This window comes from Fulmarus glacialis, unplaced genomic scaffold, assembly GCF_000690835.1.
Source record: "Fulmarus glacialis isolate BGI_N327 unplaced genomic scaffold, ASM69083v1 scaffold6109, whole genome shotgun sequence".
In the NCBI taxonomy this organism is placed as follows: Eukaryota; Metazoa; Chordata; class Aves; order Procellariiformes; family Procellariidae; genus Fulmarus; species Fulmarus glacialis.
The window spans coordinates 10,548-73,724 of NW_009233759.1; the positions used below are offsets into that span (position 1 = coordinate 10,548).

General features: G+C 42.7%; 1 protein-coding gene across 1 annotated transcript; it reads left to right on the forward strand.

Annotated features, from left to right (window-relative positions):
* Window positions 1–18,666: 18,666 nt before the first annotated feature.
* On the forward strand, window positions 18,667–60,438 carry LOC104082328 (band 4.1-like protein 3; the record flags this gene model as incomplete). Its single annotated transcript, XM_009585422.1, has 11 exons — window positions 18,667–18,870; window positions 24,008–24,205; window positions 42,725–42,829; window positions 45,107–45,149; window positions 48,687–48,762; window positions 50,196–50,414; window positions 50,738–50,825; window positions 54,354–54,506; window positions 56,523–56,620; window positions 57,936–58,111; window positions 60,218–60,438. Coding segments are annotated over exons 1-11 (1,581 nt in total), but the record flags the coding sequence as incomplete, so codon positions are not given.
* Window positions 60,439–63,177: the final 2,739 nt, after the last annotated feature.

Below are 63,177 nucleotides of genomic sequence, written 5' to 3' on the forward strand. Positions count from 1 at the left end.
ACGGTGTTTGCTTCAGGCATCTTCTCCCTTCCTTTTTCAACTGTGAAGCCAGTAATTTTCTGATACAATATCAAGTCCTCTTGAACACTGTAACAACAGCATTGGCCAAAAATGTTGCCAACCATCTCTACCCTTCATGTAATGATGTATATGCATATGAAAACCAGATTTTCAGGGTTGAAGTGCTAACTCCAATCTACTGTTGCGATCTAAAGAAAGATGTTTGGGTTTCCATTTTGTTTATTAGAAGGTCTTCCCAAATCCTAATTCTTTCATTGCAGAGCTGCTGTTTAAACTTTGGGCTTTGCAAGTGATGGTGGTTATACAGTTCTTTCCAGTGGATTTTCCGTGCAAAATGTGGAAGCACTTGCAGCTTTTATCCATCAGTTTTCAAGCCTTTGCGCTCCACCTATTGGCCCTATAAAAATGCATTAGTTTAATAATTAAGATAATACGACTTGGCCATTTAATTTCCCTAGTAAAAGATGGGATAATTTGTAAGTGAATGGAAGGTTTTTAGCCTAAAACCTGTAAGTGTAAGAGGCTTTGGTCCTAGCCCATGGTCTTGGAAATTGGAAAAAGAGCTTTTTAGCGACTGCTTAGAAACAAATGATGGATTTGGTGCCATCTCCGAGTGCGGCAGCTGGAAAGTTTAATTATAGGCTGGAAAGTCAGTTAGGGATTAAGGAAAGTGTTAGCAGAAGGGGTGAATGTTAATGACAGCTGTTTGCTGTAGGCTTCAGGGAGGCAAAGTACATATAGAACATAAATAAAGTATGGGGCCAAACATGCTGGCTTTGAACATTCAGAAACTCCAGGTCACTCGTTCCTTGACACGTGAACCTGGTTTGTGTGAAATCATTTTAATGGCTCGCACACACGGAGAGGTGTGTGTAGGGGGGGGAAATTGCTGCCTTTGTTTCAGAGCCCTCGGCATGGGCGAGCTTGTGTTCGCTGTTGGAAAACGGCACCTGGGCCAGGGATAAATATAAACCCCGAGAGAAGCGTGCACCCGCATTAGGCGAGGGGCATCGGCCTGAGAGAAGGAGGTCCGTACAATGAAACGTTCGGGGATGAGGACCTGACATCCACACTGGCTTTACTCTCATCCCAAACAGCATGCTGCCTGTGCCTGCCGAGACCTGCAAATTAAAACGAGTCAGAAAACCCATGCCACCGAGCGTGGGGCTTGTAAGCACACTGTAGCTCATGTCGCAAACCTGCACCAGTAGTTCGAAGGAAAATTCCAGTTCTTTTTGCCTTTAAAAGTGTATAGGTTGGGAAGTAGTTCTGCATCTGCTTAGGGTACCTTTAAGTCCTGTTGTATAGATCGGGCACTGGTGCTGAGATTAGTAATGGTGCAAATTGCTAGGGCAGTTATAGCCAATACAGTGCTGAGGCTGAATCAGTCTTCCCTTTCTGTCATTTTTCTCAGGACTGAGTTTAGTTTTTTTCATTCAAGTACATTCCGTCTGGTCTGAAAATAACTTTTTTTTTTTTTTTTTTAACTTGTATGGCACAGGTTTTTCACTATATAAATTGGTTTTGAATGAGGAGGAGTTGTGAGGGATGCGTGCCAGACTTAAGCTTGCTAGGTGCATACATGACTTAATGAATCTGCTTTGTAACACATCGCAGTAACCAGAGGTCGTTCTTTGAGAGGAGAAAGAATGATAGCAAGAGCCATCTTCTGGGGGGAAAAAAAAAAAAGGAAAAAAAAGCCCGAAATAACAAGAAAAAAAACCCCAAACACCCAAAACCAACCAAAAAACCAACCCTCAAAAAAAAAAACAACCCAGCATTTTTGTTTTGAAGTGCTTAAAACAGACGTGCAATAGTGACTCGGTGGAGTTTCTATTCTTATGTCAAAACGTAGTAGCATATGTGGAGAAGTTTGGATTTACCCCTGTTGGATGTGAGCTTTAAGATTGCCTTTTACTCAGCTGCAGTAATAGATGTGCTGAACCTTACAGACTGCTGTGGCAGTGTGGTATGTTGGCCTGAGCATTAAAGGAATAAACTAAGGGAATCGTCTTCCCCATCAAGTCAAACTAATTTGCACATGTGGCCTTATTTATAATACATTTCATAGATTTACAGCTGTACGTGATCTTCCTTGACAATTAAAAGCTTGTAGAGCACAAAAATGTGTCTAGTTCAATAAGCTACAAAACTGTCCCATATGAAACTTCTGGGTGTTACAACACCAAGGTCGCTGCAAAAAGGTAATAATTCAGCCTTTCCGCACATAATTCGATATGACCGGCCATAATGAATGTATGGGTGCAGTATATAGGGTAGTACAGCCGGCTGCTTGAAAAATAACTGTGTGATCTTCATACCAAAAATCGGTAGCTTTTGGGCACTTGCCGATTTCGGTTACAACTGGCGGCGGAATGAAGTGGCTGGTTATCCCGCCGATGGTATTTTCTGTCCTCGCTCACGTGAGTGTGGGCGGAGGGGGCTCGGGCAGCACCCAGCGCTGGGTGGGTGCCGTGGCACGCAGGGGCTCCTGGCTCCCTCTCCAGCCCAGCTGCTTCCCGCTCGCCAGGGAAGGACAAAGGTATTTACACCTCTCTTTCTTGGAGGGCTTATGGTCCTTGGGAAGCTCTCTGGCAATGGAAAGAAAGTGCTTCATGTGGTATTTAAAATGCTGGACAAGAATTCACAGCAGGCATTTCCTCTTCTCTGAAGCGTGAGCGGAGGGAGAGAGAAAAAAGAAAAAAACCTAATAAAATACGGCTCACTTTAGGGATGGTGAAACTGCATACTTGAATCTGTTTTACTTAAGGTTTTGTCAGCGTAGGTCAAGCAATGCGCTGAACTGCAGATGAAATAATAGGAAATACAAAGAACCCTCATCTTCCTGAAGGCAGCACGCTTTTACGAGACCGTAAAAGGTTACAAATGGGGAGAAACAGGGAAGAGCCTCGAGTACGTGTGTTTTGGGAGTTGTGCCCTTTATTGTGTGCTTGCGTGTGAGCGTGTATGTGTGAGCAAGAGAAGAAGTCCTTAACTCGCTCAGTCTGCAGGCTGCTGGCGTTTTTTGGGTTGTTTTGGTTTAGTTTTTTTCCCCAGTAGATTCTTTTTCCCCCCAGCTTGGAAAATCCATTAATTCTGAGGCTTAGATGCAGTTCTGGGCACAAAGGACCCTGCCATGTTTCTGGTCTTATTTAGTAGTAATGGATTAGACAAAAAAAAAAAAAAATTCTCAGAACCCCGCCCTGAAATATTACAAACTGCTTTTCTTCTTAAGAACTCCTAAATATCCAAGTCCACACTTGCATCGACTTAAGCCAGCTTGAACTAGCTTCTCTGCAAGTTTTCAGTCCTCTGAATGCCAGCCATTGTCTAGCAACTGGTTTGAATGAAGCGGTATCCTATATTGGCCTGTCAGCCCGTTCCTTGGCATCGTGACCCCATGGCACGGTTACTGTCGGACGAGGGATAGGAAGAGTAGATGTTCTCCTTAGTGGTGTAATGTAGGTTGGGGTTTTGTTCCCTCTTAAGAAACCAATATCGAAACTGTTCTTAAAATACAGGTTAGAGGGATCAGCCTCAATCAGTCTTTTGATTTTCCATTTTTCATTGGCGAGGCATAGCCTGTAGTTCATTTCATGAGTGTATTAAGATGCCCAGATTAACCTGAAATTGCAGTCTTTCCTCAACGTTTAACTTTTGGTTCAGTAAGGGTTGAGGCAAACATTTGCCCGCATACCAAAAGGGACCTGACACTTCTGTTGCAAATAACTTTCCCCCAAAAGCACTGCTTGTGTTGAAACAGTTTGGGTTCTGGCTTGCAGCCATGGGTTCACCTAAGCATATTACAAGAAGTGACAGGTAGACAGGAGTAATACATATTTTAATGTGCTTGACTCGGCTCGAGACCATAAAATGGGGTAGACTAGCTTTCTTTTCCTAGCAGATGTGAGCTTGCTCCCAATTTATTAATAAGTTACGACACTGCCAGCACTGCCACTTGGGTCACCTTAATGGCCCTCAGGCTCTTGAAAGCGGACGAGAACGTCGAGTTCCTGCGTTTTTTAGAAGATGTTCTCAGCTCCTGTGAAACCACTACAGAAAACGTGCTGAGGGGTCGACCCAGCCAGATTGCTAATGCCCCCAACACCCGCCGAGGACTGAGGAGTCCTTTCTGGAGTGGGTATTTCAGCAGTGGGTAGAAGCTATAAGTGAAATTGGAAATTTCCGATTGGTACTCACTAATATTTTAATAAATAAGAGAATATCATAGCTTGAATGTACTTCGGATACAGCGAGCCACAGTTGTTCTAATATAAATCATGCGCACTCTGTCACTGAAACTAGATCTCATACATTAATAAATACTTTACTTGTTTGAATGATACTCAGCACAAGAGAAGAAACTTTTAAAATATAAAATGAAACAAATCAAATAATATCTACCTAGTAGATTTTTTTTTCCTTACTTTTTATTGAATATAATGTAGTTAAGATAGTTTTCTTCCACTTGGCAGGAGTTTGGAGGAAACAGTGTGGGATTATGAAAGGATCAAAGGTTAAAACTAAGTTGATAAGTGTCATAATACGGTGAAAATACTGAACTCTCTATTACCAGGAGGTATAAAGATGAGTACTGTTTTCAGACATAAAGCCATCCTTGCAGTCTGTTCAGCACCAGTAAGCACAGATGATCTTCAGCTGAAAGTAGGGTTTGGATGCTATTGCTCGGGAAAGAGGTGGGCTGAAGTGAAAGAGTACAGAAGAGGGAGAAAAGAGCCTGAGAGAGGACTAAAAATAGGACTTGCCAGAAGAGGCAGAGGAGAAGAGTGGTCTGAGGGGCGAACGGCAGCCGTCGGCAAGCTGCGGAGCCATGTTACGCATCCACTGTCGTCAGGGTGAGGAGGAGCGTGCCTACATTTCAAGTAGGAAGAATTAGGTCAGACATTTGGGAAAGTTTTCCTAAACAGTAAGGCTAGGGAATCAATGGAATAAGTGGCCTATGGGGAACATGGAAGCTTCACCATTGTGGGATTTTAGTAACAGGTAACATAAATATATACCAGGTAGAGTTTAGACAAGGGGGGCTGAGAAGGGGACCATGAAGCACTGATGTCAGTATGCAAGACACTTTGAAATGATAAGCCCCCTAATTAAAATCCAGCACGTATCTGACGTGCTTGTTTTGTTGGTGGTACTTCTGGCTGTATAGCTGTATCTCTCCAAAAAAGTTTGGTGGCTGCTGCTGTAGGGTTAATTAATGCTGCTCTGGAGCTGGGGGAAGGATTAGTTGGTTTCTTGCTTCTTTGCAAACCTTTAAAAAGATTATTTCTTAAGGGTAAGGTATCTGTAGCCCCAGCTATGGTGAAACACATGCATGTAGCGAAGGCGTCAGAGAGCAGAGTGAGTTGGACCCCAGCTGCAGGGTACCGCTTCCCCAGGGCATTCATGACATCCAGGGAGGGGGTGGATTACTTCATTCATTTTTTAGTTCAGATGTAATGGCCATGTGAATATTGGCATGGAGATTTCTGTCCCCACAGAAAACAGACTGCGGAGTGAATAGAAGAGGGGAAGGAGAGGTGAAATACAACTCTGTTGTTTATCTAGCATCAGCCATAGCTACTAGAAGAAATTTTTGCTTGCTGAACTACAATTTATGATGAAGTAGGGAGTAGTTCTCTGTATTTTCTGCATATTTATTAGCTCCTGAGAAGGTTGAATTGTGCACTAAGATATCAAAACTGTTTGATAAGTTAAACTTTGAAATTATAAATGCCTTCTTGGGCAAATCTTTCCAGTAAGGAGTGAGACAGTTACCTCCCGCCCCCTCCCCCCCAACCACATAACATAGAATATAAGAAAGTTGAATTTTACACGCTGTGATCTGAAGGGTACTGGAAGAAATGGATTGGCATAAAATAATCAGTAGATACAATGCACAGCGGTCCTTTGTCGCATGCCCAGAGAGTCTTGCCTTGGGTCCTGCACAACGTCAGGAGGAAGCGTGGAAAAAGCTACCATTTATGGACCTGTTTCACTGATTTGGGCACTTCCCTGGTTAGCACACGAGACAAGTTTGAAACTCAGCACACCGAACAGGGTCTGGTATTGAAGTCTTTCACTTTATTTCTGAATTGTAAGATTCTGCCTTAAATTAAGGTAGCTCATTTGGATTATTTGGTAGCTACCAAATTAGTGGTTTGTAGCCTTAAAAACACACTGTCAAACGTTTAGCATAGCTATGTATAAGGAAAAGTAGGTGGGGAAGGAAATAATTCAGGTTGTAAAGTCATTCATTCCTGAGTTAGGAAATAGCAGCATCTGCCTTAATTACCTTCACTTCTGCTTTCAAATTATCAACTTGATACGGAATAGATTTTTATTTTTTTTTAAATGCTCAATTCCTGTTGAGTAACCTAGAATGATTTACGTGACTGACTTTCTTTTTTGAATCCCCAGTGATGTAAAAGCTGCAAAGAGCCTTTTTTCCTCTTTCAGCTACAAGAGTTTGTCCATTCCCTCTTACTATCATTTTTGTGATTAAGCTGTATCTGCTTTCTACTTTCTAGTCTTCACCTACTCCCTTCCTCCCCCATTTTTTTCGGACCACTGTCTTGCGGGGGCACTTCAAGCCACCTGGCTGTCCCCATTGCCTCAATCCCTTCTGTACTCTCTGAGCTGCTGTCGCTTCTATGTGTCTTAAGTCCAAGATAGTCATACACGTCGAGGAGGAGTTGCCAGATCCGGTGACATCCGTCTTCAGAGACAGCATAATCCAGTATAATACTGGGTCAGGAATATATAATGTAATTACTATATAGCTGTATGTATAGCATTTCAGGGTTTAATAGGTAAAAAGGGTTAGACGCTCTTTAAAGAGAGCTATTTTCTTTGTCAGGCTGTGTTGGATGCTGGTCTTCAAATCCTCGAAGTTTAGTGTAGCTGCACAGATGGTGAAAGGTTTTGGCTTTATTGGGATGTTACGTGAAGATACAGAAAGCTTGCTCTTAATTCCTTGTAGAGCTCATCATGCACAGGACCCTCGGGACTTAACTAGTATGCATTGGGATAGCATGTGCACGAGCTTCCCCTGCTTTGAAAACACGTAATTAAAATGGTCCTAAAAGACGTAACTGAAGCTGGGAAAGAATCCCGCTTAGTCGGTGATTTTAAGTGAGATCGCTCTACTCTGCAGATGCCTGGATCCGCTGTAAGTATTGTCGTCCGTGCGTTTCCACTCTTGACCGATTCGTTCCTAGAAGTCCCTGCTCCCACACCATCTGTAGGTCTTGGTTTGCATCCAACACGTTATTTAACAGCTGGTGGCTTTGAGGTGTCAGGGCCAACTGCTAGCATGTGCACTTGAGTTTTGGGGGGGGGACATGTTGAACGGCATTTTCGGAGCTGGCAGTTTCTCCCGGTTGATGGTCTGGCGCGCTGTCGTCTGCGTGGGCGGGGAGGATGCTTTTGGAGTGACAGCGTAACCTGGAGCAGGGGTGTCGTGGGCTAGCTGCTGGTGCCAAATGAACGGCATTTTTGTAATCTGTAGCGGGTAATTAAAGCGCTGGGGAGCACGGGGATCCCAGAAGAGTTTAAGTATAAAAAGCTGGCTGTCTGATGCCACGGGTTGGGTTGTTTAGACTCGCAAGATTTTAATTTGTTTGGGGAGCCAGTGGTTTCCTGATGCGGTGCTCCAAACTGGAAAGGCTATTACTTGATATTGCAGGATGTGTTTTACGTTCAAAACTGATGCGAATCCCCAGGAGATGAAAATCTAAATACGAAGTGAATAATCCATTTCAGAAAAACAAAAGCTATTATGACTAAACACGCTGTGATGCCTCATGATGTAGCCTTACTGCATCAGACCTGTTTAATGCCTTCAAAAGCTGAAAAACAGGATGTAAAATTAGTATGATCGGGGTGGGGGAGGGGGGCAGAAAAGAGGAAGATGGAGTAGCAGCGCTTTCAGCCCCAGGCCTCAGCACGATCGCTCTCCTCGCACAGAGCTGCCTTTATTTAACTGGGACCCAATATGGATTCAGGGGTGGTTGCTCTGGGTTTTTTTTCGCTGCCTGTGACTTCTTCCTTCCTTTCGTGTCTGCCTGAATTTGAAGTTTTCCCAATTGTTTTAATCCAGCGTTCAAGAAAACCTGCAGCTCCCCGGCGATGGAGAGCGGGCGCTGGTCTGGGGTGCCATGAGGGAAGCCATCGCTCAAGCGCCCTGTCTTGCATGACCCATGTCAGATAGCTGCTTCCAAGAAGAAATTATTGATGACCCCCTTAAAAAAAAATTTTAAAGGCTCAGTTCTGGGCAGGTTTACGGAAAACACTTCAGGGCAGCGGTACGTGTGGGTCCGTGCCGGGGCTTGGAGCTGGGAGCAGAGCTCTTGGCTACAGTGCTCACGTGTGTCTTGCTGGGACGGAGCAGTGGCTGGATGGAAGAGGCATTAGCCAGCTGACTGCAAAACATCTGTCTTCTCTGCCCCAAATGCTTCCTTTTTTCCATCTCTGAACCACACTGGAAAAGGGTAAAAAAATGTAAAAAAGAATTCCCCCCCAAACCATAAAAATGGGGGAGAAGTATCCATTCACTGCAAAAGCAAAAAAAATTGCAATACTACATAGCTTTTGCAAGCTGGGGAGGGTTTAATTCTTCAGTGAGCAGTCCTATGTGACTTTTTCAAGCACCACTCAGTAAAATAAAGGAAAAAACAACCAGTTTCTTTGCTGAATTCTAGTTAGTAAGATGTTCAGGAAATCAGAAAAGCCATGTTGATATCTTAAATTATAGTTCATCATTTTTTGTTTTACTTTGTAGGCTTTTACGTCACCTGAGCTGGAAAGATAAATGTCTGGTGGGAGGGAGCAGGAAGCCGTTGGAGGAGATGGGCTTGATGCTCTGATCCGTACCTTCCCTATCTGATCCCCTTGTTCCTGTGAGGTTAGGCAGGTCACCAGCTTGGGAGCACTGGAGCACAGTCTATTTAGGTAGCGTATGAAACAGAAAATATTGTTCACAGGTGTTACAGTGTTTTGGCCTGAGGGTAGTGTGATAATGTAGCATACCTGCCATGTGTCAGCAACTCGTGCAACTTTTTTTTTTTTTTTTTAGTTTTGAATTGATTCTATTTTCTGCTCAATATAAGAGAATATGAACTTTAATGATCTGATGCCTGAAGCACACTTAATCTCTGTAGCATTAAATACAACTTTTAAATAGTGAATGATGCACAGGGCGCCTCACGTGAACGTTTGGTTCCAGAGCGAGTCAGAAAGGTCAAAACCTCATGTAAATGTAACCCAAGTAATCGAAGTCATTTGTCTGCAGAAAATCAGGGTGTGCCATTGAGGGCTCTTTCTTGCCTTTTTGGTTGCTGAATGAAATATTTATCAATCAGTTGTAATCACAGCACTACAAGCAGTTTTGCTGTGTTTTCTTTTGCCTGGATTTTTTTTTTTTTAACTGAAATGAGGAAAGGGTGAAGTTGGGGGTGTTGCTATGCAACTCTCTCATGACCAGCATCTGTGGGATGCTGCCGTAGTCTCTGTTACTGGTTCCTTCATTTCCTTCTCCTCCTCCCCACATCTGCCTCCCCCCTGTAATTCCCTGTTGTTTCTCAGCATACTTATTTATTAAGTTATTTGTGTATTATTTCTGCTCCCCCTTGTCTTCCTGCAGTGACAGTATTTGTGCAGATTAAAGCTTTCCGGAGAGCGGACGCTTTGCTGAAGTCTGTTATAAGCAACAGTTTCTTGTGTTTCTCAGGAGACCTCCTTTTACCTTTTTCGGTTTTTCTTTGTGTTGCTGGTGGGGGGGGGGGGTTTGTTGTTTTTTTTTGGTTTTTTTAATGAATGAAATAGCCATCAGGCTTAGGTTTAATCACTGCGCACTTCTATAGTTACACCCGGGAAGGTGTCTGTTTGCCAGCTCGTGTGTGATCTCTTCCAGACGGGAGCCGTCTGCAGGAACCCCGGTGGGCAGTGGCTGCGATCCTGCTTTTGGAGCTGGTGGATGAATCCTGGCACCGGGGGATGAGGGGGGCAGAGCCAGCCCCCACTCTGGGTGCAGGGAAGGGTGCAGAGGCAACTGCACCCCATGCCTGGAGCCGTGTACAGAGAGTTTGGTGGAAGAACGCAGTTCCCTTCTTCCTCCGGTAAATCCGTGTCTGCCCATGGGGAAAACTGCTTGGATCAGCAGGGCGGGGAAAAAAGCAGCCAAAACAGGTTATGGTGGCCTGATTTTTCTCGTCCTGTTCAGAAATTAGGGTAGCCTTGGGGTGCTCTAGGTGATATGACCTCCAAAAGGTGATCTGGTGTCTTCAGGGAGCCTGGTCAGTCATACTCTTCATAAACCTTGCATGCGGGAGGGGAAACAGAAACTGCAGCGATTCCGGGTTTTGTTGCTGTGGGAAGCCACCCATCAAGACAGCAAAACAGACCCGGGTAATTTCACTGAATCACAGAAATGAAAGGTAAACAGGAAATAAAGATGTTACCCTGTGCATCCAGATGCTCTGAAGCAGAAGCAAATGTATGCATTCTGTGAATTCAGAGTTGCCAACCCAAGTGGAAGGGGTAGCAAAATTAACAAAATTTTAATTGCTTATGCTTTATAAAGTTGCAAAAATGGAGACTTTTGCTGCTGCTCTTTATTTGTACATAAGTCTCCAGTGATGACTCCACATGGCTATAGGTAACCTCTTCTTGACTGTCATTATAGTTGATATACCATCTACTCTATATCCCACTTGATGCCAATCAAGTTCTTGCTCCACTGTTAGCAAATGCTTGATTACTTTTTGTCTTCAAGAAGCTTCTATGTATTGCAAGGCTCTTATCAGCTCCCCTCTATTCCTTTTCCCAGGGTAAACAAATTCAGCTCCTTAAACCTTTTTCCACTGGTCACATTTTCTAAACCTATTATTGTTCTTCCCACTTTCTTCTTGACACTCTTTAATGCATATTTTTCAAAAAATATTAATCCCAAACTGAAATACAATATGCTGTATACTTCTCCCTGGTGCTGCAGAAGGCAGAACAGCTCCAGCATCATGTCCCAGACTGAAGTTCGTCTTGCTTAACGTGTGGCTTCAGACCCTCATGCTGCTTCATTCCAAACCCATAGCCTCCCCATCGCTTTTCACTTCTGGGGTCCCCACTCCTGTTGCCATTACCCTTCCAGGAATGTAGTCAGATTCAGCATATATATAGTTTTCTGGCAGACTACTTTTCCCTTCTTTAAGTCTGGTGAGGAAGCCAGCAGCGTGCCCCAGCCGCCCCGGTGTGATACCGAGCATGGATCGGGCATTCTCCCTTCCTTCACTGATGCTCAAAGGGCTGTGATTCTTCAAATCGATAAGTTCTCACAGGTTGTCATCGTGCTACTGATAACTGTTCATAGGTTAGGGTTTGGGGTTTTTTTATCACTTGTATACCTTTTTTTTTTTCTTTTTTTTTTTTTTCTTTTAATCATTTAAACTATTTCTGTGGTTCACTCATGAAAAAGTCATGTGGGACTGTTTTAAAAGCCTTTCTAAAGATAGGCTCTGTCGTCTGTACCACTTTCTTTTTATCAGCTGGGACAGATGCCCTGTCAGAGAGAGCGAGAGAGACATTAAACTAGTTTGACATGACTTTTTGATACATTGATGTTGACTGGGTGTTTTTTTTTCCCTAATCTCATTATTTTTACAGGATTAGAAATCCTTTAGCAGTGTGCTCCAGTAACTATTCTGGTATTAAAAGTACACTGTAATTTCTGGCTTTTCCATCCCCACTTTCCTTTTTAAGATCGGGTGCTGTGTTGGGTCTTTTCATTTCTTTTAGACCTTACCTGGCCTCTCTGGCATCTGCAAGGCGGTGGCTAATGGGTTAGAGATGATCACTAGTAGTTCCCAGAGCACTGTAGGGACATTTCCAGTGGTTCCTACTGACTTGAAACCGCCTGGCTTACTGATGCGTTTGCTCTGTTCTTCCCTTACTGCATCCAGCCTGCGCTTGCACATCCTGCACGTCAGGTGAGAGATGCCCTGAGTATCTGGTCCCAGCTGGCTGCTGTGAAATGAGGCTCTGAATAATTCAGCCTTTCCTGTGTTCGGTAACAGGCCTGGTTTTCCTCCTAATGTATTTATAGACTCTCTTCTTATTGTTTGCCGCATCTCTTGCTGATTGTTAAGTCACTGTGCATCTTAGTCTTCATTTCTCCTTTTATGTTGATGTTGGTCTTTTATCTTCATCCCTGTGTCATGTGTCCTTGGTTCTGCTTTGGTGTACAATGCCTTTTTGATATATTTTTCCCCTCCCTGTCCCCATCCCTATGCTTCCCATCCCCACCCTTGCTAGGCACAGGATAATCTCTCCAGAAACACTCAGCTGCGTTTCCTTTCGGTGGTGGTGCCAGAGAGGTGCATGAGTGCCTGGGGCGGGGAAGATTTGGGTCCTTACGGGTAATTAAAGCCTGCCATTGCCTTTTGTCCCCTCTGAAGGGTGTGCCTGTTGGTTTTAAGGTGTCTCCTCCATCTTCTCTGGATTACACGACTCAGATGTTGCCTCTTTTTTTCCTTCTTTCATCTTAATGAAAAAACTTCAAAAAATCTGTGTCATGCACCTTCCTAGAAGGCCAAACAAGTATTTTAATTAATGCTATGTGTTGCAACACCTTCAACCACCCTTTTTTTGTTATTGCTTATTAACACCTCCCTGTCCTCCCTGACATCTCTCTCCTGCACCTATGCTTGGGCCCATGGCTTGTGCCACCAGATCTGCAAGTCATTTAACCCGCAGCGTGCTGTGCTGGCACAACTGCAGGTCATCCTGATGCTTAGCACCTTTCTCCATTGGTTTTCCTTGTTACTACTTTTTTGACTTTCTTTTCGTGTTTTCTTCATGTGCTGACTCTAATGTGTTTGTGTTCATGTTACATGTATACGTTTAAGGTGCAATGCTAAACTCTCAGTATAGCCAGTGTGTTTGTGAGTTAAAGTGTAAGGTTGCAGTTGCTGGGCTGGAGCCTCACAGCCGTGTTAGACAGACGGGGTGCCCACCGATGCCCGAAGGAGGGATGCTGCTTCCCCCTCCCCATGCTGGGGAGGTTCAGACCTCCCAGCTGAGCCACCCACCCACCCCCCCCAAAATTACACTGGTGCCGGCAAGAGAGAGGTGACAGGAGTGTGCGGTTGCGGGGGGGGGGCATCCAGTTGCCCTTTTTGTGGTTGTTTCCCACCCGCATCTGTCCAGGCTGCGGCTCTGCAGTCGCTTTGGCTTGTCGGCATCCGCTGGAGAAACTGTAATGCTGGAGAGATGCCTCCTCTGTAAGGCCTCCAGTTGCTGCCGGCGCTGGAGGATGGCGATGAGTAAGGAAAGAGTTGGTCTTAACTCCTGGCCGAGTGCAGCAGAGGTCCTGCCTCTCACCTCTCCCAGGGACCCTACGCCAGGCTTTGGTGGCTGAGGTGCCTCCTGCACGTGAGGGCAAAACTCACCCACATTAAAGAGGATCAACAAAAAACGCTCGTTTTTCTAATAAGGAACCCAACTGGAATGAAGTGAGCTGAGACTTCAAGCAGTTTGATGGAAACAGTTTGTATTTCAAGCTTAGAAGTCGGCGTTCTGGTGTGTATTCTTTTCTTGAAACATATATTGACATTTCTGTCACTGCTCATAGCAGCAATATTGTTTTCCATATGCTCTTCTCATCAGCATCTTATCATTATTGGATAAATATGTCTCTCGTTATGCGGAACATTATTTTTGAAGTATGGAATCATCATTTTGTTACATAACTTCCAAATTTGGACCTTTGCAATTATTTATAACAATCTTCAGAAATTGTTGTAATTAAAGGAGAACTTTCCACAAAGAGAATTAATTAGATCAAAGAACATTTAAATGTAAATCATTAATCTGTGCATTACAGGAAATAGTTAGTGGCTATGTATAGTTCATTTAATTATACTTGGTTCAATTTTGTTTTGTCGTTACATCACAATTTATTCAGAATTAATTTGCAATTTCTTCTGTAATGTGATTTCCGTTTGCTTAATATATAGCAAATATTTTCACTAGCATTTGTATTTAGATATAAATAAAGGTTTATTAATGACTGCTGGGTTAATTGAACTGTGGACTCTGCTGTCAATTAACTGTGAATTTTGTTGCTCAGTAGATGCAACCCAGAAGGTCTGTGCTTTGAGGACGGGAGGCAAATAACTTGTTGAATGTATGAATATATACACTAGATTGTGACTGTCAGTTGCTGCAGGGGACCAGGTGACATAGCCTGGGCTTCGCCTGCTCAGAGAGTTATTAATAGAGGACAACATGATTTTGGTTCCCGTACAGAGAAAAGGAAATTATGTGCTTTAAGTCCATAGCAAGTAATTGGTAATGGAAATGGTAATCTCCCGAGCTGCAATATGTTGGTAGCTGCAGGTAACAAGGACTAGGTGCGTTGGAAGGTTTTAGGATGTAGGCCTTGCGCAAGTGGTTTGCAGGTTTTGCAATCCATATGTAATGTCTTTACTTTGTATAGTGTAAGGGTATGAAAAGATTTCTTTCTGTGATTTGATCGAATAAAAATATTTTAAAATATGTAATGTAGTTTTTTGAAGTTGTGTTTTAATAGCTTGACGGTATATTAATGTTTATCTTCCCTTAATTATTCTTCTGCAGCACTCTCAAACACTTATATTTTAAACCTTTACACTGCTGGAAGTACGTACATTTTTAACTTAATTTTTAAGTAGTCAATGCAGATGAAAATTAGCTAGTTCTTGGCTTTTTTTTTTTTTCCTTTAATTAAAAGACTTGATTTTCATTCTGATTGAATTCTGTAGCCAAATGGACTTTAGCTTTAGACTGTCCAGTCTTAGCAGCATCTGTGTTAAGTTTGGACTCAGCTAATCTTCTTTTGTAATCTTTGAATATTCGGTGGTAAGCCAAAACTTAGCTATCCAAGAGCACATCTGGCTTGCATAGTATTACCTCATTTGTATAAGATAGTGCTCTTAGTTTCTTTTCATTAGTTTGTTTTCTGTTTGCTGGAAAGGGGAATTTGATATGGGGGTTGTGCTGGCAACAGAAAAAGTTTAAGGAACTTCAGTGATTTCTTTCTTCCTGTACTGAAATTCACATTAGAAGTCATGATTTTGGTACATAGCAGGTATAGTAAATAAACTAATAAAATAAGAATAAGAAATTCCCAGCCAGTGATATGTGTTTGACAAATGTATAGACACTACTAGCTATTCTGTCAGGTTTGCTGCATACAAACAAAGGTAGAGTAATATTTATGTCATTAAATTTCTTAAGATGGCTGTTATTTCTTCCAATAAGTGAAACTACCTCTTCCTAGGAGGATTGTTGTACCATTTATAAAAAATGAAATGCTTTCAAAGTTCTTTTAGATAAGCAGCTGTTTGCTGAGGAAGGCAGAACAACCTATTGGTTTGCACTGAGAGAGAAATGTTATTTTCTGTCTTGTAATTTAGGTATTTTCAACCTGCTCTAGATGGAATGAGATAAATCTTAACAACACAATAATTGGAGGAGTTTGTAAGAAATTGGATTCAAAATGTGTTTGCTTTGCTTCTATTTATGTCTGGAAGATAACAGTGTGAAATCAATAGTATTTTGTTCTCAGTATTTGTTATTAAACATACTGGTATGTGTAGGGAAAAGACATTTGGAAATGGGTAACCTTGGGTTAATTAAATCCATCTGCTGTCTGACTAATGACAGGAATATTGTATCCAGGGAATCGCTTATGCTAAAAGATTTGATAACACACAAAAAGTTTTCTAACAAAGCACTCTTAGAGCAAGTGAGGACTCACGTGTAACTGGAGAGGAAACCGGTCCCAGAGAGTAACTCTCAGTATTGTAAGGCTCTGCTTCGTGTGGAAATGTCCCAGAAGAAGTTAAGAACCACATCTGTTGTTCCTTGAGATGCAAAATTATAACTGGCAAGAAAAGTAAAACTTGTTTTCAGTTCGTGCTACATGAAGTTGAGTTTCATGGGATTAATTTGATGGCTGTGTTTCCATGCTCACGAAAAGCTAGAATACAAATGTTCATTAGGAAGGAAGCTGTATAGGGTGCAAAAATGAGCTTCCAGAGACGCAGCGATGGCAGCTGAAGGAAGACAGACTTTTGATTCATATTGACGGGCAATCTGATCCTATATGGATTAATGCCTCAAGATATACTTGGGTTGATTGTGTTTCAAGAGAGCAAGTATCATAGCTGCTTTCTATTTACACTGCTCTAAGTCATGTCAATAGGAAAAAAAGAAAAAAAAAAAAACCAACTTTGTGCAACAGCTTCCATGCTAACACTTTGTATTCATCATTTATGCTTGGAGTTGTTTTATTAATGATTTTGTAGCTGTAAGTTAGTTTTTTGTTACTTGCTAATTCGTAGTTTCTGGAAAATGAAATCAAATGCATAGTTTGTTTTTATTGAAGTAATTGTTTGATTGATTTACTTTTAATATCTTCATACACTTGTACAGAATTTGAGAGTAGGGGGGAAAAACTTGGGAATTTTGTGGAGACCTGGGTGCTTTTAAAGCAAGGCAAACATAACAGCATCAGATGAAGAATAGTTTATTCCATGTTGGTCTGACAGATGGGCAAAACAAAACTCTGAGAGATTAACATTATTCTGCAATTTAATTTTTAAAGCGTACAAAAAAGAGTGGCTTAATAGAATTGAAAATGGAGGATGGGTTTGTTTGATCTACATCGGAGGAGCTTGTTTAAGTTTCCTTCGTGGCAAGTCGGACGAAGTCGCGCTAGTATGTGATTTATCTCAGCTTAAAAACGGCATCTAAAATAGGTCAGATGAATCGCTCTCTGAAACGCCTGGTTTTCTGCTCCGTGTTTAAAGTGACCATCTCAGATGTGGACATCTGAAGTTTGATTAGATGAATGCCTTTCTGGCTGTCACATTTTAAAAGACATGAGTTAATTATTGCTTTTTGTAGATGCTAAAGACAATTTGTTAGACAATACGTTTTAAAAGGTATTTTTGATACAACTGTGCCAGTTCGAGTGTAGAAATCTATGATGTATTCCTAAGCAAGTGTGTCGCACGTTAGTACTTTGAAAATGTGGCCTGAAGCGTAAATCTGCCCTGTATGCCTTCTGGTTCTGCTGCTCTCTCGTGCTGTTTCGGCATGCAGGAGGTGGGAACGTGCACCCCCGCCCTCACACGCAGTGCAAAAGCTGAGCACAGGCTGAATGCTGGGCGCGTCCTTGCTGTACAGGGACAGGTATTCGCTGGAGGACTTAGCCTTGAAAGTGCAGAATGCATAAATGAGTTTGAAAATAGTAACTGGCCTCGTTTAAGACATTTTCTGTCAAGCAATGTAGCTTATTAAACATTTAAGTTTAAAAAAAAAAAAAAAAGGCCTGTACTTTTTTTGTGATCTTTAATAAACCTGCTTCTACTAGTAAACATCGTAGTGTATGTTAAGAGTTGACAGTGACTTCCTAGCAGATGAATTAGCAGATGTATATTCTGTGGAACTGCCTATAATTACATTGTAGCTATGGTTACCAGGTTAAAGAAATCATGGCCTGATGATGAACAGAAACAGATTGTAGCAGACTGGTTTGGTTTTGAGTTGCTTAAAAGCCAAATGCAAGGATAAGACCACGAGGACTAAGAGCGTACGAGTAACAAACGTAAGAGCAGGCTCTATTTGCTGAACTGGCACAGAGTCTGCTTTTTCAAATCCTTGTTTTGATACAAAATCACAGTATTTTTTAAAGTTGGGGTTTGCTTCTATATATAGTTTGAGAATTGGGTGCCAACCACATATTTGTAATGAAACTAATTGAAATAGTTAAGATTTTGAATGAATTTTGCTAGTATTTTCACTTTGATTTAGTACTGGACAAAGTTAAGTTCAAACAGCCTTTTCACATTCAAGGAAAGGTATATTCAGTTTATTTTAAATCTAACACTTAGAATGACTTAATGGAAGTATTTATCTTTTCTTTTGGATGCTCCAGCACTTAGAAAGAAATGACAGAAGTGTGGGTGAATTCAAGCGGGAAGGGCAGAGCTGTGCTTAAGGACAGTTGTGCATCTGCACTGATGTTGGTGGGCCCACTTCAGATGTTTCTAGTGTCTATGTTGCCTGGAAGCAGCAAAAGTACTTGAGTCCATTTCCAAAAGGGAGTGCACGTGTTGAGGAGTTCAAGCCCTGTTGCCTTAAATGTATAGAACAAAAGATTTAATGTTTTCAAAAGTTTCCACATGGTTTAGAAACCCAAACTGCAGTGAATTGTGTTGGATTTAGGGCCCTCAATCACACGAACTTTTCTCAATGCGTTACTCTCCTTTTATGAATTATGAACTATGTAGAACTGTGTGTCTGTATGTGATTTCAATGTGATTCCTATAATGTCCGTATATTATAATGTAGAATAAGATTTTACGGCAACGCACTCTTCCTCAGAGTACAGATGCATTTAGACCTGGTCTTTTGCACCAGGGAAGCTCTCCTGGGGATCCTCGTTGGGCCAGTAATAGCCACTTTAGTTTTAAAGGCCGGGGCGTATTAAGACTAAAACTTTGCGCCTGATGTTTCTCCGTTTTGTAAGCCTAGCCTACAAATTCAGGGCTACAAGATCGTACTCAGTAGGTCTGCTCACCTTGTTTTACAGAATAACCAACCATGACTACAGAATCAGGATCGGACTCCGAGTCCAAGGATAAAGAGCAGGATCAGCAGCAGAGCCCTGCGCAGCAAGGGGCGGCGGAGACCCAGCCGCAGGACCAGCAGCAGCAGCAGCAGCAGCAGCTGAGCGAAGAGCATCAAAACGCGCTCGAGCAGTTCTCGGCTGTGGCAGCCCACAGCACGCCGGTGAAAAAGGAGCAGGTAAGGGAGCCCGTGCACGCGTGCTCGCTGCATGCAACTAGCTACGTGCCCACTTACTGCTCCTGGGAAATAATGAGCCTGGTGTGTTAGGAGCAGAAATATATATTCAGATACGCATGGAAGGCTGTTTGGTGTGATGCTGTAGATCTTGACTGCTTGGTCTTTTGCGTTCAAAGAATAATAGTTCTCACGCAGAATGTTTTGAAATTCATGTCAGGTCTTTGTGCCCCCAGTGCTTAAGTATAAGGGCAGTCTTATTAGCTAAGCAGGAAACGTCTTCGATCTTGCATTTGCATTAGATAGCAAACAGTGCCAATTTTTAAGAAGCTGAAAATGTTTTCAGAGTTCACTTCTTCTTTGACACCTGCTGAAAACTGATTTCATGCTTGCTTGTCTGATGTGTGAGCCATGAAGAATCTCTGGTCCCTTAAGCTTCTCGTAGTTCTGAAATGACTGCATTATAATTACTTTAACTTTTCATGTAATAGGTTTCAGAAGAGCTATCGCATGCTTTTCCATTTGGTTCATTGTTGCACTTATTAAATTTGCGGAAGCTGCTTTCTTTTTCCCGTTAATAATTTCCAGTCAATAGGATTAACAGGCATTGTTCTTCATGGGTAAGTGACACACAATTAATGAGGTACCTGCAAATCGCATCCCTTAGCTCCATAAGGTTATGACCCCCATCTGATCGCATTCACCTTTGAAGAGTGAAGTAAGTCAGTGTAACTCCTCCTCTCCTCCACCCTTTAAAAAAATCAGATTGTTTGAAGTAAGGTCCTGTCATTTTACGTAGTTGGGAGACAGTGCTGGTGAAGCAAGCAGTTGTAAGGTGTTACTTAAAATCAACGTGAGTGCTCCCATAGAAGCTGTTTGGGGCTGGCTGTGGTCTAGTTTTTAAGCTTTTGTCCACAGAGCTACAGCCCAAACTTGCTGTTGGTGGAGAAAAAATGGGGGTGTAAGCAATTTCAGATACAAACAAAGTATTTTTGAGTCTTCCTGGTTTATGGGTGCATTACCTAAATGCTTGGGACAACAAATGTTTTTGGGACCAAATTAAAAGAGGTGTCTTATGTCTGACTTCTAATATCTCAAGAGGTGGACATAGCAGGGCAGGATTTCTGATGTTTATTGCTATTGAAGATCAATCATTGGAAGAACTGCTTATTTTTTTGATTGCTAACCATTTTTATCGTTGATAAACCCTGATCAGACTGACTCCGTGCCCACCAAAGACCTCTCTGCTCTTGCTCACACATCCACTGATTATGTGTTAGGACAATTTTGGTCTCTGAAATAGATCAGAAATTGCGTGTAGTTAGTTTGGGGAAAAGAGGCAGGGCTGCTTCTCCAAAAGAGAAAGGTGCTGCACAAGCTGGTCATTAATTTAAAATATAATTCTATCAGGCCTAGGCATAAGTATTACTAATTTTATTCTTCCAGACATCTTCAGCAATCTTTCTGCCCCAAGTTTCTTTTCATCTTAAACAAAACAAAACAAACCCCAAAACCACCACAACAACAAAAAAATCCCTTAGGCACCAAGCCTGTCTATCTGTGTTTACGGACGTGTGAGTTGGAGACCTGGGATGCGCTCACATGCTGTGTGGTCCCTTCCTTTCCCTGTTGTAAGCTGACTGCCAGATCCAGCTGCAGTGATCTGCATTTTGTAGTGGCTTAAATGTCTGTATCACAGGAAACCACTTAAACAACAGCACTAAGAGGCAGCTATGGTTGTCATTAAAAAAGCCGAAAATTGAAGGAGGAATGGGTATCATTCTCTTTCTTGCCGTCTGTGATCGCAGTGAGGAAGTTGATGGTTTTTGCTACCGCTCGTATGAGAAAACCTTGGGAAGAAAGATTTAAGTTACCGATCCATGAGGGTGACTTTTTGTTGTTATTCAATATACATGAAAAAGAACATTTTAATGAAGACAGAAAGGCTTCTTCGTGTTGAGATTAACAGTTGCTACAGAAATGAGTCCTTTCTATCAGGTATAATAATGCAATCTTACTATCTTCCTGCCTTCCTATCTCATTGAAAATGAGCACGAAGGCATCGCACGGGTTGGGCGCTGACATTTCTGAGCAACTACCGTAAGTAGATGGGATTCATGCATTGTGCAAGCTGGTAATATCACTTCATATCCCAATGAGAAGCTGTGAAGCATCAAAGATCATTACTGCTGAATCCTGTGACTTCAAAGGCTTGCTTTGAGAGGGGGGTCCCGCTTCAGAAAGGGTTGAACATACTGTGTCATAGTAAGGTACAGTAATATAGATAGACATGAGACAGCTTGTGTTAAAAAAACACAAACCCTGAAGCAACTTGTGCTGCACTAGAATTGAATCTGTAACACTGAAAATACTGCACAGAAATACAGCACAATATTCTTCAGAAGAATTTAGGAGAAAATGCAACTATGCTTGCAGAGTTCAAAATAATTCACTGAGTACATGGGTTTTTCACTGGTCCCTTTTTTTTTTTTCCTGAGCTACCAGGATGTCAGGTTTCTTTAGGAAGATGAGGCTTAATACAGTCTGAAAGTACCTCAATGCCTGAACATGTCAGCATAGTTTGGGGGATCTTCTCTAATAGTTCTTGGCATGTTTTGTTCTCCAGAAAAATGAGAGAAAATCCTTTGTGTGACTTTAACCTAGACACATTCCCCTGACCTTAATGTGGACGGGAACTTTAACAAACAAAATAACCTCAATACTATTTTTTTAAAAAATGCTTATAAATAAGCAAATATCTGCTGTAGTCTTGAGGTACCGAGTGTCTTCATGAAGGAAAAAAGTCACCAATCCATTAGGATTCACAGAAATTGTTTGCAAGCTGAAGGTGGTTCTAAAATTTAAATGGTTGCTGGGTGCCGTTGTTGTTGTGGGCTTTTCTCTCAAGCAGCTTCGCCTTTTTCTTGAAAAAGATAAATTCCATACATCTGGTTTTTTTTGTTGGTTGTTCTTTGTTGGGGCGGGGTGTTAACTCTCACTGCCATGAGAAATCTAATGAGCCACCGGGTATGACGGTATATTTTTTCCAGCCCTGGAAGGACTTTTGCACCCACACATGTGCATGTGCACCTTCCCTGGCAGATTTCTTTAACAAAACGTAGGGAAGTCATCAAAGAGCCCCTCTGCCCATCAGCAGCAGCACAGCTCTTCACGGAGGCCCTAGCAGGAGACATCTTCAGTCTTGTTTTTCTCTCGGTGCAGCAGGTTGGACCACTTGCCAGCTGGCCGCGGTTGTGGTAGAGGTAGCTGGCCTCAAGCCTTGCTCTGAGCCTGGAGGGACTCTCCCCCTTTGTCACAGCCACTGTGAGCATTAAATGCTCGGCGAACAGCTAATCCACTGACATAGGCTGTGCTTTCATCTCCCGCCAGCCTTCAAGGTATGCGAGGACCTTGACGACCAGGCACAGAGCTGGTGTCCAAGTGCTGGAAGGAGAAAGTCCTCTGGTGCTGGAGCTCGATGGGGGAAGAGCCGGCTGGCGCTGGGCCGCTCCTGGGGAAGAACATCCACGGCTCAGGGGATGAGGCGGATTTTGCAGGCAGCTTTTGTGTTGCTTTTTTATCTTTCTAGTCCCACTTTCTCCTAGTCTCCCCACCCAGGGAAGCCCAGGAGAAGTTTGCTGTGTCCTGTCTCGCAGGGAAAGGAGGAGCGTGGGTCTTGCCTCACCTCTTGGCAGTTGCCTCTTTGCAGTTTGCTGGGGCTTTGGTGGGAGCTGGTGCTGTTGGTAGCAGGGCCGATTCCAAGTTCCTCTTTCCCCTATTCACCCAAAGGCAGAGGGGAAGCTTATGGCTTGTTTGTATGAAATCTCTCGGGGAAAGTTCCCTGTGATTTAGCGGTACACTGTTGTTGCTGGTTGTACGATGCAAGGTTGTTCTGGTCTCAAAGCAGATTAAACTTTTGGACAGATTTGCTCCATTTTCATGAAGGTTTATTATGTGCAATGAATGAAAACAGACTTGGAGGATCAATTTACAATATATTTCCAGCGATGCTTGTTGCTTATTACACTGAAATCATTCAGAGCCAAAACAGTTGTGGTTTTTTTTTTTCCTTGTAGTGAGATAACAGAAAGATTTTTTTTTTTTTTGTTTGTTTGTTTTTTTTTTTAAATTTCATTTAAGCCTTAGCTTGGGTATTACTGCAGTCCTGTTGAGGTTTTGTTTGGAGACTATCAGGGGCATAACTGATGAGAAGGGTAATGACTGCGGCATAGTGCTGTTGCTAGGAAGGGTGAAATGCTGTAGAGCTGTTCTGGCTTTCATCTGGTGCCGAGGAGAGGACCGCGGGCTGTGCTGCGTCGCGGTAACTCTTCAAATGGTCTGACCCTCAGATAAACCCAAGCAAAAGTAACCACGCTTGTTTCTTCTCTCCCCTTTCCCCTGCAGTATATTTGTCTTTCAAAGAGCACCTACTTCTCGGCAGCTTGAGGGGCTTATCGGGCATCTGTGAAGAGCAAAATTCAGCCTCCCATCCCGTAGTTATCATCCATTAGCCAGGCAGCTGCACACAAAAGTCCTTTGGCCCCTCACTTCCATCCTATTTGTTTAACCCTTTGCTCGGGCACTTGGGGAGCCTTTCGCTCTCCCAGGCATGTCAGCATCCGCCTGCGAATTCACAATGTCGTGGGTGGGTTCGTCCCCTCATTCAGGGGACTGTTTTCTCACTGACAGCGAAATTACTGCAAACCATGCTTCCGTGTGACGCCATGGAAGCATCATACGATTTAACAGGTACAGGACTTAAAAGTAATATCAAGAAACTGTAGGAATATCTGTTCATCACAAAGTTTACCAATTGTTCAGCATTTCCAACAGACCAAAAAAAGAGGTCCAAGTGGGATTTTGTACCTATGGAAAAAGTAGAAGCCTAAAGCATTTTCCTGCATGCCCCTCCTTCATGGGTACTCTGTACATTTTGGAGTGAGAAGGGCGGGCTGGGAGGAATATGGGGAATACAGGAAATCCTTTCAATTGATAAAGAACACTCTGTCCTGCATCAGGGGCTTTCTCATGCAAGCCCCACACTAGGCTCACTTAAATGCTTGGGTGAAGGGTGCATAGTGTACTGCATTGCGTGATCGGTTTACCTCACTTAAAAAAGTATCTTTCTTTCTCATTATAGGCCACAGACAAAGAACAGGAGTTTGCTGCTGCGAGTGCAAAACAGCTGGAATACCAGCAGCTAGAGGACGACAAGCTCTCTCAAAAATCATCGTCTAGCAAACTTTCCAAGTCTCCTCTAAAGATTGTCAAGAAACCGAAAAACATGCAGTGCAAAGTGACGCTCCTGGATGGATCAGAATATGCATGTGAAGTAGAGGTAAATTGCATTTTGTCTTCTTTTTTGCATTCTGTCTGAAGGAAAATATTTGAAATTAGATTCCTAATGTAAGCAAAAGTATGAATGGCCTGATATTTCACCAGTGCCAAGCACAGAGATGCTTCCGTTGTTTTCTCTGGAGGTTGAAGACGTTGCACAGATTTGAGCTGGGTGAGGGATCGTGAGCAGTCCCTGGAACAGCTGGAGACTTTGGATTAATTTTATGCCAGCACATGCCACAACAGAATGCAGAAAATGAATTATGGGCAGCAAAGCCCATAAACAAAGAAGGATTTGATCCCATAGGGCTTCTCTTTTCCTTGGTACTCTGCTGAGTCGAGACTTATGTTGAGTCCCCGTCCAAACAGTAATTCTGACCATCGTGAGATTAGCAGGGGTATGAGAGACACGCAGGGGAAATGTCGGGAGCAAATAGCAGTGAGAGTGGTGAGTTTTTCGTGCTTCTCCACGATGTCTGTGAATCGTAACTGTGTCTGAACGTTACTGGCAGAAAGTTGCTGGTGGTTTTCTGTAAGGAAACTTGCCTTCCCTGCTGGGATTTTGTAAGGAGCCTACTTTTGGGAGGGATGCTCTTTGCTGCACTGTCACTTAGGAAGCGGTCTGTGCCTGCAGGCAGACCCATGCTAAGAGGATGCCTTGCCTTCACCTCCAGAAGGCCGTGGAGAAGCAAAGCGAATTCAGCATCTCATGGTGGGCATGAGCAAATTCAGCATCTCAGAGTGGACCCGTTTCTCCATTCAGCCTTTCCAGCCATGTCACTGAGGTGGTCTTTGGACAGTGGACCAGCTTGTCCTGAGCCAGCTTTAGGTCAGGAGGCCGCAAGCAGCAGCCGGGAGGGGAAGGGTGTGCGTTGGAGCGCTCGGCAAAGCCAGCCCTCCTTCGGGCAACCACAGGGTGCAGCAGAGAAGAAAAGCCACCTGGGGAGGACAGAAGAGTATAAAGGTAGAGGTGGGATAGTCTGCAGGCTTGAAAGGGGAACCCGCAGGAACATGAAGAAGGAGAGAGGGCAGAGGAACGCAGTATCTGACTGGGAGCCAGATCCTGGAGTCCTTACAGTCAGATTGCGCTCAGCCCTTGCATTCTCCACCTGCTCTTGTTTTAAGTGCTTTGGAGAGTGGCAGGTGAGGAGGAACTTTATGATTTTTATTTAACCTTTACAGTTTGGGACAAGTTTTTCTATGCTGACACAGGAGCTGTGATTTTATTACTCTTACCGCAACATAGCAGTCATGCTGTCGAGTATCTTTTAGTTTCACTGGCCAGGTCCTGAGTTGTTTCCTCCAGACTAGCAATAGCTATCTGGCCACATACTTTGTGACTATTAAATTGTCATTTCTTGACCTGTGGTCCCAGTTTTGTCTGTCAAGAATAGCGTGCGAACCATTAAGCTGGAAGAATGACTAATACTGGCTTTGATAGAAAAGAGTCGAACTCGTTTCAGCTTTTGCCACTTGGTTATAAAATGTGAGTCACTTTTTGGAATACAATCAAGCAAATTTTACCAAATAGGATTTCTATGGAAATCTTGTCTGGCAGGCTGAGCTTTATGAGAATATAAGATGGAGCGGAAGGGGAGATTTGTTATGTTAGACTTCCACTTATGTGAAAAAATGCTGTGAATAATACTTTCTTTTAGGAAGTTTCACTTTTTCACTAAACTTGGACTCTGTTGGAGTTGAAGTGTCGAAATGCTAGCATATAGAAGCCATCATGTTTTATTGCTTGTCAGATTTCTCTGCTTTGCAAGTTCTGAATAGCTCTTGAATAATGTCCAATATAAATTTTCTATGCATTTTTTCTACTTACACTGCTGAAATATTTTGAAATTGTATTGACTGTCATCAATAATCACTTTATCTACTTCTAAGATGGTTAGACTTCCTAGGCAGAATGTAATATTGATGAGAATAGAGCTCCTAAAAGGATGATTCCTCAAATGACAAAGCTATGATGATGAACAGGCTACTGGGTGCATTGAAACAGAAGTTAGTTAGGAGGCACAAATATTTCAGGGAGCAGTTTGGAAGGCACATACATTTCAGGGAACAAGCACAACTGGAGTGACGAATGCATTTATATACCTTAAATGGATTATCCAGACTTTGCATCCTTCCCAGGTGGTATTGTCAGGATACTGTGTGTATTGAGGATGCAACTGAAGGTACGTCTGCCACAGCCCGCTCTGGCCCGTGGAAACACTTGGTAGATCCCCAGGGGAGTCCACTTTCCATGTGCATAAAGTTCAGCTACAGCAAAAGGATGCTGTGTCCAGCCAAAAGAAATGATGTGACTTTCACTGTGCTTTTTCTCCCAGGGAGAAGAAGTATATACAAAGGGAGTTAACAGGGCAGGGAGTCTGAGGATCTGTCTCAGGAGACATCTCAGGAAACCATGTAGGAGACTGAAGGTGAAGTTCTCCTACAGTAATTTTGGGTAATAACAAAGTTCTGTGGCTGTTCTGCAGCTCAGTGCTGCAGCATGAGAAATAATCTGTCACATTTCAGAAAAATGCTATCATATTTTAAGGATCACCTGCAAGGGAACTTACTATATCCCTTTAAACTCGGGGGAGAAAAAGAAAATATAAAAAAAGTATACTGGAAGACGTAACAAATTATGGAGGTCAGTAAATTCCCCAAGATTAATTCCGTAAAAGAAAGGGGAGGGGGGCAGACAACACATGGCAATCAAATATTTAATATTTCCATTCCTTGTGTTTAACCCACTTAACTGCATCTTTCAGTGTGGACGGTGGCCCAGGGTAGGGATGGGACAATTGGTGGATGTGAGTCAGAAATGTCATCCCTGTTGTCAGCTTCTGTCTTCCAGCTCTGTCTGTGTGCCATGCTTCTACCCACTGAAGGCTACAAAGCAGTGTGATCTAGAAGGACCAGAAACTTAGAAACCTAATTCTGAGCTAGAATAATAGCTCTGTCAGTGAATCTTGCTTTGGACGTGGGCCAGGTATTTATTCCTCTAGAATTGCATTCCCTAGTCTGGAAGTTGGGGATCGTTATAGAATCCATCAGTTACTCTATAGAGTGCTTTGCAAATGACAAATGCTTTTATATACGTTAATTATTAATATAATTTAAAGGAGCTTATTGCTTTCAAGCAGAGCGCAACCTGCAGCTTATCAATTATGTGTTCATCCAGTTAATGACCTGACAGCTGAAATTGCGTGTACTCACAGATTGAGATGCTTCTGAGGCGGGTTGGGTTAATCCATTATCCCCTTGGTGGCCTTAGTTTCAGAAGCCCTTCTTTCTCATTCCATATTTAATGCCGAGCATCTTCATTGCCTTCTGCTGTATCTTTCAGTCTCTCTCATGCCCAGTATTTTGCATTTGTGACACCAGGAGTTTTTCATATTGTATAAGATATATCTACAGGGGAAAATGTAGTGGAGGTAACTTCGAAGCTGAGGTTAACAACGGTTCATCTAGTGTGGTATCTATTTGGTGAAAGGATCTTAAGCAAATGCCAAGTAGAAGCTTTCTCCTGAGGCCCCGCAGTGTTACTGCCTGTGTGTTTTATCTATCCTGACCCAGAAAGTCTTTCATGCAGTACGACATTACAAGCCAAAACCAGGTTAAGTAGGTAACCCAACCTGTTCATTAATCCTTCTCCAAAACCATAAACCAGAAGCGTTACCATCTGTACCTCCACTGCCGCTCTCGTCTGGGAGCCTACAGATGGTAGCCGCGGGCTTATTTAAGAGGGGTGTTTGCTTTCAGAGGTGGGATGGTGCTTCGCCTGTCCAGGGACAGCTGTTGGCTTTTGGAGCCGAATATTTGCTATATGCTGATGTTGTCCCTGATACTCCGTCAAAGAAAAACAGCCTCAGGGTGGCTGCGTGGTTCTCCCATGTCATGAAGAAGCTGGAGGTTTCTAATGGGCGCTCAGTCACAGGAGTTGACACAGTCTGCTCAGATGGATGCTGGGTGGTGATTTCCACCTAGATGTCCACCCCTGCTGGAAGCGGTTCTCCTTGGGCTCTTCGTTGTCCTCTCCTAGCCAGCATCAGGACCAGAAATGCTTTTTTGTCAAAAGCAGCCAAGTCCACAGCTGCGGCCAAAACTGCACTGCAAAGAGGGTGCTGAAGACTTCTCTGTTAAGCAAGCTAGACCAGTGCTTTGCATTTGTTGGTTTGAAGAACCAAAGATGAAGCGAGATCCAAGACTGCAAATTGATTTTGAATAACCTTAAAAAAAGACAGTGAACGCACTAGTTCAGGTTTTTCCTAAGATACAAGAAAACAAGCAGAAATAACTTATTTCTGGGTTCCTCCCACTTTAAGTAGGGGTTTTCAAGCGGTGTAGTACAATTACGCTATTTCTAGAATTTATTTCCCTCCTCTTCCCTCTCTGCCCCGTCTCATTTTTCTGTTATCTAGACTACTGCATTTTAATTGAAAGTGGAACCAGCTGTCATCCTCTCCCTTAAATGTAGCCTAATTTGAAGTGTCCTCCTAAAACAGGTTGGAATTTGCCTTCGTCGTTTCTGCTCTAAACATATACGTGTTATTAATCACAAAGTGAGATCAGAAAGCTATAACATAATCTGTCTAAATAAATGGTAAAATAATTAGATTACATTTTCAAAGGCTGAGCTGTCTGAGCCCATTGGTAATTTATGCTCTTTCTTCGTTCTTCTATTGCTCAGACTTTCTTATCGTGCAGGACAGCAGTAAATGAAAACAACTGTTTCCATGGCAGCCTGTCTGTGGCATCTCCGCAGCCCTACATCGAACAGAGTGAGTTGCCATAGGATTCGGATAGGCTGCAGAGCACATGGAAAGCCGACGTCTCAGAAAGCATTACTGGTATCCCCTCATTCTTGGTGTGTGGGGGTCAGCTGAGGTAGGAGGGGATTGGTAAAAACACGCCGTGTTTGAGGGTTTTTTTCATCCAGTTTTCTCAGTCATGCTGCTGCTGGGACCTGGGCAGTAGTTGGGTGTCCCATGCTGTCGGCAGCGATAGCCCCTGCTACGCCTTTGTGATGACCCTCTGGTGATTCCCTGATGGAGACCCCTTTTTCTTAATGGTGGGTTTCCCCACGTCCTCAGGTGACTTCGGAGTAGTGTACTTGAGTTGAAATGGTGAGGTGTTTTATTTCCACGCATTCAAAACCAGGGTTTATAACATGGACAGAGGCAGACTGAAGTGAACAGGTCCCTTTCTGCCCTGTGCAAGCATGTGCTGAAACCCCTTTTTTGGACAGAAAATGGGCGTGAAATAAATGGATGCTCAAATAGGATGGAGTGTTGTGTTTCACATGAATTTTTCTTTTTCCTGTAGAAAAGTGAGAGTACATGGACACTTCCTTAAAAAAGAAGTCATTAAAGATGGTCATAGGACAGGCTCGAAGAATAGAGACTTCTGCTCTGGCCACCACTGCCAGAAATGAAAGAGAGCGGTGGCTGACTTAGTGCTGCATGTGTTTCTTTTCCTGGCTTTCCAAATCTGGCTTGCAAGACTACCTCTGGAGGAAAAACCCTTCTGTGCTTCTGTATGGCAGTGAGGGAATGCATGGCCCCGTTGTCCCCCTCCTGTCCGAGCTAACCCTTCCCCAGCACCCATCACGGCAACGGACCTGCGCTCCGCTTTTGCACGGGGAGTTTAATAACATTGAATTTCTCATCCGTTTTGAGGTAGGCTTTAAGGTCAGGAAGGAAACTGCTGTAATAAGATGCACTCTGCTTTCTGAAGGATACGGTTTCAGTTACCCCCTGCACATTTTAATTGTTTAATGAATTCCACACAGTCTCTTGCAAATGGCCTTACATGTGAAACTGATTACTGAATGCAAGAGGGAATTTTTTTAATAAGTCTTTTCCTTTTGACCTACTCGTTGCTTACATTTCAGTTAATTTAATATGAAAAGCTTTGTTTTAGGTTTTTGTTCCTTCCCCGGGACGTGTTTCAGTAAATGTGACTGGGTTGAGATGCGTCGTCGTCGTTACACAGAATGTTTTCTGTCCCCAGACCCGCTGATTAGGGCTGACTTAGATTAGCCAGGGGATTCAGTTAAGATCTATGTTACCTGACACATGTCAGTAGGAGTCTGAGTATTGCCGGAATATGTTCCAGCTGAATAGAGTTAATATACAACTCTTCCGGCTTGCTTTTTCCAAATACTGTAGGCAGCTTTTTATGAGTTAAAATACCTGTCAGTTCAAGAAGCATAATGGTCTGGAAATCGATATTGATGTTGTCCAGCTCATAATAATCAACTGTGAGGCTGAGTAGAAAAAGTTTTTTTGCTTCAGTTTGGTAATTGAAACAAAAATAAAAATGTTTGGGCTCCCTTTTAGTGATGATGATGATGATTATTATTATTATCATTTCACTGAAGCTAAAAAAATCTAAATCGAAAAAAGTCACTTCAGGTTGAGCCAAGCCTTTTGGAAATGCCACAAGGCGGAGGGAGGGTGCTGGTGTGGCACTTGTGGGATTGGAGCGTTTCCTCCTGGCCAGGAGAGGCTCAGCTCCCCCGCAGCTCCTCACAGCTGGGAACATCTGGGCTGCGTGGTACGCAGGGAGAAGGTCTTTTATAACCTTGGTAGGAAAACACACCTAAGCAATTAGACAGCTGGGGTCTCTCATATTTCCTCCAGTCAATATACAAGTCTTTTACAGAGACTGAAGGAGAACCAAAAATTAAGCCCAAGTCACTCCTTCAGACGTTGCACCAACAAAACAGCAGGTTGGGCTTCAAATTCCACCTTTTGGCACAACAGAGGACATGGTTGCAATCAAAATAAATGCCAGAAGTTTAAAATAACAACAACAACAAAAAAATTTGTACGTGTCCTCTCCACATCTGTTTTCTGCATTGAGTCCTCTTATCTCTTGCGTTCCGTTAATAGTTTCTGAAAATGATTTGGACAGTGAAATGATGGGTTTAGCAGACAAAAATCTTCATTTTGATACTTTGGAGGCGCCAGCCATTTTTCGTAATGGTGAAAACTATTGAGAGAGGTCGACCTACATTGACAAATATTTTCAGCTGCCCTGAAACTGCATTTTCTAGGGAATAAATGATTAGCTGAAAACTTCCTAGTGAAATGTTGCCTCCGGTTTCCTCCCCTTGGTGCACCAGTTGGACACGAGCCAGGCAACAGGAGCTTGTTCTCCATCTGGAGAAGTTTTTAAAAATTTTTTTGGTCACGCACACTCAAACCCAGGTACTGCAAGGCTCATTGCTGGTTAACCTGTTTGCAAGAGCCCAGGAGAGGATGATCTTTTACCCGCCTTTTACCCCAGACAGATAGAGGTCTGTTGGCGCCAGGGATCCTGTCCTTGTCCTTTTTGATGGCCTCACCAGGGTGAGACTGCGTCAATCCCTCCACGTTTGTCTTCTCCAGGCGCATCGCCCGGGGTGGTCCTCGCCCCAGAGAGCCTGCTGCTTCTTAGTGGGGTGCCTGGTGCAGCCAGCACCCAACCTCCGTACGCATTTTTAAGCGCTACTGGAATATGAATCACAAAAGGTGAATTTTCTCTTCCCCAAACGGATGCTCAGGTTTTAAAGCCTCCTGCTATTTCTGGACAACGTGGCCATTCCCCCACCTCCCCCATGCCCATCCTCCCAGAGGAGTTGCTGATTGTCTTGTCGCTGCCCAGTCAGTCATGCTTCTGCCAAGCCTCCCTGCATTTTGTCATGTTTCTTGACCTGTTTCCATGTTACTCAAGTGCCTGTTACCTGCTCCAGCTCCCCACAAAGCCGTTTGAATTCATCTCCGTTGCTAGTTGCTCCCATTTTATAGGTGCCGTCCCTGTGTTAACACAGAGTTGCTGTTTCCAGACCAAAACTAAGTAAATGTTCACTTTATTATTGTCCCCTAAAAACGTTAGCTGTCATATAAAATCCTAACATCTCATATGGGTGATTTTTTTTTCCAGCTGAGCCTCATGCACTGTTTGCTGGGCTGCTTTTATGTTTTCTTATCCCTGTCTGTTGGTACAGTGAACAAAATATCAGAGATGGGTCTGGGTGGTAAGGAATTACCTGCTTGAAAGCAAAGCTTTGATAGGCAGCGAGGTCTGTCTCTCATGGTTTATCTTGCTGTGGCAGAAATGGTTTTGATCTGAAGTGGATAAAACTTGGATGTAGCTTGAGAATAGGCTACGTTATTTTTCTTGACAACCCCAACATTGATGGTGTGATACTGTCTAAGGTAAAATCTAAAATCTAAAAATCTAAAAGCCTGATCGTCATGCTGCCTCTCCTGCCTCAAGAGCATCTTTCTGTGCTATGGTCTCTGTGTGATGTGTTTTGGTTTGTGGTGGTTTTTTTTTTTCACTCCAGCCTGGCAATGTAGGTCAGGGAGAGCTCTGTGGCTTTTAAATTCATATGGCAAGAATACTCTGTAAAGCAGACTATGTTGACAGCAGAGCTTTTTTCAGCTGAAAATAAACAAAATGTTTATGGTTGATTTTTGCTGATATATGCCAGTGACTATTTATGGTACAGGTAGCGGTTGGTTCCCCTTGCTGTGTCAGTGCAAGGCTTGTGCATAGTTAGCAGTTACACAGGAGAGACGAGTGGTTGCTGAGCTCATCCAAGTATAGGTAGAATAAGGAAAATATTTATATTTATAACCCCCACTGGAAAGCTTCAACTGCTGTATTGAATCCCAAGAGACCTGCTTGAGTTACTTCAGTGCCTTGCAGGAGGCGGTAAGGCAGTCGGGAGGCTTTAAGCCAATGGATCAGCTGCACATCTAGTTAAAATCCAAGCCCAAACAATCTGTGCTCCTAAGAAGGCTGAGCAAGGGGGGTACTTTCTATATTGAAAAGCCTCCAGAATCGTGGAATATGGTTTATTATTTTATGTCAGGATTTAACAAATGTGTGAGACTAATCAATGTGCTGAGAATTGAACTGCTGTTTGAGAAATACTATCCACTGTTTTTTTCCTTTATCGGAGAGTAGTGCTTGTAAGCTGTTACCAGATCTCAATTTTTATCGTGTGAATTCTGTTGATACACTTGGGATGTCCAAGCATTTGATAATCATCATGTTTGATGAGTATTTCTGTAGCCGTGGTACACATGCAGCTGCGGCTGTTATGCTTCCACGTATAAAGACGTGCTCCAGAGTATTTATTGTTTCTCAGGTGCCCCCTTTTGCTGCTTTGCATTGTCATGAACGAAGCGCCCACTTTATTCCGAAGCATGCAAACTGTGTAGCGCACACGTCAGTACGCTTAGAGTTCGTATGATGCCAGTGCTGGTGTGATCTCTGCTGCTGATGTAGAAGGCAAAAACCCTAATTTGGTTTGATGCCAGAATCAGGACTAAGTCACCAATCTTCTTACTGGGATTTAGCAGTCCCCTGGGTTTTTTTTAGATTAGTGCTGGCTTTTTAGGATTGCAAGCTCAAACGGCATTAAAGAAGGTTGCCCCTGATAAAAACTGTGTCATGTTATACAATGTCATTGACACTTGGTGCAGGTATGTAACTATAGCATAGACAACGTTACATATTTATCTGAATGCTTGTATTAAATACTTAGGGGATAAGTGTCAGAAAAGGTTATTTTCAGGAATAGTAATACATTTCAATGTGCTATATTACAATAAATATCAATAAGCTGATAAATTATAGTACTACCATGACGGGGGAAAAAAGAAAATGATCAGTCGTCACTGTAGGTCAAAATACCTTCTAGTCTACTGTAAGTTTTGTGATAAGCGAACGTGACGTTCGCTTATACATGCAGAGAAGTATGGGATAGAGTTCTAAATTGACAAGCAGAGATAGGCAAAATAATATTGCAGTTTTTATTTCAAAGTATTAGAATATGTTGGTCACCTACTGGGATGTATATGCAGGTTCACACATAAAAATGTTGGTAAAGAAATAGAATGTTTGGAAAGCTTGTATTGGCATGCAGCTTTCAGGAAAAACATCTCTTTATATGAAGTATATTCATATTGGGGGGAAAAAAAAGTCTTTTTAACACAGCTTTTATTCAGCCATATCTTTCTGAAATTGCCTATCTCTTAGTTCTTCCCACATCTGGCTAAATTGTTTATTCAGTAGGATGTATTTGGAACTTTGACCTGGGACTCTTCCAAATGCAGTTTACCAGTGAAGTTTCATTAGTAGCTATAATTAAGTACATAAAAGATTGAATGGTATTTCTTTTTGACAACCAAAAAATTAATGTGTTTTGCTTTGAAACTTTGATTTCATTGCATTTACTTTCTTTGCGACCTGAAAGGCTGGCAGAAAGGTCTTGTTCAGCACCTCCTACATGGTGCTGGCGAACTGCTTACAAACTGGTTTGAGCGTATTATGTCCATCCAAGGGATACATGTGTCCTCATAAATTTCTAATACTCTGCATATGCCAAAACCAAGATTTTTCCCTAAGAAACATAAAATAGTTGGAGTAAAAAGACTGGATGACTTCATTTCTTTTGTCTTTAAGCTTTTCTCTGCTTGTCTGGGTGGGAGAGGGGAGTAGGGTGTTTGTTGTTTGTTTTGTCACTTTGTATCTCTTACCACTGTCTTCGGTGTACAAGGTTGTACCGGTAACTTCAGCAAAGTTTTTGTTCAGTAGCAGAAGTGACTTTCTTTAAAATGTTTTGTATAATGCCTAGAACATCAATCTCAACGCACTGAACTTTCAGCTAAACGAAACGTTGATTTTTCTGGAACTGTCAGTGCCATTTTCAGCAAGCACAGCAGGGGATGTAAGGGCCTAAATTCCAGAGGTTAAGTCATGTTACGCTTTTAAAATCTCTCATCCTGCAAGTTATACATGTCGTCTGTAAGACGTACTTCAGTAAACCAGAGGAAAACTTGCTGATTTTCTGCCAGTTGATGCTCCAGGAAAGATTTTCCATCCTATTCTTCTTCCTCGATTCTCCCCAGTTAGCTTCCTGCTGGGGACTTCAGTTGAGAAACGATAGATTTGAAGAAATTTGGGGTTTCTTTTCTTCTCTGTCAGCCTTTCTCCTTTGTCTTCTTTTCCCCGTGGAGAAAAACTGTGGAGAAGTGTAAACAACACAAAAGCAAATCCTCTGATAATGCAAGATACAAATGTGTAGAAGTGAAATGAAGTTAAACTTCTTTGGAATGACTTCTTCCATTTATCTGCCTTGGGAAAAATAAACCTTCTGCTATTTTTTTCATCTTCTAATCAAGATTTGTTCAGAAAACACATTCTCCCTATTTGGAAATTTTCTGGCCTAAAATGATTAGCTTCTAGAGTTGTTCAGTTCGGCCCTTCGCATCTTGATCAGCTCAAACTCTTTTAGAAAAAATATAGGAAATGTCATAGCATGTAGATTTTTATTTCATTTGCAGATAAAAATGTGCTCCTTACCAGAATGACTGTGTGAGTTTAGAACCTCTGATTTACTCTTCATGGATGGAGAAGCACTATGATGTGGTCTCTTCAGCAGCTCCTCTGCATTTGGAACCACACTGAATGTTCACTTACTCATGAATTTGTATATGTTTGTATATGCACATATTATGTGCATTAAATTATGCACATATTTTTCTATGCATATTAAATTATGACATATTTGTGACGGTCAAATGCCTGCCCTCCCCCCCCGAGATGGGGTTCTCAGTACAAAAGTGGTCTCGGAAGCTTGCATACACTTGAACTTGCAAGTAATGACTATTTGCGCAAGTAATGTTTTTTTCTGGAATTAGGCATATTTTTGTGTAAGCTGGGTAATTCATGAGGAAAGACTGAGGAAGTGTGTTGTTAGGAGGCTGGAATTTCAGTGACTTGGAGACTCAGCTGGGGGAATTTGTGGGAAGAGAGTGTGCTCACTGCGGCGAGTACAAAGTATTCCTGACAACCAGCTAATCATTTACACTTGTTTGTGTTGCAAGAATAATTGCAGAAGCTGCAACATGGGGAGGGAGAAATCTCCCCATATGTATGCTAGTTATTTGTTGCCATGTATGTTTTAACTTTTCTGTGTGTTTTCCTTGCATTTGCGCAGAGGAGACCAACATGTGGCCTGTACAGTGTAGAAAACGAAGTGTTGATCAAGCTTGCAAAATGCAATTTAAATCAAAACAGTAAAATGAAATAAAATCAGTGATCTGGACACAATTGGAAATTTTTTCATCATGCATGTTGCAAATGAAAAAATTAGCTACTACTTCCCCACCAGAAAGAACAGGGGAGAAGGCAGAGGTTAGTACAGCCACATGCCAAAATACATTACCGCATGCAAGGCTAGAACCAGCCCACACATTTATACAGTGCATTGTTAAGATCCATTGGAAAGTGCAAATGCTAATTAGGAATGTGAACCAGATAACCTCAGCATCAGTTAAAGTCCAATTATTCCTACCGGGATTTCATGATACTAATCTGTTTGTCCTTCTTCCAGCAGTCGTGCCCAACTAGAATTATTACAGTAATTGTACAGAGTTTAACGCCAGGCTGGTGCTAGTGTGATGTTGTTCGCTGGCAGCTTGACAGCTTTTCCAAGGAAAGTGGCAACGTCGTGTTCGCATATGTATTTGCGCAGAAAGATATGTGTAAACTCTTTCTATTTAAAATCCAGGTCCACAGCTGCGATACTTGCTCGTCTTGCTGTGCTCCTTGACTGAGCAGAAAGTGAGGCAAAGTTTCAGTTCATTGGGGTGCCCGGACCTTGCTGTGCAGTGGAGATGATGGGTATTGGTGGCAAAAAAGAAATCCCTTTATGGCTGTTTGGCTGTGGGCCTCTATCTTCGGGTTTTCCCTCGTCTGTAAAACTCGGATCACTGAATGTGATCTCTTGTAATTGCTTTCAAACGGGAGGGGCGTACCTGTGTGCTGCAGACGGCTCCCTCCCCCAGCCCTTGCTCAGCGTTTTGCATCCACATGAGACTGCAGCATCGGATGCAAAAATAGAACTGCTCCAAAATGCGACACTACGGAGGTTGCAATAGCTTTCATTTCTAGGAAGCTGAGAGGGCTGTTTTCTGCTCTTCAGCTCCTGATCCTAGTTCCCTATCAGTGAGAGGAAGGTAATCTGCTCGTGAGTAAAAATAGAGTATGAGAGTAGACTAACACTCTACACTTTTATCAGGTATACAACGATTAACTCCTTAGCATCTGTGGAGGTGCACAGGGATCCCAGTATCACAGCCGTGCTGGTTGGAAAGGACTGGGGAGGCCGGCGGGGCCAGCCTCTGGTTTGAGCAGGGTGATGGCCGGCGCTGGGTCAGGCCGGCTGTGGCATTGCCTGGCCAGTGCCTTGAAACCCGCCAAGAACAGAGGCTCCTCAGCCCTGCTGAGATACCGGTCCCAGTGCGGCACTGCCCCTCCAGGGAGGAACTTGGCAGACAGAGGGTTGGATTCAGTCTGGAAGAAGCCCGAGTGGTGACAGATCTTCAGCACGGACGCCTCTCTGCTGGAATAAAGCTAGGAAAGATGGCCGGTCTGGTAGGTTGGAGGTTACCCAGCAAGCGAAGGTGTGTTGTTCAGGGTGAGGGTGCATCAGGAGAGGCTCAGGCTGCGTCACCGAGGCAGGTGCCAAAACGCCCCGCACACAAGTTGCAAATGGTTGTGTTTCAGGACCAGGAGAGGAGTGCCAAACCGGGAGCCACACCAGCTTGAAGGAGACGTTTCTGAGAGATGGAGTGTCCTGGCTTGGGGCAGCCAAGCCTACGCTTTTGCACAGAAGCAAAATTTGCCCCTTGGAGGCGGCAGTTCTAGATTCTGATAAATATTCCTCTGGCCCAACTAGCTTCCAGTTTGGAAGCTAGTTTGAAATCTTCCTTGTATTGCACTAAATAGCAAAGAGGGTTCCTGGGGTCTTACTAGTACCTGCATGACAAGGAAGTTGGTGTCACATCTTTGTATTATGTTGTGGGTTGCTCATTTCCCATGTAATTTTCCTCACTGCTTATCACAGTACAGTAACATATGGTTCTGGTAGCTTGATTGCTGCAGTTCGGGGTTTATTATTACCTGAGGGTCCTGATGGACAACAAGGTGAACAAGAGTCAACAGTGTGCCCTGGCAGCAAAGGCGGCCAGGGGCATCCTGGGCCACATTAGGCAGTGTCGCCAGCAGGTCAAGGCAGGTGATGCTTCCCCTCTACTCGGCACTGGTGAGACACTCCTGGAGTGCTGGGTCACGTTCCTGGGCCACATTAGGCAGTGTCGCCAGCAGGTCAAGGCAGGTGATGCTTCCCCTCTACTCGGCACTGGTGAGACACTCCTGGAGTGCTGGGTCATGTTCTGGGCTCCCCAGTACAAGAGAGACACGGACATACTGGAGAGAGTCCAACAAAGGGCCACAAAGATGGTGAAAGGGACTGAAACATGTCTGCTGTGAGGAAAGGCTGAGAGAGCTGGGGCTGCTCAGCCTGGAGAAGAGACGGCTCAGGGACCTTACCAAGGTGTATCAATATCTGATGGGAGGAGTAAAGAAGACAGAGCCAGACTGCTCAGCGGTACCCAGTGCCACGACAAGAGGCAATGGGCGCAAAGTGAAATACAGGAATTTCCATTTAAATGGAAGAAAAAAACATTTTACTGTGAGGGTGGTCAAATTCTGGCACAGGTTGCCCAAGCAGGCTGTGGAGTCCTTGGAGATAATTCAAAACCCAAGTGGACACAATCCTGAGCAACCTTCCCTAGGTAGCCCTGCGCGAGCAGAGGGGTTGGACTAGGCGATCTCCAGAGGTGCCCACCAGCCTCAGCCGATCTGTGATTCTGTGGTTATATTAATGCGCAATATGTATTTTGTGACTGAAGTGACAACGTATCTATAACAAAGGCTTGCGTTTTTTCACTTTAATAATGTTCGTTTATCATAAGTACATTACAGCTTATGAGCTTAATCATAATAAAGGACAACTTTCTCATTATTTTTCTGCATTAAGAAATACCAGGCATGATACCCAACAGTTCACCAATGAGAATAATTGACTTTATAATAATCCTGTTATCCATGCAGAGCTAAGATGGAAGTACTTAATTTTTGAGCTCCTCACTCTCAGTGATGTACAACGTGTTATCTTGGTCTGGTGGTCTTGTAAGGGATCGGGGGTGGGATGGAGGGGTATGGGCTGAAGAAGCCAACGTGGAGGCTTTTGAGCGTGGAGTGTTTCTGGAGAAGCCAGTTAGGGGACAGGAGAGCCTTTTGTGGCCTTCGGCCTCCTGAGGAGGGAGAAGCTCAGCTCCAAAACCGAGGAGAAGCTGGCGAGGAGAGAGGCCACTTCTCCTCTGCCTTGCGTGTGGGAATTGCTGGCGGGCGCAGGCTTGCCAAGTTCGCTGCTGCTGGCTCCTTTCACTGGGAGCTTGACCGGGAGGCTGTTTATTCCCATTCCAGCATCAAGCGAGAGCCCTGGCCTTTATAGAGCTGCAGGGAGGAGGCTGTGAAAACCGTGAAGTTTTTGCTCCTGGACTTCTGTGCTCATTTATACCATTCAGTCTATGTTTTGCATTCTTTCTGTTGTCTTGATTTCCCAAAGCTTAAACAAAGTGTCTCTTTTTCCACATCTGCACATTTCATTTCATCCCATTTATGCCTGAAAAATAGCTAAGAGTATTTCTGGGGGAGACTCTTGCCATATTTACATTTCAGAAAAACTTTTCATTTACAAGGCCAGTATTTTATAGCATGAAGTCTGATTTTTTTTTTTTTTTTTAATCCACATTTTTTGGACTGCTGAGAATTGGTTGGCATTTTTGGCATTAACTTCTGATCCACAGTAACCAGCAGACTGTCAGTCTTTCATCGCCTTAGACTTGTCACACCAAAATAGTGGAAAGCAAAGGTTTAGGGTGGGTTGAGGAGCTGTATGAATTTGTAACTTGACCTTTCTCTCCTCCTCCTCCCATTCTCTCCCTGCCAAAGCAATGGTACCCATGCCTTGTCTGGCATGCTTATTTGGGCACACAGTAAAATAAAAACAATTAACAAGAGCACAGGAGGTCTGTTCAGTTGCTTTAATTCTATACTCCTAACTAAACCTCTTAATTTCCCATCGATAAATGCAGTAGCCTCCCCTCACTGTGTTTTTGTGCAATGTTGTTTTAGAAAGAGAGTGTGCGTGCTAATGCTGGGTGGGGACGAAACAGCAGTGCTGCATATACGCAGGTACACGAGGGTTTGGGGGGCGTAAGTGGCGGCTACATTGCCAGGCAGCCCCCAGCCCCCAAATGACAGGATTCCCTCGGGTCAGCTCTGACCTGGGGAAGGGCTCAGGGGCAGCGAGGCTGCAACGTTGAGGCTCGTCTGTCTGGACACTGATGGGCATTTCTGTGGACAGTGAGAAGGAAAGTGGTCCTGGTAAGGCTTCCCCTCAACCACCACCAGTTCTCACCTGGTGTCTGGTGAAGAGGGGACCCTGACCGGGAAGGGCTGACAGTTACACGTGGTGTTTCTGACGTCCTCTCACAACACCGGCAGGGCTTTCCCGTATCCTGATGCAGAAAAAGTGGCCGAGTACGACTTGGGCATCTTCCCAGAGAAGGAGGAGGATGCATTTTGACATGGACAAAAAATGAGTCATGCAAATTATTCCAGGCTTGCCATACTTCTTCTCACTTGCCCGCAATGTGTAGCCGAACAAGAAATCCTGAGCGTTGGGGTTTTTTTGGTTGGTTGGTTTTTATTACAGCACAGCCCCACACAACTGTTTCCTGCAATTCCTTATTAAAACACCGTACCTTGCAGCTGCTGGCTACTATTTCTCAAAGCTGACATCTGTGTAGCTGCACGGATCAGCCACATAAAACAGCTCCTGTGTTGGCCTTGTGTGACCCTTATAATTAAGTGGACATTGAAGTGTCACAATTCAAATACACGTAAATGGTGCAGTGGTGCAGACATAGTGTTTCTCAAAGCAGGTATCCTCTAGAGCTCACCTGCTTATTTCTCTCCATTCAGTATAGCCACTTGGTTTGTTGTCAAGTAGAAAAGCAAGAAATTTTGCAAAGTACAGCATTGCTTGCTTATAGCAGAAATGTGACTATTTTGGCTTGAAGGCTCTGAGTTGGTTCCCCTCTGCACACCAGTAGTGAGATCTTTTTTATCCGCCTGATCCTCTCCATGGAGCATCAAGTATAAAACCACCAACCTCTTACTATCTATTTCCAAGTTTGGGGCATAAAGAATTAACTAAACATTTGTTTGAAATTTTAAAGGAGCGGGGGTGTATTTGTGCTGCCTACTACAGGGTGGAAAGCGTGTGACAAGCAGAACAAGGCCCCAGAGCTCTATGCTCAAATGATGCTGGAAGACACAGCGAACGAAGTTACAGCAATACGCTTGCAGTACACTTCTGTGCCTGGTTTTTTCTCATCTGGAGAACACTTGCTAGACTCTATCAGCCACACTCTTCAGTTTCCCCATCGATAAAAATGTAGAGGATATTTCCCTGCTTCCTTTCTAATATACCAGCAGAGCCCCAATAGAAATACCAAATTTAACTGAATCAGCTTACGCTGCACAACTCCCTCCATCATTTCTCGTAATGTTTTCACACGGTGTTAGGCAGCAACCCTCAATTCTTTGGTTTTTTTTCTTTTCTCTTGGCTTGCTTACCACTTCTAAAATAGTTTGGGGCCAGCGTTGGGCTCCACGGGTTTGTTGGCATAGCTATGTCAGCTTGGATTGTGAAATATCCCACCCCCCGGCCCAGGCTGCTGGGCGGGCAGCGGGGTCCGGGCGCGGCTCTTTCGGCGGAGACGCGTAAATTCGGAGGCGGCGTTCTCTCCTCCCTTGTGTCAGCCTCCTGCGTTTGAAGCAAGTAGCGTGTTTCCAGTCTGCTTCAAGTCACATGCGTGCTACAGATAAAGAAAACACGGCGCTGACATCAACTGAAATATTTATGTGTGCATGTGTTTGATATAAAGTGGGGAGATTTTTTTCCTTTAGCTGAGTTGCACTTAGGGAAGCAGGCAGTGATGAAACAGTGACCAAATAATTTTGAATTGTTTATCGTAATTAATGCGTATCAAAGTTGGCACACATAGCTTATGAAGAGGACATTTCTGTCTGCGTTTGGTTTTTTGGAGATTTTTTTTCTCAATGTCGTGTATAACGCTGAGAACTAGGAGTACCTGAATTTTTACCATCCAATACAAGAGATACTACGAAACTTCTGCTAAGGGCTCTGGCTGTTGACAGTGAGAGATCTTCTCATCTAACCTGTTAGCAGTAAAGAAGGTTAGTGGGACACTGGAAAAGTGCTTTTTCGCCCAGCTGCGTTCCCAGTGAGATAGTAGGCTCTTTCAGTGATTTCAGTAGATGGTGTATATCGTATTTCCCCATATATTAGACAAAAAAGGGTCCTGGAATCAGTGCGCATTGTTACCGAAGCAAGAAAGCAGATCTGCCCCATTCAGCAGATTCTTATGAAGCTCCAGATCAACAAGTTTGAAAGATGGATGAGTTTAAATAAATAATTTTGGGGTTATTGATTTGAGAATTAAACAGAAAAGGTGTTATTTTAATGCTTATATTACTTCATTTTGCAAACATGATCTTTTTTCCTGTTCATTTCCTACAGAAACGTTCCAGAGGTCAAGTGCTATTTGACAAAGTGTGTGAGCATCTGAACCTTTTGGAAAAAGACTACTTTGGGCTAACATACAGAGACACAGAAAACCAAAAGGTAACCCACAAAACGGTGGCTGGCCTTTGGCACGTGGACATCAGAGGTCCATAAGATACCCCCCAGACAGTTGCAAACAGTTCAGAAGTTGTTACCTTCCTCGCCAAGTTCCATAGACATAGCTTGAGCTATTGTTTTTTGTAACTCTGTACCTCTCGAGAGCATTCCCTGTGTTTCCCTGGCTTCCCTCTGTGTTGGCTATTTATGCCATGAAAGAAGTTAATCATATAGCTGGTTCTCTTTCTAGTATGATTTATTTCGTTACTGCCATAGATGAAAGTCAGATTTACATTCATAGATACACTACTAAACATATAATACTAAAATATAGCTTAATAATACTGTGGTTGGGATGCAAATAGGCAGGAGTTGATTGACTGCTCCTGCTAACTGCTAAGATAAAGTAAGGCTTGAAGTCTTGACTTGCTTTATCTGAGTGTTACTGTTGATTTGGCTAAAGACATAAGTCTTCAGAAGGAGTTGGCAGCAATAGTGAGTCACATTCTGCTTGTCTGCATCTCAACTTCAGTATTAAATAACCTGTGTATTAACAGCGTCCAGGATGATCTAGTGTGCGGGTGATATATATATATTGTTTTGGACATGTTATGATGAAAGAGAGAATATCAAAGGATAATTTAAAATACACTGTGTGTTTTTGGCATTTTAAGATAAATATTTTGAAAGAAACCAGTAACAAAACTTTTTAGCAATATGTGCTGTAGCCCAGCAGAGCTTACCAGGTGAAGGTATTTTGTGCTTTGCATGGCCTGAAAGATCTTCCTTGATGAAGCTGGAGCTATTACTGCTTCTTCAGCTGTTTATGTCTTGTGAGAACAACAGTTTTATTTTCTAGGCTTCCCTTTGTTTCAGATACATATGATAAAAAAGAAATCAGTCCTTTTTTCTCTTTTCCCCTTTCTTTACAAACTTCTAAATATAAGGATTTTGTTTCTGATTCAGAAAATCACTTAAGCAGACGCTTGGTCCACACCAGTGCAAGATAACACTTTAGCATATGCTTAGTTTTGGGTTGGGGTAAAAGTTAGGCAGATGTTTAAGTGCATTTCCAGATAGGTGTGCTTTCCTGTAATGGAAAGAGGAGAATGTTAACGTTAACAGGTGGTTTAGAAGTACTAAACATTTATAGATTGCCAGTGACTTTACAGAGCTAAACAGCTAAAAGAATACCACCTGCCACCACATTTACTGATCATTAACGTGCATTTTTTTAATATCAAAGTACTTAGCAATTCACCTCCATCCTCTGCCAGATAACTTCCAGCCAGACAATATACGTGCCCACATCACATGTCACCTTTGAAAATAGAAATCCTGATGCATCTTTAATTTCTTGGTGCATAGTGTGCTTTTGTGCTCAGCGATAGCTGGAGCTCTTCAGGCTCATGTTTTGCACCACGGACCGGGTTTGGACAGCTGCAAATTGGTTGTTTTTGTTGGGGGGAGATTGTTGTGTTCTGCTTGTTTGATATTTCTTTAATATTTTTCTTTCTCTGATACATTTGTTTATCTTTCTTTGGAGAAAGTGGAACTTTCCTAGGGGAAGCGAACTTTTTGTTCTGGGCTATGCGACAGATTTTAAATATTAGTTTGATTCTGTTAGAAGGCAAGGCAGCAGTGGCACTAAGAGACCCCAAGCTGCTCTGCGCCTCCTCCAGGGGAATTTCGTCTGCTCCTTGGCATCCACCGAGTAGTAACACATCGCCGTGATAATTCCCCACCTCCTCGGCGAGGGTTTTGTCTTGCGTAGTCACCGGGCTCTGCGCGGCGTGGATGGGGGCAGCCCCGGTGCTGCGGTTCTGCCTCCGGGGAGCCCCTCGTGCCCACGCCGGGTTGCAAACGGGGTAGTACCCTATGCCACGCTTGCTTATCGTTTTCAGCCCTTCCAGGATTAGAGGAAAAAAAACAACCGAGCAACCAACCAAACAAAACCTTCTTAACAAGCTTGTAGAAATTTAATTTTACCAGAAGATACTCTGGAAAAAGGTTTCTGTGGATTTATTTTACTAATTTCTATTTTTTTATTTTTTATTTCAAACCATTCAGCCCCTCAACAGCTGGGAAAGTTAATAAAAATCCTACTTCCACCCAGGGCCCCATCTTGAAAGTTAACGTTATCCCTGCCTACTGCTGCTCCAAGGAGAGAGGGGTGGCAGACCTTCACGTGTTCTAGCTTTGACTCATAGCGCTGTTTTAAAAATAACGTTTATTGTGTTTTCTAATTCAAATTGAAAAAAGGAAACATTTTCTTTGCAGAATTGGTTGGACCCTGCCAAGGAAATCAAGAAGCAGATCCGAAGTAAGTTTGCTGTCGTTTGTGTGCTTCTTTCAGCGGGTCTGGAAAACTTTCATTCTGGTGTACCTGGACCCCAAAATCTACACCAAAAAGTGTCTCCCTCCAAACTGCTATCTGTGTGCGCGAAGACGTTGGACCCCCGTGGCGCCGAGCGGGGATGCGAGAGGCAGAGGGGGCTCCCCGGCCGGCCAGCGGCGTGTCCTGGGCACCACACGCCCATCACGGCCCAGCCCCTCTGATCCTCTGGGCTTGTTCCCAAACCACTGGGGTAACTTGCCGCTCTTGGGTCACTGCCCATCCCACCGGGGTGCCCCCAGCACCAGGGGCTCGGCAGACCCTCTCCTCAGCCCCTCGCCTCGGCCCCGCTGCCCACAGGGTGAGGGGACAGGCAGAACGGGCCCGCGGCCCCCTTCTCCATGCCTTCCCCCAGGAGAGCACGCTCCCCCGGGGGCGACAAAGCCTATTTCACAGTCGTCTTTTGCATCCTGTCCCGAGTCTCTGGCAAAGGATTTACCTGCATCTGTTAGGTATTTTACCCCATGATGAGTGCAGGAGGGTACTGAGGCTCGTCGCACATGAACTTGCGTTGCTGAAAACCACTTGACATTTGCAGATGCAAAAACCTGAAGTTTGACATTAAGCAACGTAACTTTAGGGACTAGGCTATGTGTGTAAATTATTTCTTGGTGTTACTGATATTTATATCATATTCAGGAACGCTACTCCTGCCCCCTACTGAAATACTTCACTGATGCAAAGATAGCACTCTATCTAAAATATCTTTCCTTCCTGCATCTCAAAAGCTTGAACTTTGCTCCTAAAATGACCATTCAATTCACAGAGAACCAGTCAGTTTTCTGCTTCACATGAATATTTTAAAAAGCTCAGTTGTTAAATTCAGCCATCTGCTACATTAGAAATTAAAAAACATCTTGAAGGAAAACCTTGTCAAGACTGCCAGGCTCAAAATTTGACCTGCCTTCCCCCCCCACTTTTTAAAATCGATGAAATGTTTGTGTGTGTGACTTCTTTGGGCAGGAAAGCCTCAGTAGTTTTTTTCTTTGCATGTTTTGTGAATGATCTCTTCTAGCACTTGTGCTTTCACAAGCAAATACATCTGGTAGTTCACGTTTGTTGGGTCAGGCCCAGCAAATGAATCACTTCCCTCTCCAAGATCCAAAGGGTTAATTTACACTGGCTGAAAAACTTCCCTGCTTGCTATGCGCAACCACACCTTTCCACCAGTATTATTTTCATTAAAAGTAAGTGATCTGCAATAAAAAGTAATGAAAAATCTGCCTTTTTTTAATCTCTTGAGAAGATGGATCTGGAGAGGAAGGTGCTGTAGACCTCGATGAGTCAGGTTATGTTGACGGTCAATGCAAGTAAAGCAGCTCCGCTCCACACCGCTGATTTCAAATGCATTTAATATTGTGCCCAGGCCATGAGATAGGCAATGAAAGGTTGTGACAGCAAAAAATTAACGGGGGCAGAAGAGTCTCATCCTGGACTTGACGTGGGGGACAGTTGTATTTGCAGAAGATGACAGCAATAATTTGCTTGCTCTGTACAGTTCACTCCATAAGTTTGGATCAGGACAACAGTGGAAAAGTAGGACTGTTACCCATGACACTTTCCAAAACTCATACATGTAATCCTTCTAAATGCTGGTTGAGTTGTACAACACTCGGATATCTGTGATTCCGCTGCAGACCACAGGGATTTCATCCCAGTGGTTGAGAAATGAGGCTGTCATCATGTGTGCGGCCCCTGGTTCGCGCCCCATTAGTTGTAACCCGTGAACTTACACCATGTTGGGTTTTATTTAAACCCCTGTAAGTGAGGGGTGAAGGCCTCTTACTCCGGTATCTTAAACCATCCATCCTATATGATAAGCTATATCATAGGTTTGATTTATTTTGTGTATGCCAGAGGAATAGATTTTTGGGCCATGGCCCCTTCCCTCTGTCGTGGGGCCAGGTGTCACCCACAGGCTCCGCTCCCACCTCAGTGCCAGTCCACTCCCCGGCGGGACCGTGCCCCGTCCTTGCTGCCAGCCAAATCTTCCTTCCACCAGCTTTTATGGCCCAAGAGAGTGGAAAAGTTCCTAAAATCAGGGAGCCCAAAAGTCTCACCAAGAGCTGAAGTCCTGATGGTAAATGTCAAAAGTCTTCTCACACATTGAGCCTGTTTTCTCGGGTGCGTGAATGACCAAAGTGGATGGGGCTTTGCACGGGATGAAATTTCCTTGTTGTCTCTAAATAATCCCAAACACCCAGTTAGGACAACTGTAGGGTATTTCCAGGCCAGCAGTCCTTTCCAGCATATAAGCTATCTTACCAGAGAGTGCACCAGATACACCTTCAAACCCCATACTCTTTAGGAGGTGCCTAGGCACAAGGTGCCCCTGAACTGAAGATCATGGGAAAGCCCTGTCAGGTTTATAAGGAAGAGTCCTGTTTTTCACAGTTCACGAGCACTTCCTCATTACATGGCCAATACCGACTTTTCAAGAGAGATCTGTTTACTTCTAGCTAGATTTGTACTTTGACGTCAATGCGTTTCAGAAAGCAGAAGTGTCATTACTTTGGCTTTCGTTTCTTGACCACAGAAATACTGTAATTTGTGTGGTAGAAGTACATATAAGAGGTATATCCCACAATAGAGGCCTCAGTGAAAAGTCTTGTTACTGAAAAACCACTGTGTTGCTTGTAAGAACACTGTGGTTTGAGGGATTGTTACTGCTTTTTATTTGCATTCGAGACGTGCTAGTATAACCTGTCCCTTTTCTCAGAATAGCTTTTATATTTACATGCTGTGTTCAACTCTTTTTTTTAGTCTTGATATTCTTTCTTTACAACATTTAAAGCTAACGCTCCAAAAAAATTTCACAAACTGTGGTGATGCAAACCAGTATCCATCCCATGGGTCACCTAGACTTACTGAAATAACTGAATAAAAATTCCCCAGTGTTATGTACTGTTTTTCAGTCATGCTCTCTGTGTTTGTCCTTGCAGCTTTGTCTGCACAATAATTTATGTCTGCTGGAGACAGGAGCTATGTGCTGAGGCAGCACTGTGAGAGGATGCTGTGAGCTGGTTTGGGCAGCCAGAACTCAGCACATCACCCCGCTCCAGAGCCCATTCGTACTCTCACTTGCCGTGTTTCCAGCACCTCTGTGGTTTGGGTTACTGGTCTTTAAAGCTTGTATAGGCAGTGTTTTCAGATGGTTAATTCTAGTAAACATTGTTTTTGGACTGAGGTTTTTCTTAGAGTTAGTAATAAATTACTGCTCCCTTAGGGGCCTCACTTCAGTGGAAATCTTACTAAATAAGAAAAAAGCTGTAAAATCTGATCTAATACTGTAACTGTGAGAGGGATAAGTAGTATCTTCAGAACAATGTATGGGAAAAAGATACTATATCCTGTTCTTATGAAGTGCTTGGCTGGGGTATTTTTAAGTCTGCTGGTAATCAAACAGCATGAGCATCTCCATTTGCACTTACAGTGTACTTTCAGTCAATCTGTGTTCTTTTCCAGGTGGTGCTTGGCAGTTTGCATTTAATGTGAAATTCTATCCTCCAGACCCTGCCCAGCTATCTGAAGATATTACCAGGTGTTTAAAACATTAAATACCTTTCTAGAAGGGGCTTAAAAGCTGTTCGTAGTAGCACTTACACTCTAATTATCCAAGAAAAGGAATGTTTTGTATCCCCATTGGCTTCCTTTCTCTTATGAGCTTATGGAAAATACACAATGCTTTGGCAGAAAAGACACTGTGAACAGTGTCTACCCTCTGAGCTAAGACGACTTTTGTATAATTTAACCCTAAACCCCAGCTTTTCCAAGATACATATTCCTGAGAGTTGATTTTAATTTTCACAAAGATGCCCGATGCCCATTTTTGCCAGTGGTAACAAGTTGTTACTGTAAGTAAAATCATAACTATGAAAGAAAAGAAGTGGAATGAGAATAAGCACGCGTGTAAATTTTGTATGTCATTTGACAAGGTAAACAATTAATGTGCATGGTATAGGGAAGACGGTGGTAATGAATGGCTTCTCCCTGCTATCCAAGTCACTTAGTTCTGCAGTCTGCACCTCTGCTCTCTGGTTTTGTATTAGATTGCAACCATAACTGCAAAAAAACCCTCACCCGGTTTCCTGCTTGGTATAAGGCAGGGAAACTACTGAGCCGTGACAAGTTCTGTGCCATCAGCAAACCGTTCCCTAGCCTGTTACAACATTTTGCAACCTATGGATCTTTTTAACCTTTGTTGCTTTGTGGACTGCTTGTTGCTTTTAAGGTAGCGTGAAGCCTTTGGCTTAAATCGGAGGTCCCCTGTGCTAGGCATTGCGCAGAAAGAGAGTGTGCCAAGAGTTCACACTTCAACAGAGGCCTTCCAAAAGAAAGGATTGCTTTTTGACTCTTGTTGCCCTCAAATCTCCCCTGGGAACTCCGTGCCTTCACCACCAAGCCAACGCTCTTCACTTTTTTTCTGTTTTCTTCTGTCTGGTGATCCCTTGCACTGTTTATCACCATGGTTTTAACAGCTTTTACTGTTTAAATGTATTTTTGAGAAAGCTCAACAGTTTGCTAAAGAGACAACTTACGTTTTTTGAAAGGCTTGGAGTTCAGCTACCCTTTAATGAACAGTATTTGGTGTTTTCAATTATTTTTTCTCCTTAAAGAAAAGAATTATCAGGTAGCTATATATATTAGTGATTTATGATAGAAACCTGGTATGTTCAATGAGTAATTCTCCATCTAGGTCACTAAACAAAGTAATAACCTATTTTATTACGAGGTCTCCATGCTGCTTTATAAAGATGAATTAGGCATTGCTACTCATAAGTTAGGCAAGGTTGTTTTTTTTTTTTTTCCCCAAAAAATTATTATTATCCTTGTTAATGCCTGAAAAACTTTGGGCTTGGGAGTTATCTGCAAATCAGTAGAGGAACCGAGGCCTCGTGCCGGTGCTTGGGCGGTGCTCCTTTGGGGGCAGCGGTGGAGGAGCACTTTCTGAGCCGTCTTGGTGCTCCATTGCAGGTACTACCTCTGCTTGCAGCTGAGAGATGACATCGTGTCGGGTCGGCTGCCCTGCTCATTCGTCACCCTGGCCCTGCTGGGCTCCTACACTGTGCAGTCGGAGCTCGGCGACTACGACCCGGACGAGTACGGCAGCGACTATGTCAGCGAATTTCGCTTCGCGCCGAATCACACTAAAGAGCTGGAGGATAAAGTGATCGAGCTGCACAAGAGCCACAGGTAAGCGGAGGGCATCGGTGTGGGCTCTAGCCTGCCTTCGGGTACCGTCCTGGTGCGTCAGGAAATGTTAAAACCTGCTGCAGTATACCTAATAAGAATATTTTTCGGACAAGACTCCTCTCCGTGTCTGTGGTTAGAGAAGAGCTTTGCAGCATGAAAGGTAACAGGATCTGCACCAGAGCTTTGGCTCTGGTAGGTACCCAGCCATCTAAGGGGTGTACGGCTGTAGTTCTGACAGGCTGAAAGTGTTTTCCAGGTGCTGGATTTTATTTCGGACTCTTGCTTCCTTAACATTGATGCTAGAATTGGTTGCTTTTCCTCAGGGGAATGACACCTGCAGAGGCTGAGATGCATTTCCTGGAGAATGCCAAAAAACTGTCCATGTACGGAGTAGATCTCCATCATGCCAAGGTATAGACTATAGTTCTTTCACCGGTCATCTTTCTCCTGTGGCATAGTACTTGAATCTGCATGGACTCCCTGATTTATTCTTTCCTGTTGTTTTGAGACGGGCGTTTTGTGGGATACATCATGTGTCAACATGAGGAAAGGTGACTCATGGGATAAGCATAAATATATCTTGTAACTGTAACATAACCTAGCCTATAGATTCAAAGATGTTGCACATGAACCTTTCATGTTGATTAAACAACCAAATCCTTTGGGAAAGTATTGAATGGACAGAGTAATGAGGAAGGATATTAGAAGCTGTCCAGAGAGTGATCAATTGTCATTTTATTCAGCTACATTTTCCAATTTAATAAGGCCAACTGTGGTATCTTAACTAGATAAGCAGATGATTTCTAACACTGCAGAGAACTTTCAAGCAATTATTTAGCCATGTTGGAAACCTAATCAGATTGATAGTAATGAGGAGACAGCGGCTTGTCTCTCTTCTGAAGTGTGGTTGTTGCAGTTGACTTGGAAGGGCAGTAATTCTGCTGGAAACATTCTCCCATGATGAAGTAGTTTCTCTAATCATTGGCAGGTTAAGTTATGAATAAAACATGGTCATTCTTATAGTGGCTTGGGAGAGCCACCTACCAGCCTTGTGTTGGTTATCTGGTTTTTTTGTGGGTTTTTTTTCAAAAGAAATCATTACTATTTTTTTCTTCACTCTTCAAAGTAAGGCTAATGGATTTTAACATCTCTGAGGTTAGCAAGCATCCTTGGCAAATGAGTGCTGAACAAAGAATCCTGAGCTGTGGAGAGCACTGCATTTTCTGTAAAGGTCAAATTACTGTAAGGCTGTTTTTATGCTGCAGCAGATCCTTTCAAGAACCAAGATGAATTTACAGCTCGGATCTTGAAAGGGCCTGCAACCATGTCCCTGGGGCATTTTGTAAGAGCTGTGCATGTGTGTTACAGAATTCAAGGCAATCTTTTGTGTTCTGTTAATTGCCTTCACTGAAAATGAAAAATCTGCGTATGGCTCAACGGGCAGCACTCTACCAGGAGGCGTGCCGCTGCTTTCCCTGTGTCGTGCAGATAGGCACAAAATCTTGAGGCACACTTGGAGCAGAGATAGAAACGGATTGGCAAATGTCACTCAGTAGCTTTTTTTCACCATCCTTTGTCCAACACAAAGAAACCTGCAAAGTGAGTTCCTGTTCTGAATATGTTACAGGCTTCATTACTGAAAATTTAACCTAGCACAGCACTAAGGCCTAAGCATTTTTTTCAGAATATTGGAGAAAGGCTGTGAAATTTAAAATGGGGTGTCCTGAGATAACCTTACCCCCTCCCCCCAAAAGTATCATTAGCCAGTTTTACTCTTCTGTTTTTCATATGAGAAGTCTCAGAGCGAGAGAAGTTGGTAGACAAGCCGATCCCTCTCTAAAGTGATGTTCTTAATTTAAAAAGCTGCAGTGCTAACCGAATTGGGTATGTCTGTGGGTTAAGAAACCCAACAGTAATCTTGGAAACGGAGCTGAAAGTGGGAAAAGTAGACTCTGCATGAGAAGTAATGTTTCGTTTTAATTAGGTCTGCCAGTGACATCTCATGGTATCAGGCTAGGGGACAAGTATCTCTGTGGATGTCTTTTTGAAGTCACACCATGGCAGATGTCTCTATGTAAATGTCAATTCATTAAGGCTGTCCCAGTATCTTAGGTATTCAACAGATGCTAGACTTGCCAGCTGCTGTTAAAACTAGTTCTCAATTATCCAACGCAAGGCTACGATAAACAATGTGTTCAAATAGACAGATTTGTCCTCTGGGCTGTCACCGCTCTGATAAAACTTCCCATTCGTATGCAGAGCTGCAGGGATGTGCAGCTCAGCGTCTCGTGCCTCGGCCATTTCGGCTAACAGTTTTCTGTTCCGTGCAACCGCATTGCTCCTGAAAAAAGCCAAATTCTCCTCTTACTTACGTTTCATTTTACACGAGTAGTATCCCACTGAAAAGCAGTCTCTGACACCGACAAGTTATTAAAGCCATGAATGGACTTAGGTCTTCTGCAGAGGTTGGGATGAGGGAAGCAGGCATTTCTCAACAACTTTTTGAGAAAGTATATCAAAAGAAGGAGCCCTTTGCACCTGCAGCTGTGTGCCGTATGTGAGCACACATGCATTTCAGGCATTCGCCAGGCAGTGGGATTACTGGCACTTTCGTTTTTAAAACGTATTTCCTGTATTTAGGCATTACTCTTTGCTTAGGAAACTGAAGTTGAAGTCCGCTGAAAAAAATTAGCTTTGTCTCTTCTGTTGTATCTCACAATGATACCATGCGAGAGCTTTATTTAGAAAAAAATCTACCTTTAAGGGGTGATACCATCATTGTTGGAACATACATCCTTTATTGGTGTGTTTTCTAACACTGGAGTGACTTTGTGGCACTAACTGTGTGTTGTGTCTCTTGATTCTAAAACAATTTTTTTGTATTGCAAGCTGTGCCATAGCCTTTTCATCATGACTGACCATGCGTGCCTTTGTGTTCATTTTAAAATGTAATCAGATTTTCACTGCGTGCCTAAGAGATGGCTTGTCGGGAAAACCAGAGGAAAATGATGAATTCATTTCATGATTATCATAGGGTGACATCTTCATAGCTTCTGTTGTCAGACTTTTGTAACTTTAAGTTATTTTAAAATAATTACCAACGAACTCTGTGCTTTAAGGTGGATCCTTCTTTTCTCCGGCAGTATTAGTACAATTACACAGGCTAGTGGTGATAGCAAACAGTGAAGATTGGTTTTAGACTATTTGAAGTCTTCTAAAGGAAGGAGAAGCGTGTAGTTCTTACTTAAAAAATACATAATTTTGAGTATATTCTGATAAGATTGTGGCCAAATCTTTTATAGTGCTAGTATGTCTGACCTACAGCTTCCCTGTCAAAAATGGGTTATAGCACAGGCACGGTTGCACACTTCAGAAAGAATCTTTCTGGTCCAAATGCCCAACTTTCTGCCCGCTGATCATTTCAAAGTGAAAATACTGAGCATAAGCACAACAGCATTAAAGAAACTAGCAAACTAACTAAAGCCAAGATGAGCAAACTACAGAAGAAAAATCTATCTAAGGATTCACAAGGCTTAGTCATGGAGATGAGTGATACAGGGAGAAGTAAATTTGTATGCTGTCCTACTTACTTTCAATCTGGTATTTACGCTAATAACACTTCTTTTTTTATTACGCTAATAAAATTTTGGTATATGGTTAAGGTAATTCTTTTAATGTCGTCTAAAATTTCCCACCACCTTTTGGAGTCTTTCTAAACCACAAGGAAACTCACAACACTCAGTTTCTCTCACCCTGCCCAACCTTACTATTACTTGCATGAATGCAGTCAGTGAGTGGGGTAGCTCTCAGAAATCAGGTCACTACAGCTGGTGCATTAAAAAGACGTAGCTCAGATAGAAACACAGTATACAAGAATCTGTAGTGCTGTGGGATGTAAGGGGAGAAATGTTCAACAAAGTGCATTGCTCGCTTTTCCAGGATTCTGAAGGAGTGGAAATCATGTTAGGAGTTTGTGCAAGTGGTCTCTTAATATATCGAGACAGACTCAGAATAAATAGATTTGCCTGGCCAAAGGTTCTGAAAATTTCTTACAAGAGGAACAACTTCTACATCAAAATCCGACCAGGGGAGGTAAGGGCATCCTGACATTTTTAGTGAATGAACCTTTTCAAAAAATGCGTGTTCTCATGGGTTTGTTGATTTGTCATGTCTTACAAGCCTTTAACATTCCTCTCCATTTATTTTTTTTTTAATTTGTGCTGATTTTCTTAGGAAAGTTTAGGCAAATACTTTATTTAAAATACAGGTAAAATCTTCTTTGGTCTTTTTCTGTTTACATCCGTGAACTAACGTAAAGAATAAATATCGCCATCTGCATGTAAAAAGCTCATCCATATTATGAATACTTTGGGAATTTAAGTAACATGCTGCTTATTCATGGAGTGCTCGTCATCCATCGTTATGTTGTATATTAAATTAGTGTCTATTCATCTTACCCACTAAGAGATGTAGTCAGGCCATACCAAATTTTTAAGTGTCTCAGGCTAGTAAATTTGGAGTCTGAGTAGAAATCTGGAGACTGATAAAAATGGAGTCAGGCATCCATCATTCAGCATTTTTGGTGGCTCCATGCATCAGCCCTCCCAGGCCCACAGGAGCTCATGTTCCGACTCTGGAGAAGGTGATGTGAAATCTCGTACAGTGAGTGCCCTCTCGTGGCTCAGCCAGATGCATTGCAAATACCTACCTCATGGATTGAGCGTGCACCAACCCAGAAGTAAGATGGTAAATCTTAGCAAAAATCCCAGGAGGAGTTCAGGATCATCAGAGGCAAAGGAGCGTCTCCATTTTAAATGCTGGTATGATAGCCAGTCTGTGATAGATGAAGAATCCATATCCATTTTTAGAGGGTGGAGCTGTGTGGCAGGACAGAAACCACCTGGGTGAGGACTGGTGTTTCTCCCTTAGCGCAGTATGGCAGTTGGGAGTCCTGAGCCAATGTCTCCAGTACTGGCTTCATCAGTGACCTGGGAAATCTGCTGGGGACCCCCACCCTGAGCCTTTTTTGAGTCCTAAACCAAAATCCACAAACCTACATCTTCTGCCTCTCAGCAGACAGTTTTAGTAACCAACTTCCCAGTCTTGAGTTTGGTTTAAAAAAAAACACTAATAGCCACTAATGTTCCCAATGCCTGCACTCAAGGTCTCCACCACTGAAGTCCTATTGAGTTCTGCTGGGCTTGGTATGTAGCGTCCTGTGACCAGGTCATAGGTCCTTCTGCAAAATAATCAACGTAGTCTCTTTCCAAATCACATTTGATGATAATGTGATTCACCATCCCATGGGTCGCTTGTATCATCTTTACGGTTTTGCTGTTTCCTGCCTTGTTTCTCTCTGTCAGCTCCCCGTAGGAATCCAGGCTTCCTTAGACGTGCCCTTCTGCCTACCTTTCCCCGACCACAGCAACACTATTTCACCTACTCGGCTATCTGCAGGTAGCCATCAACATGTTACAGCTGTTGTAGCTGGCACAGCTTTTGCATCTGGAATATATAAATCTGCAGCACAACCTAGAAAGGTCTCTTAGTATCCGACTCTTTTCAATTACCTGTCTTTTCCTTATCCTCTGCAGCAGATAAATTAGCTAAAAACACTGTGATTTACTACCTGTAGTTCTTTCAGTGTAAATCTCCTTAATCTAAGGCTCTGCGAGACCAGATCAGTCCCTGGGGACTACTGCTCCCCTCCAGGCTATTATCAGGCTTCCCACTTTGTTTAAACTGGTGAAGTTAAAACAACAGGGTTAAAACACTTAAATGATGTTTTTTCTCAGAAGTCTCCCAAGTCTTAACTGATCTCTTTCTTACTATAGAGCATAAAACATCACTGTCACCATCAAAAACCTCTTGCTCGTCTGGGCATCCTCCCAAAAACGATCCTCAAAGGTTGCCATTGATTATCACTCACAGCTTCCTTCCCAGACAGTAGTCTGTAGAATATATATGTATGTGGTTATATATATGAGCATATATGTTCACCCTTGCAATGAGATGATATAGACGGAGGAAATGAAGATGAACCTGTGTACACTGTCTAAAAATATATACACAGCATCAAATACATACTACTTCTTTTTTCCTACCTAGTTTGAGCAGTTTGAAAGCACTATTGGGTTTAAGTTGCCAAATCATCGTGCTGCAAAGCGCTTATGGAAAGTGTGTGTTGAGCACCATACATTTTTCAGGTATGTGGATTTCTTTTCCTAAAGATGTGGTATAAAATGCAACAGAAAGACCAATTCAGTCAGCAGAGACAAACCCCTTCAAATCAAATTGCCTTTTTGATCACGAGGTATCTCTGAGCAGACAAGGGAAGGTTATTGCTTCTTCCGAATTTGAAATGTTTCACCCAAATTATTCATACTATTTCAGATAGATACTGAATGTTTAAAATCACCATATGGTCCCAATTAATCGTTTTGCTTTATCTGTGCCATGATATTATCAGCAGCTATAATTAAAGAGACGAAGGACTTCGCTGCACTTCTGCACATATGCTTGTATAGGGAGAACAACTTATATGGAAAGTTACTGGGGGATGTGGGTAAGAGTTTAAAAAGAAAAAGGAGATTTTCGTTTAGTTACATATGAAAATACAGACAGTAGTTGGTAGTGTATTTTTTTGGTCACCCAGAATACCCAATCCATAGCTGTAATTTTTGTATTGCAGAGGAATTCTGCAGCTATGTTTTTGACATCTAAGAAGTCCTGAGAAAAGTTTGGGATAGCAGAATAAATGCTGTAATTAGTTTGTGCTGAGATAGTCAGCAGAGAGATACTTAACAATGGAAACCCAAAAGGGTGAGATTTTCAATGGTGTGAAAGGGTGTCCAGCGCTTAAAAACCCCTCTCAAGGTGTTCGGGAGGACTGAAGAATTCCTCTCCTTTCTTAAAACTGTTGGTTCAGGCTGTCTGTACGTTCATAGGAAATGCAGTCTTAGCAGCAAAAGATCTAAAAAGTAATTGAGCATAAATTTTTGGGGTGTTTTCAGATTTTTAATGGAAAATCAATGTCTAAAGCATAAACTCCATAGCAGGAGAACAGCTTCTTTAGCAAACTTCCATAGCCAAAATACAGAGGATGGGAAGGCTCTAACCTGGAAGGTATCTGCGTCCCTGTGAATGAATACTGCCCGGCATTCACTGGAAATCTCTTCTGGCCCTGTCCTCAGCATAGCAGCACCATGTTAAATTTGAAGTATAAGAGATATATCTGTATTTCAGCCCAGATCAGGGTGCCTGATACAAGGAACACCTTATTTTTAGTTTTGGTGATTAGAAAATAATAAATCTGATTTTCAAGCAGGAAGGGACTGAGTGATTCTCTCCCATTACATGCTGTATGAGGGGCATCCTTTGATTCCCTTTTAGCCGCAGACCCGTGAGGCACAGGTTATGATGAGGAGTGATACCCACTGGTCGTCTTCCCTCCTCTGCAGAAATAGTGGGCTGATTTTTGGAGGAGGGGGAATAACGGTTGCACTGCTTGGTGTGTTTTAGGCTCCTGCTGCCAGAAGCACCTCCAAAGAAGTTCCTCACGCTGGGCTCCAAGTTTCGCTACAGCGGCCGAACGCAGGCCCAGACGAGAAGAGCCAGCGCCCTCATAGACCGTCCCGCACCTTACTTTGAGCGGTCTTCTAGTAAACGTTACACTATGTCTCGCAGCTTAGATGGGGGTAAGGTCCTCTCAATTGACTTTGTCAAAAGTTATCATGATGGTGATCACTGCTTTAGATTAGGTATAGACCTCTTGTCATCTCATCTCCTTGAGCTTCGGCTGAGTGGAGGCTGTGAGTACCTGCACGTTCTCTGCAGGGGTGGTGGAGGATGCAGAGGAATACTGTGCTAAACGTACTGCTGCGGTCTTTACAAAGTGTTTGGCTGGAGGAGGTCCTTGGGAGCCCACTCTTCGTGGAGCTTCTCTCCTTGGCCTCACACCTGCAAAGCGCTTCCCCGCTTTGGGGAAGGACGGGGCGCCTGGACCTGCCAGCCTGGACCTGCCTGCCTGAGCAAGTCAGGCTTCAGCGCTTTTTCAGGCTTTGCATGAATAACTGTTTGGGTTTTGGTTTAACTTGGCTTTTTTTCCTATGTAGGTTTTTCATTTAAGTATATGTTACAATTCATAAATGAATCATTTCCCTTGATTGAGTAATAACACTTGCTTCCAATTACCTCGCGTCCTAGTCGGATAAGCGCTAACAGGCTTTTTCCATACATTACTTTTGAAGGTGTGAGATGGAGAGTAACATACGCAGGTTTATAGTATGTCCTTTCTCCTCCTGTCTTTCTCCGTGGTTCACGGAGGTCGCGGTTCTGCTGCTCCCTTAGGTTAAACCAGCGTGATTCAGAGTCTCAGCTACTCCATCAGCTGTTACTGTTGTCAGCTATTGAGTAAAAAGAAGTTGTAGTTTATTTTTGAAGAAAAAAAGACTGAGACTAAATTCAGAATTGCTACAGTTTAAAAAAAAAGGTGAATTCTCCCCAGAATATCACAAACTAATTGCAATGAATATAGCTGATGGTGGGGAGGGGGAGAAGCTTTGATTTGAAAGTACTGAAGCCTTCTTTTCTCCCCCTAAAGGTGCTGCATGTCATTAATTATTTTGGAATCTTCTAATTCTGATGTGCTTCTTGCTCGTTACCAAGCAACTGGCTGTGCATGTGTCTCAAAGCAGAAATTATCCTTCTGCGTTATTTTGTTTGTAACATCTAAACAAGATGTCTCCCTCTACTCCCTTTGCTTTCACCCGCCTCCTAAGCTCATTCCCAAGAGACAAGATACCTGAAACGCTTTTCCCCAGCATTTGTTAGACTCCGCAAGGCTTTTTTGATGTTAATTTGCGTAAGCGCAAATGGGGAAAAGAGGTTTTTTAATCAGTGCTTGTGATTTCTTCACTACGGTTGTTACTACAACGCAAATGTGGCTGTAACATTCAGCATCACGATTACGCTGTGATCCCGGCCCTGTCATTTGTTACAGATGCGAGTAACTTTATAAATTCAAATAGTCCTGTTGACTTAGAAATTGGTTACACAATAGTCAAGAGCAGGTCTGGGTGTTACTATTAATGCTTTGATTACATTCTATCTGTAAATTTATTATTTCAAAATCATTTGTATTTATTTAAGTTTGCTGAATTATGGAATATTTACATCCTAAAATATTCTGGTTTGGTCCATTGAATTGAATGCCATCACATCCCAGAGTTTTTTAGGATAATGAGCTCACTTAACTGGCAGACTTTAATACTTGATAAGACAAAGATGCCATTTCTTGATTCTCAGATATTATGCCTGTGTTACATCGATATTTGTCATTTCCTGTAATGCAGCACGTTACTTACTGTGCATTTGATCTGCATTGTTATATTCTGACAGATTTCCAAAAAAATCTCTTCCACCCCCACGGCTGATGTCATAGCTGGTTCTCCTTATGTTTCCTGCCTGATAACAGTGGCAAAGCGTTGATTTTTTTCAGATGTTTTACTACAGTAGCACTTTTAATGGCTTGCTAACATTTAACAACTGTGTAATGCACACATTATCTACAGTAATGTGTGTATACACATCCATAATATATGTTTATGCATATAAAAGCTACAAGCTTCATTTCAAGTAAACAGTTTATTTAAATATATGCACATGCTTCTGGTTTCCTGAAACATGACATAGTTGTGTTTTCAGCAATATCTCAAATGTTTTACTAACCCAGCTTTTTAATTTTATGCAGCTTCTCAGCAAAAGCTATTTCAGACTTTCCCTCTTTAAATATTTGCTTTTAGCATCAGTGAATGAAAACCATGAAATGTACATGAAGGATTCTGTGTCTGCTGCAGAGGTTGGTACTGGCCAGTACGCCACAACAAAGGGCATCTCTCAGACCAACTTGATAACCACTGTGACTCCAGAGAAAAAGGCAGAAGAAGAGAAAGGTGATGAAGAGGGCAAAAAGAAAAGAGCGGAGGAAGTCACCCCAGTCTCGGCAATACGCCATGACACCAAGGTAGAGTTTTGAGGTTTTTGTAATAAACTGACCTGCCTGGAGAGCGCTCGGAAAAACGCAGAATTGTTAGGGAGGGAGGAGATGCCAAGTTCTGTGAAGGGAAACGAGAATATACACGGTTGTATGTACGTGTATGTACGTGTCTTGAATCGATATTTTTATAGTCCTTTCGCATTTCATATGATGTTATAAAAGTCAATTCCTGCCTCGGACTGTTTTTTGAAATCTGTTTAACAGTCAGCACAGTGGTTTTTTACATAGCATTCACGAGGTCCTTAGGAAATACCCAAAAGTAGCCTAGCAGTGCACGTTTTGCTCCTTTGGTCTTCGGTCGTATTTTGACTTTAGTATGGGCATCTTTTTTTTTTTTGACAAGGCAACAATATAGTTCTGTGTTCTTGTATGTAGCTCTGTGCTTTAAACTATTGTATTTTTCTCATTTACTTCTCATACGCTCTGTTTCCTTGCATGTATTTCAATGAGCATTTTTCTCTATTAGCTTTTGGGTATTAATATACTATTATAAGCTTTTTTTCTGGCTTACAAAAGCATTTGCTTCCCTTGTTTGAAGTTTTGCATTGAAGAAAACTGTTTTTGTTGATGATTCTCTGCTCAGTTGTTAAATTTGATTCATCCCTCACCATCTCCAATCCCACCACCACCACTTACATGTACACACATGTCTGTGCATTATATCTACTGAGTTATTAAGACAGGGTAAGTCAAACAGGGGGACGGAGAAGATACTGAATTTCAGAGCTTGACAGTGAAGCAAAATAAGGTAGAATCAGAAAAGATGAGCTGTAAAATGTCCTCTGTTTCTTTTACATTGAGGAGAAGAAAACAGAATATGAAATACTGAATCTAGGATACCATTCAAAAAGTGTACTATGATTCACTTGCTAAACAAGTAAGATTTACCCTCTTCATTTATGAGGAAAAACATTGATGTGTACCTTTACACCAACAAAACTGTCATGCATGCAAATGTTAGAACCTGAACTTCTAGCTTTATCATACAGGGCCACAATGAGCTACATAGCTAAAGGATCAAGTCCTCAAAAAGAACTGCAATTAAGGTAGCAAAAATCAGAAACAAACTGAAATACTGAAAATTGCAGATGAGAAAAGATTTTCTTTTGAAAGTGTGGACTGTAATTGTAGCATTAAAAAAATAATCTTTGTAACTGGGGTCTTCTTGAAACTCCATTAGTTTCTGCATGGAGAAACATTGATGAAAATCAAATATGCAGAAAATACCTAATAGAAACTAATTCTGTTCCAAGTGCTTGTTAATTTAGGTCAATGGAGAGATCAGCTGCATTTCGAAGATCATATGTTCCTTATATATGGCTAGAAATAGTCAAAGATATTTTTAGGAGAATATTTTGATGGTACTTGAACATGCACAAATGAATGATTTTTAGCCACCCACCCCGCTCCAAAGGGTGGGTTCTGTTTAAACCACCCACTAATAGAGCTTCAGTTCTGTAAGCCTATAGAGATCTCAGTCCTGCTTCCGCTGGACCTGCTAACACTTTCATCATTCATTATAAAGAGAGTAGGGTCTCAAGAAACACAGGACAAATTTGAAATCAAATTCCTATTTAATGGTATATAAATTTTATAAGTAGGTTTTCAACTTCTCCACTAAGACATTTTTCCTTTATTTTATCAATATGTATTTAGGTACCAGAAGTTATTCTAAATATTAACACTGCAAAGATGTCAATAAGTGAATAGCCTGTGTTTGCAAAGAATAAATTTACTTTGGCTTTTTTGCCTTTACAATATAAAGAGAAGTTCTGTGTATTTAGCTCATATAAAGTCCTGTGAGTCCATCAGCATTAAATTTTGACTTGAGCTTACTGCATTAAGCCCATAAAGAAGACATTTATAAGCAGTTTGAAGTTAGGCTTGGTTTTGGTTGTTTGATTCGGGAATACAAATTGCCTGACCTGATAGACTGTTTTTTTTAACTGTTCTGGTTAGAGAAGAGAGAGAAGCAAAATATTAAGGGGAGGGGAAGGAGCTCTTCCTTGTAAATATTGGGTTTAAATCCCGTTCCTACTGTTAATATACCTGGTAGATTAGGCTTAGTAGCTAGCACTGGTGCAGCCTGTGTCTAAATCCTGCTTGTTGGCTCAGATTTGACACCAGCTTGTACAGGCAAATGCTGTTTTGGGTTTGAAGTCATTCTGCTCTGGGGAGCTGGGAGTGGCAGTGGGAGTGAAATGCCTTTTGTAGCTCCTCGGGGAGATGCGTGGTGGATGGAGCACTTCGGGTTTGGTCACGGAGCCAGCTTTAGCTAAGTGCGCCTAGTTGACTTTGGCCAAAAGATCTCCGATCCGTCAGCATCGTGGCAGATCTGTTGTACTGGGGTATTTTGGTGGCGATGGCTGTTGTTGTCCTTCTAAAGAGCAGTCGTGGCTGCCCGCAGGGAGCATGTTAGGTGACGGTCACCCCTCCTGCTTAATCACCTCCCTCCTCCTGCCAATTTTTTGTCTTTGAATGACCTTAAAGACTGATTGAATGCCCTAGAAGTGGCATATCTAAGCAAATCCTGCTTGTTGGTAGCCAATATTCTTTGCATTGTGGTAAAATTTGTAGCAAAAGCGTTGGGTGTATTTTCACCTCCTCGCTATGGGTAAAGAGTCACTTTTTGACTCTGAGGAGATGTGGCTGTGCGGGGCACGGACCTCTCTCTGGTCAGCCCCCCTTCAGATCCCCAGCGAGAGA